General features: G+C 43.4%; 3 protein-coding genes, 1 long non-coding RNA gene and 1 other non-coding gene across 21 annotated transcripts in view; 4 read left to right on the forward strand and 1 right to left on the reverse strand.

Annotated features, from left to right (window-relative positions):
- The first annotated feature begins 8,743 nt into the window (after positions 1 to 8,743).
- LOC133498058 (uncharacterized) lies at positions 8,744 to 13,440 on the forward strand. The gene is made up of 3 exons (XR_009794178.1): positions 8,744 to 9,068; positions 11,565 to 11,639; positions 11,718 to 13,440. It is a non-coding gene; the product is annotated as an uncharacterized LOC133498058 (long non-coding RNA).
- A 5,302-nt stretch (positions 13,441 to 18,742) lies between these two features.
- Positions 18,743 to 22,038, forward strand: rpl12 (ribosomal protein L12). Of its 4 annotated transcripts, none has more exons than XM_061815818.1 (7): positions 18,852 to 18,992; positions 19,105 to 19,151; positions 19,351 to 19,424; positions 20,634 to 20,732; positions 20,854 to 20,935; positions 21,532 to 21,618; positions 21,901 to 22,038. In XM_061815818.1, the coding sequence occupies exons 1-7, from the start codon at positions 18,955 to 18,957 to the stop codon at positions 22,017 to 22,019; spliced, it is 546 nt and encodes a 181-aa protein (XP_061671802.1). In that variant the 5' UTR covers positions 18,852 to 18,954; the 3' UTR covers positions 22,020 to 22,038. The 4 variants fall into 4 exon arrangements, with proteins under 4 accessions (XP_061671804.1, XP_061671803.1, XP_061671802.1 ...); XM_061815817.1 differs by lacking the exon at positions 21,901 to 22,038 and adding an exon at positions 21,696 to 21,892; XM_061815820.1 differs by lacking the exon at positions 19,105 to 19,151 and having other exon boundaries at positions 18,743 to 18,901.
- Positions 21,699 to 21,826, forward strand: LOC133498693 (small nucleolar RNA SNORA65). Its single transcript, XR_009794441.1, has one exon. It is a non-coding gene; the product is annotated as a small nucleolar RNA SNORA65 (small nucleolar RNA).
- Positions 22,039 to 26,682: 4,644 nt separating the features above from the next.
- Positions 26,683 to 41,218, reverse strand: pole3 (polymerase (DNA directed), epsilon 3 (p17 subunit)). Its single transcript, XM_061815836.1, has 4 exons — positions 40,886 to 41,218; positions 40,027 to 40,112; positions 37,055 to 37,173; positions 26,683 to 27,046 (listed from the first exon to the last, which is right to left on the reverse strand). Exons 1-4 carry the CDS (start codon positions 40,949 to 40,951, stop codon positions 26,871 to 26,873), a joined length of 447 nt encoding a protein of 148 aa, XP_061671820.1. The 5' UTR covers positions 40,952 to 41,218; the 3' UTR covers positions 26,683 to 26,870.
- Positions 41,219 to 63,424: 22,206 nt separating this feature from the next.
- kmt5b (lysine methyltransferase 5B) overlaps positions 63,425 to 71,190 on the forward strand; it is a 10,496-nt gene continuing 2,730 nt past the window's right edge. The window contains exons 1-12 of one of the 14 annotated variants that reach the window (XM_061815825.1): positions 63,425 to 63,561; positions 63,697 to 63,754; positions 64,892 to 64,973; positions 65,632 to 65,889; positions 65,967 to 66,114; positions 66,242 to 66,407; positions 66,495 to 66,604; positions 66,708 to 66,874; positions 67,620 to 67,639; positions 67,755 to 67,891; positions 68,214 to 68,413; positions 68,596 to 71,190. The exon at positions 68,596 to 71,190 is cut by the window's right edge and continues 2,730 nt beyond it. In XM_061815825.1, coding sequence (XP_061671809.1) covers positions 65,721 to 65,889; positions 65,967 to 66,114; positions 66,242 to 66,407; positions 66,495 to 66,604; positions 66,708 to 66,874; positions 67,620 to 67,639; positions 67,755 to 67,891; positions 68,214 to 68,413; positions 68,596 to 70,073 — 2,595 coding nt within the window. In that variant the 5' untranslated portion in view covers positions 63,425 to 63,561; positions 63,697 to 63,754; positions 64,892 to 64,973; positions 65,632 to 65,720 and the 3' untranslated portion in view covers positions 70,074 to 71,190. Of the gene's footprint in view, positions 63,755 to 63,774; positions 64,036 to 64,891; positions 64,974 to 65,631; positions 65,890 to 65,966; positions 66,115 to 66,241; positions 66,408 to 66,494; positions 66,605 to 66,707; positions 66,875 to 67,619; positions 67,640 to 67,754; positions 67,892 to 68,213; positions 68,414 to 68,595 lie in introns of those variants that run through there. The other 13 variants (XM_061815832.1, XM_061815835.1, XM_061815822.1 and 10 more) reach the window with 13 other exon arrangements.

The raw sequence follows: 71,190 nt of genomic DNA on the forward strand, positions 1-71,190 counted from the left end.
TTGTCTGCGGCGAGTTCCGTGAGAAGTTTGTTTTAGCCCCAGCAGCCGCATGTGAGCTAACATCTTCGTCTCCAACAGTTCGTAGTTTCGCTCGTCTCCATCAAAGCACAGTCTCTGCCACCGGTTACCGACATCTCGGCTGGACCCATAACTTGTTGGCGCTGCCATCTCGCGTGGAATAACTTTCCTTATTTTGTCTTTTGAACAGAGGAAGAAACACACTGCTCACTTCAGTTACCATGGAACCGGAAAGAAAAAAAACCTTAATTGACACACATTTACAAAGAACAGTGCAGTGATGTATGAGATCACATGTCAACACCCTGTAATGTATGGGTTGTTTTCACGTGACGTCACCCGTTGGGCTGCCTCGAACGGCAGCCATTTTTGATCCCTGAGCTCTCGTTACTGACTGACCGACAGCACATCAAGCCCAGACTGATTATTAGGCTACCTGGCATACACACATCATGGGACTTAGGACTGCGTAACAAAGGTGGGTATTGTTCCCTTGATCTTTTACTGTATGTGACAGAAATCACAAAGGAAAAGCACTTACCTGTATGCTAACATGGAAAACGAAAGGCGGTGGAATATTATTTTTTTAATATTGAGGCAAATCCATTTATTCCATTTGTTTTTAAAAACTAAAACCTGTATTTTAGTTCACCACAAGCAAAGTGAAATGTTTATTATTTGTTTAAATTTTTATGACAATGGCAGAAAGACAAAAGAATAAACAAATCCAGTATTTCACAAAATTCTCAAATCCTTCAAGTGACTAACAAAAAAACGATCTTAACTGTAATGTTGGCCTCCTGAAAAGAGTATCGATTAAGCTTGTTAGCTTAGCTCGGCAACACATCAGCACGATGGAGGTGGAGACCGGGCAGCAGGATAGCAGCGTCGGGCAATCGTCTACAAAGCCAAGTCTCTGTGAAGCACAGAGCCGCAGAACGTCTGTCAGATGATGTACCCGCTTTCAAAGTCGGATTCGTATCCTGGATCACGACCGTCTTCTTCGCGAGGCTTTAAAGAGCGCGCCAACTAACAACTCTGGAAAAAGCTTTAGCAAATGGATAGGGTTCCGATTACCCATCATGCGACGGATGCCATACTGTGTGTCTCAGAGTTCAGAGAACATGGGTGAATGGTGAAGTGTGAAGTTTTTTTCTATCATTAATTTTTCCGTTTTGTGTAAGAGTTATGACGTCATTTAAAGCAAATGCAATTGTAGTGGACAAAAACACGTTAGATGCTTTAAGCAGAGCCAGATGCTTGGAGAAATTGAAGACATCGGCGGCAAAGATCCATATGAATTTCAAGCAACCGACTGGAGTGACAATGTGGAAGGCTACCCTGACATTACATATCCGATATCGTTAATTATCTCGTGAATTCTGTGAGTCTCTACAAGCCTACAATTACTTTTTAAGTGGGTGGGTTTAAGATGTACGGCAACGGGTGATCGGTAATCAGTGTGTTATGGCGGCTCGAGTAAGACATTCTCAGAGGTCTACCAATCCACTACTACGTCCCTGGATCGTATCCCAAAAAGATGGCTGCGTTCTCTCCAGTCATTCTACCTGTATGGCCGGTCTTGTTGAAATGTGTTCACACGTGGCTGCCCTTCTTTTTGCATTCAAGGCTTCAGTAAAATTATGGGATAGCAGGACAGTTATAAAAGAGAGGTCTTACTGGTTACCGCCCTCTACAGTTAAAAATGTAAGTCGATTTTTTTCTCTTAAAGAATTCTGTCATACCTTTGTGTAGAATACATAATTTATTCATTTCTTGTTGCTTCAAGTATTTAATTCAAAACAGCTTACTTTTAACAAGGTAGCAAAAGTATTTGTTAAAAATTTACACACAGCTGGAAGATTAACACCTTATAGATGATGTATTCCGATTTTAAAATATTCATGTTATTACATTTCTTATGTTCTGCTTGTATTTTTAACAGGTACAACATAAAATAGTTCAAGACATTGACGAAGAAGAGGAAACTGGACAAGGCAACAACATCAGTCACACGACAAATTAAACAGATCTTTAAATGTGCAAACATAAAGCAGGTAAATTGCTTTGTAAAGAATGTAGGAAGAAGATTGCAAAATAAAGTGTTATGTATATTACATTGTGTCTTCTTTGTGTGATAATTGTTTCATTGTACTTTGTTTCCTTGTTTCATTTTAAAACACACAAGGAACTAGAACAAGGAAAATAAAACACAAATCTTAGAAATGGAGGTGACCAAATTTTAATTATGAACAAACTTGGGACAGATCAAATTCAACAATCAATACGAGTACAATTTCCTTGATGCCAAAGTCATACAGTACTTGAATAATTGACGTATTTTCAAAAATCTAATAAAATGGCTCTACTGATCTACACATGAGTAAGAGCACAACACACAATGGTGACCTTGTCAATTGTTGGAACACAGTCTGCAATGCAGATAGTCAATTGGAAGAGTACTTTGTAGGATCGTGAATTTATTTCTAACAAGTCCAATTGCTCTTTCTACATGAATTATTGTATACAAGCTATCTTTCTAGTAGTTTCAATTTCAACAAGAGAGTATTGGTTCTTCCCTTGAGTAAATGCTGGGATTTTTTTCTCTCTGATATATTTATCTGAAGTTCTTCCACCCCACGCTTTCGACAGAAATGACAAGGCTCCTCGTGGTGTGATACCAACCAAGTATTTCACAGTATTGTGATTGCTTGTAGTCCCATCTTAAGAGAGGGCGCCCAGTCTGGATGAATAACTTCATACAAATCAGCTTTACAACCTACAAATAAATGGAAATATTCAGTAAAAATACACAATTTACTAATGCAACACACAACTATAAATAAACAATAAACCCAGTATGAAGATTCTAATCAGTTTAAATTTGATTTGTGAAATAAAATAACCGTTTTTGTACATTTCTATAGCCTACATCCACAATATAACAGCTCTATAACTTCCAACCATACTACAAGCTTACAAACAACATAACGGAATACTACTGCATAATTCAAAACACGTTACCTGTTACGAAATGATCCAAGCAAACTTTATGGTGTCTCTTTGTTGGATCAGGAAGAAATCCAGCTTGATCGATCCTCGACAACCATAGGTTCTATCTTTTTGTCGACAGTCACTGAGTTTTACTTCCCTGGTTGACAGCGATCTTTGGAATATCAAAATACTACCTCTTTGTTTGCAGTGCGGTTCGTACAGCTCCAAACTACGCATGTGTGGCCCAGATTTCCGGACGAAAGGGGCTTGCTTGCTTTGTTGACGTAGACGCTTCACTTGTTTCAGACACACAAAATGGTGGACAAGGGACTCCTTGGACTGTGGGGAAGAAACGTATCCATTGGCGAGAGTTGTTGAATAAAAGTCAGAAGAAGCCTCACTGATGGTTAGCAAAAATCCTCTCTTGTGTACTTGAGTCCCGAGATGCCCGTGAAACACAGAAACACAAACAGTAACCGAGAGTATTCCGAAGACTTCCACACTGGGTACACCCATTAGGTAGAGAGGTTAAATGGGGGTGCACAGTGGTTCAGCAAAAAATGTGACGTCAGTGAAAACAACCCATAATGACAAAAGTATTCGCTTCATGTAAACCTTTTGAGTTTCATATTTTCTTAATGTTAAAACCTTTGGATGATACCTGGTCTGACAATAATAAAACAAAATATAATCCTTGTGAAAAAGTAATGCATTGCATACAAGTATAACACACTAAGGGCAAAAAAAATCATTTAAAAAACTGATTGGAACTAATGAACAAAACTAAGTTAGACTTTATTTCACATTATGCAGTGACATTTTAATGTGGTAAATTGCCTAGGAATGTAACAGGATTTTGTGCCCTTATTACTACCAGTGTCAATATATCCTATGTCACCACAGGAGCTAACAGCTACTTTATCCGCTGTCCTACCCGAGCAGTGGAAACGCCATGAAAGGAGTGTGGACTGGCAGGGCCAGAACGATCCAACATACATCGACGCCATTGGTGTTCCTCGTGGGGTACAGATGAGTATAAATTGGCGGATCAAATAGCTGCAGGATTTGAGTCCTTATTCTGTTGGTGGTGCACATCCTGTCACGACCCATCGAGACGGAGGAGGACCCAAATGCAGGACTCCGGAGACGCAAAGGTAGTTCGGGAAAAGTGTTTATTCGGTCCAAAGTCGGGGATCAGGCAGACAGTCAAGTGGGGCAGCAGTAATCAGGACATCGGGCGTAGAGAGCAGGTCCGCGGGCAGGCAGTAGTCGGTACACGGGAGATCGATCAAAGAAGGCAGGAGTGTCAAAGGTGTCAGGCTTACAGGGTCGGTCGGAGAACTGGCGGAGGTCGGTACACATGGGTTTACGATCAGAGATACGGGAGTGCAAGAACAGGGCATGAGTTGCGACGATCTGGCGAAGACCAGTCGTCTCCTGGGTCCTATATATACCGGAATCAATTAGACAGCATGAGGCGCAGGTGTGCGGCTCCTAATCAGTCCGTCTGTGCGGGAAAATGCACAGCCTGGGCTGGACCAGCAGAACCATGACACAACCAACAAAAACGTAGACGGAATCAACTACATTCACTCTAATGTTAAAAAATTAGGCAACTGGACACAGACGGGGTTTGAAGCTGTACATGAACAACTATCTGCTACGTCACTCTTGGCAATCCAAAACAGGATCGCTGTTGACATGTTGTTGGCTGAATGTGGCGGTGTATGTGCTATGTTTGGAGAACAATGTTGCACATTAGTTCCGGACAACACAGCGGCAGATAGCAGTCTCACCCGGGCTATTGAAGGGCTCCGAACCCTTAATGGTAAGATGAAAGATAATTCTGGTGTGGACACCTCTGTGTGGGATTCCTGGCTGAATGCTTTTGGAAGGTACAAAGCCCTTATGTCCTCAATTTTGGTGTCATTGGCTGTTTTTGCAGCAATTTTGACCTTGTGTGGATGTTGTTGCATTCCTTGTTTGCGTTCCCTAATTGTGAAACTTATTAACACTGCCATCTCACCCACGAAGGAACAGGTGCCAGAGATGTATCCTTTATTGATGACAACTGTTAATGACAGCGACGGAGACGACAATTTCGATTCTTCATTGAACTTGCATGACTTGTTTAATGATTCTGACGATGCGTAAAACATTTCCCCTGAGCGTAGGTGTGTTTGTTTTCATAAATATGATTCTGTAACTGAAAATCATTAGAAGAAGCTTCTAGATGATATGAGAATTTGTGCAAATACATAATAAACAGGGGGGAAATATTAGGGTTGTGTTGAATATATTTATGTATTCTAATTATCGTAGGTACATTTAGCCTGTATAGTGTCATCCTTGCTTTGAATAGTCTTGTTCACAGGACGAACTACTGATACACAGATGCAACAGTATCTTCCTAGAAGTGGCCAAGGAAAACTCCATCATAACCAAAGAATGTGCTAAATCATCATCGTATGATGTGGAACATCATCATCCTAGAATGCACCTTTGTTCATTTCATCTGGTCACCCCTCCTTTTGATCTCATAAAAAAGAGTATTTGAGAGGCTGGTTCAGAACATGTTTGGAGACTACCTGGCCTGTCTCTCACATCCTCCTGATCAGAAGAAAGACAACTTCTTGTCCATTATTTGTGCAACTATACCAGCAAGTTAGGCGATAAACCTGACATAAATGTTCAAAAAAATGGTCAATGATTAAAGAATTTCCTTCTTGTGAGCCCGATCACAGCCAAATGACTGATCCACTTGATCAATTGACCCCTCCGTGGATATTGCGCAATCCGCGTCACTGACCAATCAGAGGCCAGAGATCTGCATAAACCAAAGCCCGTTTTTGCTCCCGCCATTTTCTCAGACAACATTGCATGGTCCAGTATAGGTTTTGTTAGCGTTTTATCGCGTATTTGGGTTATTTAACAAAAAATATGGTTAAGAGGTGTAGTCACGGACTTTGTAATAGTGACGACAGGTATCCTGAAAGGCTAGTTGGTGGAGTTCAATTCGTACCCTTTCCAAAACCGAAGACCCAGTACGAAAAATGCCTTCGATGGATCAAACTTTGTGGAAGACCGCATCATCAACTAAATCCATCTAATATCAACCGGAACAGATATGTTTGCATGAAGGTATGCCCTATATTTGATTTTCAATACATGTCTCGTATAAATGAATGAGACGTTCACGCTAGCATAACACCGCTACGTGTGAACGATTGACACACTTATTCTTTGTTGAGCGATATTTAGCGATGATCGGACTGCACAAACGTGTCGGTTTCTTGCTGGCTCGTGGCCGAAGCTTAACCAGACTGCGTTTTCACGAAGATATGCCCTAAATTTGATTTTTAATACACGTCTCGTATAAATGAATGAGATGTTCTCCGCTAGCATAACACCGCTACGTGTGAAAGATTTATTTAGAATCTATAATATATCGTTGATTTGAATGAAATCAGAAGCATGGCGTCTCTCTCAGTTCAGAATGTATTGTATTTAGAATCTATAATATATCGTTGATTTGAATGAAATAAGAAGCATGGCATCTGCACGTCTAACAATGTATTGTATTGTATTGTATTTGCCATTTTTTACGAATTGTTTGTCTTACGTCAGCGCACGTGGCGTGACATCACTTCAGGAGGCGTGGTTAAGTGCCCTGTACAGAGGGGTCGATTTACAATAAGAGATTAACATATTGGCAATGTTGTTTGTCAGAAAGCGTACCGACCTTCGCCCGTTCTCTGACCAACCTTGTAAGCCTGACTCCTTTGATACTTCTGCCTGCCTTGATCGTTCTCCTGTGTACCGACTCCTGCCTGCCCGCTCACCTGCTCTCTTCGCCCGACGTCGCAACTACCGCTGCTGCACCGGACTGCCTGCTCGATCCCCGACCTCGGCATATAATAAACGTTTCTCCTTGAACTACCTTGCATCGTCCGAGTCCTGCATTTGGGTTCTACCCCCGTTCCGATGGGACGTGACAGAACGAACTGGCCACAACAGGACCCAGCAGGAAAGACCCGGCGTCGCCGGGACTGACGCAAGGTAGACTGCCGGAGGACCAAGCCTGTCCGATTCGGGTAGGCTCCTTGACGTCCTCCGCTTCCATGTCTTATGCTCCGCCAGCGAGGTATGAATACGTCCCGAATTCGACCCGTCCGGCTCCTCATATTCTTCTGGACTATGACTTTTCGGAATATGAGGAGGACCATGATTTGTATGACAGGCTGCCGGAGTACGACTCCAATTATTCTGATTATGAATCGGCTCGTCCGATCTTTCATCCCAGTCAGTCTGTTTCACCTCCCCGCGTTTCCAGCACCCGAGCGTCTTCGCCCGGTAGGTCCAAATACACCAATCCGTATGAGAGATCCCGCTTGGCCATCTACCCGGGACCTCCGCGTGGTGGCCAGAGGAGACGCCCCGGTGCCTCCTGCTCCGCGGCAACTCAGACATCGTCCTCCTACTCCTCGCCGGCAACGGCGAAACCGGCAGACCCACAGCGGGTGGTGAAGCTTCCAGCCCAGAGGGAGGACGAGCCGCCAAATCACGAGGCGTTCTGCCGCGAAATGCGGGCGCAGATAGAGCGGCAGAGCGCCGAATTGGCGGCTCTCACGGCCCAGGTCCGGCAAGGGTTGGCGAACCAGCGGAGCTACGCTGCAGTGGGAACAGACTCGCCACCTTGCCAAGTGCACGTCGCAGTGGGAACGGACTCGCCACCTTCCCAAGTGCATGTCGCAGTGAGAACGGACTCGCCACCTCGCCAAGCACACGTAGCTGTGGAAACTGACCTGCCTCCTCGCCATTCCCACGTCGAGGTTTTGCCTGTTCCGAGCAGAGTTCACGCGGCAGTTGGAACTGACCCGCTCCCGAGACACGCCCACGTGTCAGTTTCGACTGACTCTCTGCCGACTCTCGTTCACGTTGCCCTGGAAACGGATTCGCCACCGCGCCACGCCCACGTTGCTGTCTCAACGAATGCACCGCAAGCTCACGTGGCAGTGGGGACCGACCCAATACCGCCTCACGTTGCTGTCCAGGAGGTGGCAACGTCTCCTCAGCCGCTTCCCGTCCGTGCTCTGGAGTACCAGTGGCGACCGGGCCGCGGTCGCTCCCCGTTCCTGCTCTGTAGGGGACTGGCCCGCGGACGCTCCACGCTCCTGCTTCGTCAGCGACCGGCCCACGTACACTCCACATTCCTGCTTCGTCGGCGACCGGCCCGCGGTCCCTCACCGTTCCTGCTCTGTCGGCGACCGGCCCGCGGTTGCTCCCCATTCCTGCTCTGTCGGAGACGGGCACGCCCATACATTCCCATCCAGGAGGTGGCTACGGTTCCCCAGCTGCCTCACGTTGCCGTCCAGGAGGGGGCAATGGCACCACGGCCTCCTCACATTCCCGTCCAGGAGGAGGTGGAGTTGGTGATGCTGCCTCCGCCTTCTCACGTTCCTGTCAAGGAGTACCAGCGGCGACCGGTCCGCGGCCGTCACACGCCCTTGTCTCGATGGCGACGGGAGCTGGGGAGTTCTGATGAGCCACCCCGGAGCTGGAGATTCTTCGGGATGGCTGTGATGGTAATGGTGGCGGTCATGGCTCTGTTCCTTCTCTCCATCATCCTATCCGCTCCTGGTGGCTCCCAGCCGCTTCTGGACCTGGCCTCGTTGGTGACCAATCCACGGCTGCCTCCTGACCAAGCCTCGGTGGTGACCAGTCCCTGGTCGTCTCGCAACCACGGCGTGGGAGGTTCTCGTCCGGAGCAGTTGCCTGCCTCGGCCTGGTTCCTGCTTCGCCGTTTGGTTCCTCACAGAGGTCGTCCGCCCGAATCAGCCCGTGGGGACCCTGGTGCCCTGTCCACCCGGACGCCTCGCGTTTGGTGGCCTGGAAGACCACCAGACTGGGGTCCAGGGGGGGGCGTGCCCTCCTCCGGACACCCTTCCGCCCACCCCTGCCTGTGTTAATTATTGTCTGTTTCTTTCGTTTAGGCACGTCTGGGAGCCGTGCCTTTGAGGGGGGGTACTGTCATGATCCTACTTAGCACACTACTGGTACCAGTCAACATATTTCCATCTCTATCCTTTATCACCTTTACTTGCTGCACATCCTTCCTAACTCTATCCCTCTGTCTGGCCAACCTGTAGAGCTCCTTTTCTCCTTCTTTTGTATCCAACCTGGAGTTCATGTCATCATATGCATCTTCTTTAGCCTTTCCATCTCTACCTTTGCCCTACGACGCATCTCAATGTATTCTTTAGGCCTCTCCTCAGTCCTCTCCGTGTCCCACTTCTTCACTAATCTCTTACCTTGGATGACTTCTTGTATTTTGGGGTTCCACCACCAAGTCTCCTTCTCCCCTTTGCTGCCAGAAGACACCCAAGTACTCTCCTGCCTGTCTCTCTGAATACCTTGGCAGTAGTATTCCAGTCTTCTGGGAGCTCTTCCTGTCCATCCAGAGTCTGTCTCACCTCTTTCCTGAAGGCCACACAACATTCTTCCTTTCTCAACTTCACCACCTGATTCTCTGCTCTACCTTTGTCTTCTTAGTCGTCCTACCCACTACCACAGTCATCCTACACACCACCATCCTATGCTGTCGTGCTACACTCTCCCCCACCACAACCTTACAGTCGGTAACCTCTTTCAGATTACACCGTCTGCACAAAATATAATCCACCTGCGTGGTGCTTTCTCTGCTCTTGTAAGTCACTCTATGTTCCACTCTCTTCTGGAAATAAATGTTCACCACTGCCAATTTCATGCTTTTTGCGAAGTCCCCCACCATCCGCCCCTCAAAGTTCCTTTGCTGAATGCCGTACTTACCCATCACTTCTTCATCACCCCTGTTTCCTTTGCCCACATGTCCATTGAAATCTGCACCAATCACAACTCTCTCTCTCTCTCTCTCTCTCTCTCTCTCTCTCTCTGGGATGCTCAGGACTACTTCGTCTAGATTCCTTCCAGAATTTCTCTTTCAACTCGAGGTCACATGCCACCTGTGGGGCATAGTCGATAATCACATTATACACAATACCCTCAATTTCAAATTTCAGCCTCATCACTCGATCCGATACTCTTTTCACCTCCAAGACATTCTTAGCCAGCTCTTCTTTTAAAATAACCCCTACTCCATTTCTCTTCCCATCTACTCCATGATAAAATAATTTAAACCCTGCACATAAACTTTGAGTCTTGCTCCCTTTCCACTTGCTCTCATGGATGCACAATATATCAACCTTTTTCCTAATCATCATGTCAACCAACACCTGAGCTTTTTCTGTCATAGTCTCAAGATTCAAAGTCCCTACATACAGCTGTAGTTTCTGTGCATTCCTCTTCTTCTTCTTCCGACTAAGCCGCTTTCCTCCTCTTTTTTGACTTTCTTCCATCGCCTTGTAGATTAACATTTCCAGGTGCGGGTGTCGGAAGCCCGGGCCATGACCTAACTGTTGTAGAATTGACATGATGAACCCTCATATATGTCTGGCACAGTTTTACGCCGGATGCCCTTCCTGACGCAACCCTCTGTATTTATCCGGGCTTGGGACCGGCCGACAGGTAGCACTATCATGTGCTGCCCAACGGGCTGCAGATAATAAAAAAGGAGCAATCAAATAAACAAAGTCAGCACAAAAGATACACAATTTACATACTACCTACTCTATGTTAAAGTTAAGGTCAAATGAAAGCAATCACAATAAACACAGTCAGCACATAAGGTACACAAATCACATACTGCCTGTGTTAAAAATATAAATGATGTGGCGATTTAAAGAATACGTGTATGGAGGGGATTCAAACCACAATGGCCCTCACTCGTAGTTCAAGCTTGTGTCGACGATTGATGTTTGGTCCTCGTTGTATAGACTACGGAGGCAAAAAACTTTAGCGCGGTTGGCTAACTTGAGCCGAGCAGCTCCAATGCGAACGATACAGCACCAATTTGGGTACTTAGATAAGACTTGTTAAATTTCCTAAGTTCTCACGGCCCTCGTCGTATGAGTTATGAAGTTACTCACGTCCGATTTTTTCGATTTCGACGTTTCTTCAACATCCACGAATTGATCACAAACGCATCTTGTTGTTAGCAAGATAAGCTAAGGAATACTCGGCCGATAAGCAAGTTTATGTTGGCCTTTCCACTTGCCCAACTTCTTATTGGTACTCACTACCCTGTATACGATACGTAGGTTTTGCAGGATGTGTAGATACTACCGTTTGATGTTTTCCTCCTCAGTAAATATTGGAAAACAGACACTTTTGTTGTTAGCTAGGCTAGGCTAACTTGGGCCAAGCTGCTTTGACGCGAATGATACAAGTAAAGTTACACAGACGGTGGTTTTAGTCCACTGAAGTTGTTGCCAGCAGTGTCCCATGTCGAGTATTCACAACATTCGGTCCAATAATCAGCAGGATTTATTGAACTATGATTGTGTTGGTCAGAGCCTTCTGTTTAAGCTGCTATCAGCTTGGAGAGCAGAAGGAAGTCCTTTCTGCTGTCCTCATACGTGTCTGTACTATTCTAACGTATTTCTCCGCCACACCAGACTTACACATGCAGTACCACAGTTCCTGTCTTGGTTGTCTGTCATAGGCTATCTCTAGCTCCACAAAGACACAATGTAGGTCCTTCTCACCTTCTCTGTTCTTTTCCATTAGCACCCTCAAGGCAAATAATGCATCTGTGGTACTCTTTCTAGGCATGAAACCATACTGTTGTTCCGGCAGTGCCCAGCTCATGGCGTTCACCTCTCCTCTTTCATCGGCGCAAGCTCCACGACGACCCACCTTCGCATGTTCGCTCCAGTGGCAGTATTCAACCCATGCCGTCGATTGCTGATGTCGCAGTGACACCCTACCCACAGCTGCCGCCACACTCTCCAACAGCAACGTGCGATGCAGCATGGGTTGCTTCAGCAGCAGCTCCCAGCGCATGCCACCCACCACGTGCTCATGTCTCGTCGGCACCCGGCATGCAATATTCACCATGTGGTCATGTTCTGACAGCGCCAAGCGCGTGCCATCCACTAGTTGCTCATCTCATCAGTGCTTGAACCGCAGGGTCCACCACATGTTCTTGTTCCAGTGGCGCTCGGCCCATGCTGTTCAACATGTGTGCAGGTCTTATCTACGCCCAACCCACAGTGTCCAAGTAGAGCGCAGCTTTCTGCTTCCCCACTACACTCCACCCAAGCCACACCAACCAAATCTGTCAGTCATTTAACACGTTCTATTTCACCCATGTTTCCAGGTTCCCGAATCCATGAGCACTCTGTCACTCTTGTGTCCACTCCAACCAAGCCTCGATGCCAGCAGGCTGAGGAGGCACCTGACGACCCACAGCTTCCTCTTGCGTATGTCTCAACAGTGCCTGATCCACAGCGGCCTTTCGCTTGAGTCTTGGCGGCGCCTGAACCCCAGTCGCCTCTTGCTCATCTCTCGGCGGCGCCTGAACCACAGCCACCTCTTGCTCATGTCGCTGTGACACCTGAACCCCAACCACCTCTTGCTCATGACGCGGTGACACCTGAACCCCAACCACCTCTCGCTGGTGTCTTGGCGGCGCCTTAACCTCAGTTGCCTCTCGCTCATCTCTCAGCGGCACCTGAACCCCAGCTGCCTCTCACTCATGTTGCTTATGTGGCGGTGGCACCTGAACCCCACCCACCGCTTGCTCATGTCTTGGCACCACCTGAACCTCAGCCACCTCTCGCTCATGTCTCAGCGGCCCCTGGACCCCAGCAATCTCATGCTCAAGTCTCAGCGGTGCCTGGCCCCCACCCACCTCTTGCTCATGTCGGGGCGGCGCTTCACCCCAGCCACCTCTTGTTCATCAAAGACGGCAATGAGTCTGCGTATCGACACGAAGCGGCAAGACTGGAGCTTTGGTGTGGTCAACACAACCTGACGATGAACACTCAAAAGACTGTCGAGATGATTATGGACTTCAGGAGGCATCATTCACCACAGCTGCCCCTGACACTGTTCAAGTGTCTTGTGTCAACCGTCAAGACCTTTAGGTTCCTGGGAATTACAGTCTCAGAGGATCTGCAGTGGGGGACAAACATCAACTTCATCCTCAAAAAGCCCAGCAAAGGATATACTTCTTGCGGCTTTTGAGGAAGCATGGCTTGTCACACAAGCTGCTGAGACAGTTTTACAGAGTGGTTATCCAATCAGTACTGTGTACCTCCATCACAGTCTGGTTTGGGGCTCCCACAAAAAAGGACAAACACAGAAAGCAAAGGACTATTAAAACCTTTGAACGGATTGTCGGCACACGATACCCACTAATCGAGGACTTGCACGCAACGCGTACTAGGTCCAGAGGATCCTTTCGGACCCTCCACCTCCTAGCCATCAGCTCTTCCAGCTCCTTCCGTCGGGAAAGTCAAAAGTAGTAGGCATTCAACCCTTTTTGCCCTCTGGCTATTAAGTCATTAAATTCCTGATCTGCGAACCTACTATTTTTCGTCCTTGTGCCATGTTAGGACAATCACTCACATCCTGCTGGTCCAATCAGTATATATATATTTTTTTTTTTTTTAATTTTTTTTATTTTTTAAATATTCCTGGAAATCTTGGTGTTGAGAAAAGCAAACACGGGGCAAGAGATGTGATGTTTTGGCCAGGCATGGGACAACAGATTGAAGAAACAGTGAAAAGTGTGACATGGCAGTCACAATGCAGTTCCAGTATAAAGGAACCTATGCTCTCCCAGAGATGTCATGGGATATTGTAGCAACTGATCTATTTACATGGAACTCTGAAAACTACATCATCTGTGATTACCTCATCAGGTACTTGGAAATAGAGTGTCTGCACAACCTCACCACAGCTGCCGTTATCCAGAAGATGAAAGCTGTGTTTGCGAGGTATAGAATCGTCCGCCAGGTTGTCAGCAACAATGGACCATGTTACAACTCCAAAGAATTCAAGGAGCTTGCAGAATCGTGGGGGTTCCAGCACGACACCTCGAGTCCACATTACCCATAGAACAACGGGTTGGTAGAAAAAAAACCATATCTCTGCTTTCTGTAGTATAGAAACACACCTGTTGACAGCTTCAAATCGCCAGTCCAGATCCTGATGATCCGTAGACTGCATTCTATCCTGGCTGCGACAACACAGCAACTCCGATCTCAGGTGGCTCCTGAAGCAAAATCCATGCAAGGAGGGAGAACTGTCAGCAGCGCCATGAGCGACACTACAACATATCTATCCACTAGGCCGATGTCAACACTACGTGCTGGCGCACGCATCCGTTTCCAGCAGGAAGATAGCACCTGGAAACCAGCGACAGTCACTCGACCAGCTGAGACACCGTAAAGGTACCACATCCAGACCAGTGATTGACAGTCCTTCAGATGAACATCTGCTGGACAACAGCGCAACTACCACACAGCAACCAGAAACCAATGAGGGCAATTCCAGTACTATGCAAGAGGACACAGATGCATAACGTGATCAGACTGGGTCTGAGTCCAAACCTGATGATGCTGAGCCTAATCAATGCACCAGGTTTGGACATATCATTAAGCTGAGGCAAATCCTCGACTTAAAATTGATTGATTGTACAGGTTGTAGGCAGATCGCTGTCCTTCAGAGAAAAAAAAAAATATTTGTAACAAAGTTGTATCATGCTCTGAAATTAATTGCACTGGAAAAAAATAGAGTATGACTTTCAAATGCCAATGAATAGTTATTCAAGACCTTTAGTTCTTTTTACAAGCCATTTGATTGTTTTCATATGCACATCTTGTTTTTTTTGTAAAAGCCAAATGTAATGTTTTGGCTACGGTTATTGGTTTAACTTTTATCAGGAAGGACCTTTGACAAATTAACACTGTAACCAGAGGTGATTGATGCAATTGTGCTGGAGTGAGGAATAAAGAAAGAAGCCACATGTGCAACTCAAGAGCAAGTATCATCCCGTTATTCTTAGATTGAGCTATAGTACTTCTCGTATATAGCAATATCATAGGTGTCTGTACCAAACTCAGGTGGGTCCCACTACAGTCTACTCACGTGCCATATCTGACTCTTTGATGGTTGCATATGGCTCGCAGAGTCTTCATCACGACATAATGTACTTTCATTTTTGTCACATAGGCAAAGCAAAGTAGGCAGACACAGTTTGTACCAGTGGGTGTCATAGTTTGGATGTCGATGTCGGCAGGCGCGGAAAGGTTGAACGCAGTTCGGGTAGAAATTAATTGTGGAAATGCTTTTGACAAAGATGTCTGAAAGAAAAAGAAATGAGTACTGCAGTTTTCAACAAAAATGGACAGAGGAAGTTAGCTTTGTGTCTACGATGTAATGACAAAATTGCAAGAATGAAATGCTCAAATATAAAGTGCCACTTCGACACACGCCAATTTTGAATCAAAATATCCTGCAGTGCACAGCAGGAAAAAAAGCATCTCAAGAGCTACAGTCCGGAGTCCAAGCTAGTCAGCAGCAACTCCACATGGTAACTGGAATTTAGATAGCTTTGCTGGTGCTTTGGCAATTGTGAGAAACGGACAGCCATTCATAGATGAGGAGTCATGCTTGATGTTGCCAATGAAATTGTTGACAACTTTTCACATAAATTCAAGATAATCAAAAGAATAAAATACATGCTGCTGTTGGGATTGTTGGTGAGCCAAAATGAGTGGGGAGAAAATAAAAAAAAATTAACTTACAAATCAGTTGATCGTGAAAACTTGGAACGCACGTCCCGTCACATACCATGTTCTGTGGCGTGTGTGTACTGGCAATGTTTGGTTCTACCTATGCATTTCAGAAGTCTTTATCACATATAAAGAAGACCAACCTATGTTCACGAATAATGAATGGAAGTCTCATTGGCTGCATGAAGTTTAATCTAATGCTGTATGAAACAGTCGACAAAGCGATCAGCAAAATCATGCAGAACCAGACATCGCATTAATGGTAAAAAGTACTTTTGTCGTCATTGGTTCGCCACCGCGTAATGTTATGTAGAAGAATTCAGACTTGTTGTACTCTAAAAGTGTTGGTCTCACATAAAATGTGCAAAAAAACACATATTTAGTTTTAAAAATATTGTATGGCTCTTTTGGAATTACATTTGAAAATATTTGGCCTTTATGGCTCACTCAGCCAATAAAAGGTTTCTGACCCCTGCATTACACCATTACTAACATTTGACCTGAAATATTTTTCGCAAATCTATTTCTCAGTGATTTGAGCCCTGTAAGACAAATACACAGTGCAAATATCCATCCATCCCTCCATTTTCTGAGCCGCTTATCCTCACAAAGGGAAAGCTGGAGCCTATCCCAAACTCTGATCCAGTCTTCAAAGTTCCTCTGTTTGCGTCAAATACAATAAACATTCATTCAAATCAATGGGATCTCATGGGAACCAGTTAATGTGAAAGTGAGTGCTAAAAACTTATCTCGTATTTATAGTTATCAGAGTGGTACGGTGGAGCAGTTGTAAAGCGTTGGCCTCCCAGTTCTGAGGACCCAGGTTCTATCCCAGTCCTGCCTGTGTGGAGTTTGCATGTTCTGCCGGTGCCTGCGTAGGTTTTCTCCAGGCACTCCGGTTTCCTCCCACATCCCAAAATCATGCAACATTAATTGGACACTAAATTGCCGCTAGGTGTGATTGTGAGTGCGATTGTTGTCTGTCTCCATGTGGCCTGCATTTGGCTGACAACCAATTCAGGGTGTACCCTGCTTACTGCCTGTTGACAAGCTCGGGTAGCCTCCAGCACTCCCGTGACCTTGGTAAGGATAAGTGGCAAAGAAAATGGATGGATGGACAGTTATCAGAAATAATGTTGCATACATTTGCAGCTGTAAACACCAATGTTTTTTTTTTTAACAAAATAATAATTACATTGTTTTGGTGCTTACGTATTTACAGTATAGCCTCAATATAATCATCAAATTAAGTTAACTTTATTACAAATTTACAAATTTTACAAAAGGTGACAAAATGGACAATCACACCATCAAAACATTATAACACATTTAAAAAACAAAACAAAACATAAAAACAATGCGCATTTAATCACAAGTAATTATTCAGGAATCAAAGCACAAGTGTATTAATGCAGCTGTGTCTCTGTGGAGGGAGTTTAAGTCGGCTAATCTTCATTCCTCTCCTTTCCATCACATGCCTCCATCTTTCTAATTGTTCCTCCATCATCTCCCTGCTTTCACTCCAGATCACAATGTAATTCGCGAACATAATCATCCAAGAGGATTCCAGTCTAATCTCATCTGTCAGTTTATACATAACCACAGCAAACAGGATCAGCTCAGATCTGAGCTCAAATCAGCTCAGAGCTGATCCCTGATGCAGTCCCACCTCCACCTGAAACTCTTCTGTCACACCTACGGAACACCTCGCTATTATTCTGCTGCTGTCATAAATGTCATGTACTATTCCAACATATTTCTTCGCAAGACCAGACTTACACATGCAGGGCCAAAGTTCCTCTTTTGGTACTCTGTAATAGGCTTTCTCTAGATCCACAAAGACACAATGTAGCTCCTTCTGACCTTCTCTGTACTTTACCACAAACATCCTCAAGGCAAATAATGCATCTGTGGTACTCTTTCTAGGCATGAAACCATACTGTTGCTCACAAATACTTACTTCTGTCTACCCTCCACTACTCTTTCCCATGACTTCATTGTGTGGTTCATCAGCTTAATTCCTCTATACTTCCCACAGCTCTGCAAATCACCTTTGTTCTTAAAAATTGGAACTACCACAATTTTCCTCCAATCTTCAAGCATCTTCTTGCCTTCTAATATTCTTTTGAATAAGTTTGTCAAAACCTCCACAGCGACATCTCAAAATTGCTTCCATACCTCCACAGGTATGTCATCAGGACAAACTGCCTTTACATTTTTCATCCTCTAGAGTGCCTTTCTAACTTTCCCCTTACGAATCATTGCTACTTCCTGGTCCTTCACTCTTCTTAAAATAACCCCTACTCCATTTCTCCTTTCATCTACTCCATGGTAAAATAAGATAAACCCTGCTCCTAAACTTCTAGCCTCATTACCTTTCAACCTGCTCTCTTGGATGCACAATATATCAACCTTTCTTCTAATCATCATGTCAACCAACTCGTGAGCTTTTCCTGTCATCGTCCCCACATTCAAAGTGCCAACACTCAGTTGTAGGCTCTGTGCATTTCACTTCTTCCTCTGCTGATGAATCTGTTTTCCTTCTCCTCTTTGTTTTCAACCCACAGTCGGTGGATTTTCAGCACCGTTCTGCAGGTTAACGGTGCCGGGCGGATTTTGTCAATCCGGGTCACGACTGATTATGGTATTCTTTGTATTGGTATTCACTATGGTATTCTTTAGATGAATGCTCATATTTGTTTGGCACAGTTTTACCCTGGATGGCCCTCCTGACGCAACCCTCTGCATTTATTCAGGATTGGGACCAGTCTACATATTGCACTGGCTTGTGGCCCCACAGGGCTAATTGAACGTTTCACATAATTATACATAGTTATTGCTATCTAATGTGATGGGCTCCAACACTACCATAGCCCTTATGATGATAAGTAGCTTAGAAAATGGATGGATGGCTCATATGCTGTGTCCAATTTGTCAATAAAGATGTGTTTAAATAATGGTTTAAAAAAAAAAAAGAAAAGCTTTTTGGCTCCACCCGAGAAGGCGCGACCTCTCGCGATATTTGCATGCACACATATAATGTGAGCTCCCGCCTCCCGTTCTTTCTTTTCTCGGTGACGGTGAAGGTGCAACAGTCAATCGGTCGTCCCGAAGCGGGTTCATCCGACATCCTCACTGATCAAGCAGAACAGAGCTCATACTCGCCACCAACATGCCTCCCAAATTTGACCCCGGCGAGATTAAAATTGGTACGTTTTCTTGTCAAAACGGTTTCTAAGCAGCCGCTTGTGTTACAGTCAAGATGGCGTCTTCCGGCTTCCCACCGGCGCTATTCCAACGGTAATGATGACTGAAAGTCCAAATTTTACAGATATGGTTGTAATCAATTGCTTCCTGCTTTAATTACGTTGCTGGTTTAAACTTTTAGAAACTTATTTTCATTTTTTTACAGGCCCCGTCGTGCTTGGCCACATGGGATAAGCTCGCTAGGCGCAAACTGTTAGCTCCTGTCCAGTAATGGCGACACAGTGAATGCACATGGACCCATGTATCAATGTTTTAGCATTCTGTTTGCTCGTTACAATAAGATGGAGCTATGCAGAATGATGAAAAATATTGAATGGAATGGGAAATGTCAACATAAGGTTGGTTGTTGCAAGACAATTTTGAAAGTGGGGTGTCAATTTATGTTTTGCAGTGTACATGAGGTGCACAGGGGGAGAGGTGGGTGCCACATCAGCATTGGCCCCCAAAATTGGACCCCTTGGTCTGGTGAGTATTTTTCTAGGGTTTTTGTACAAAGCAAACATCCTCCAGGCACTATGCCCATCTTTTCACGTAACTGGGTATAGTCCAATGGAGGTTTAGAGTGACCCATCCTCGGGAAACAAATCTGGCCAAGATAATGGTTAACCTTGTGCCGAAAAGACTGGAACATTGTACTGTCCAATTGAAACTGCCGCTATCATCTTAGTAAATGTCAAATGCAGAGTTGTCCACTTCTAGAAATTCATTTAGAGAAGGTCTGAATTTGTGTGGCGTTTGCATGTTCTCACCATGTCTGTATGGGCTTTGTCAGGTTACTAAGGTTTCTGCCCGCATCCCAAAAATGCACACTAGGTTATTGAAGGCTATAAATTGACCATGGTTGTGAATCATGGTGATTAATTCTGTGCCCTGTGATTGGCTGGTAACCAGTTGAAAGTGTATGCGTATCTTGCCTGAAGATAGCTATGGTAGGCTCTAGCGCGCCCACGACCACAGTGAGGAAAACTTGTATGGAAGATGAATGCCATCCATCAGTTTTCTTTCCCGCTTATCCTCACACGGGGAGTGCTGGAGCCTATCCCAGCTGTCACCGGGCAGCAGGCGAGGTATACCCGGAACTGGTTGCCAGCCAATCACAGGGCACATGGAGACAGACCTCGCACTCAAAATTACACCTAAGGGCAATTTGGAGTGTACAATTAATGCATGTTTTTGGGATGTGGGAGGAAACCAGAGTGCCCGGTGAAAACCCACGCAGGCACGGGGAGAACAAGCAAATTCCACACAGGGGGGGGGGGGGGGGCGGGATCAAACCCGGGTTCTCAGAACTGTGAGGCCAATGCTTTACCAGCTGCTTCACTGTGCCGTTGGAAGATCAGTGAATGCATAAAATAATTTTAACCTGACCAGTGATGTATTAATTAACAATCAGTGAGTTAGTGTGTTGACACAGGCCACAATGAACTTTTGCCTCGGTGGATTGGAAATAGGGGGCAGTGTCATTAAAAAAAAATCTAGAACGATCTGTTATGGCCGTGAAGAGTCAGCATCAGTTATTCCCATAACAAATTAATGTGGTGTAACATTTGACAGCTCTGAATATGTATATCCTGTTTAACATTTACCAAAAGGGAAATTTACTTGGGTGCACAAATGGCATGTGAATCTCAAAAGACTCGTCTGATTGGTAAACTGATTCCTTTGTTCTCTTAGTCTCCCAAGAAAGTTGGTGATGATATTGCCAAGGCCACCGGTGACTGGAAGGGGCTGAGGATCACTGTGAAGCTGACTATCCAGAACAGACAGGCAGCGGTACAGTTTGTTTGAATTGGGAATGTGCTTGGCTCTCACTCTGCTTTTGATTGATTCTGAAGAAACACCCTGCTGAATTGGCAGAGTTTGGAGTGAAACTGGGGACTACTTTTGTTTATAGATTGAGGTGGTTCCCTCTGCCTCTGCTCTCATCATCAAAGCTCTGAAGGAGCCCCCTCGTGACAGGAAGAAGGTCAAGAACAGTAAGTAGATGATCAATTGGCTTTTATGATAAAAGTATAGGAATAACTAGAAAAATAAAGGCCATCCCTTTTCCTCAGATTCATGGTGTGTCATAAGGTCATTGGGATACTAATCAAACTACATAGGATAAACTACAGCACACTTGACACACATTCAAATAAAGTAGTACTCAGTATAGCAAAGTCCATGCAGTGACTTCTTTGGAGAGGTGGGTATTAAATGCGTCTGTGTAAGAAATGGTACTTGTCAGTTTAATACAGATTGCATTGTACTTTTGAGTTTTAAATGCTATACATTTTTGCTTGACTGTTTCACTCACACAAAGGTTGCTGGGATAAACTCCAGCATTTGGTGACCATAGTGAGGGTAAGTGGTACAGAAAATGGATGGTTGGGCATTTTTAATGATCATACCTTTTTTTGGGGGGGGGGTTACAAGGTTACTTGTTTTTTTTCCACTGTACGTTTTGCTTAATATTTGACTTTGCTTTTACTTGTCACATTGTCACTAAGTCTTGAGTCAGTACAATATTTTGCGCCCTTCCCACCTCTTTAAAATATTTCTTCCTCAATGTCCTCTGTCCAACTTTTAACAGTCAAACACAGTGGAAGTGTGACATTTGATGACATTGTGGGTGTTGCTCGTATCATGCGGCCTCGTTCCATTGCAAGAGAGATGTCAGGTAAGAGTAAAATTTGCTTTGGCTTTTACAGTAAGCTACTGTATACTCGGCCCTGTTTTGGTTAATCTTTTATTTAGCCTCCAGCCACTGTACCGGTCTTGTCAGAGTGACTGAGTATAATCCAGTGGAGGCGCAGATTGACCCACCTTTAGGAAACAGAGCTGTCCAAACTAATGGACAACCCTGTGCCGAAAAGTCTGGAACACTGTGACTGGAATGTGTTTTTCATTAAATGGAAGTGTGAATTATTTTTTTTATTTATTGGGGTATAAATTGCCCTAGGAACCATCAAGGAGATTCTGGGTACGGCACAGTCTGTTGGGTGTACCATTGATGGTCGTCCTCCTCATGATGTCATTGAGGACATCAACTCCGGCAAAATAGAGTGCCCATCGGACTAATAAATTATTGGAAATGGAATTGCTTTTCCTTGTTTTTTTTTTTTTTCACCCTTTCATGTTTGTCCTGTTAATATGAAATAAGATTAATCATGGAAGAAACTTTAAAATATGCTATAATTTCTCGAGTATTATGCGTCCTTAAGTACAATGTGCCCCCTGCAAAGTTGACCTAAAAAAGATCAAGAAACCCCTTCTCACAATGTACAATGCGCACCACTAATGAGCTGCTATCCATATTCTCAAAATGTTAGGAATTGTTTTTATTTTGTTAGGTTTGTACTTGTATTGTTTTTGGGAAAACTGTGTTTGCATCACTGTCAAACTCACAATTGACTTGGTACAGTTCCAGTACCTCTTGCGTTGCATCATGAACATCCCATCTTGCTCCTGCCACATGTCATCCTCTGTGCCGTCCATAGTGTTTGTGAGGAAACTTTTTTTCAAATCCCAGGAGTTTGGGTTGCGCAGCCTCCATCTCCATCCGGCTCCCATCTGTAGCAGCTTTCCTACGGCATTAGTGGCTATCAAAACAACAGCTCAAACTACTGAATGTAGAAATGAGTGTAATGGGTACATTAAAAAAAAAAAAGCATTCCAACTGTGCGCTTTTTTTTTTTATGTGCTCATTACAGTTGTACCTATGTAGATTCTCACATTGTTTTGATATTGATCTGAAGCTCTCGTTTTGGACTGCTGTGCTGCTTCCAGGTTTGTCGCATCAGCGTTGGCACTTTTTTTTTCTTTTTTTTTTTTAAGCGGTATAGCCTGTTGTAACCTTAACACACCACTTTGGAAAATAAAGGCAACAATTCTCCACTTGAAAGTTATAGAACAACTCTACTTAGAACTCCATAGTTGTTGATCAGTTCAAATTGACTAAAATGGGGGAAAATATTCTAAGGAAAAACTTGACACACTGCAGTGCAAAGATTGGAAATATGTCGGAAAAAATAATCAGACAAAAAACTAATATCAATGGATATCCAACACAATTTCACTGGGCAGTTCAATAACCCAGAAAATCACATCCTTGCCAGAGTACATAAAATAAGACATAGAATATTGGATGAAAATAGCATGAGAAAGAAAATTAAATGAGATTTCATAGAAGAGATGACGACGAGACGGTACTAACTAGTATTGGCCTGATGCCAACAAAGTTGAAAATTAAGAACAGAGAGGTGAGTGCACGCTCTCTACCCCCAACTGCTTTTTTCACAATATGACATGACATAAAATAATGACCAACTGAGACAGACTTTGACAAAACTTTTAAGGGGATTGTGCTGACTACACCTTGGGACATGCAAAATAAGACGAGCTTGCGTGGCTGACCCCAACACTTTAATTCCCAAAGACTTTCAACCGCAGTGGGTAAAGAATGCCAAATTTGCTTTGCATTCACATTTGGAGTCAGAATTTCAACTCAATCATTTATTTAAATGATGTACCCATAGCATCCTGTGATCAGGAAACGTGAAAGACAGTGGCTCTTTTAAAGCATCTGGCTGAGGACAGGCAGAAAGCAAAAAGAAACTCCAAATTTGCCAATAAAAGGTTAAACATTTTACAAATTCAAAAGCCACAAACAAATTAACAATTTGTCATTTTTGGGACTGACAAATTAATGCTCAATTTGGGTACCAAATTAGCCAAATTAACAGCTCCATTACACAAAATATTGCAATAAGGAAGACTTAAAAATGACTGTTAAATGGAGGGCCGAAGCGAAAAAAGCATTTTACAACATAAAGCAAGGATTTGTGACAAGCGCGGTCTTCATTTTGTCAAATTGTGATAAGATTATGACTTTCAAAGGTCACTTTGTGCCTTTGTAGAAATAAGTGCATTAACTGTTTTGTTCCACCTTCTGCTAAACAATACATTTCTATCCCAATAGAAAGATGTACAACTCTTAATCCAGTAAATGTTGCCATTTCCGGGAGATGGAACAAAACATGATTGTCAAAAATTGGGAAAGAAAGAATTTATTTTTTTAAATAAAGCAGATAGGACATGAAAGACCAGCTATTACCAATAGGGAATGTTGTGTCCGTATTTGGGAAAACCGAATCAGAATATGCTGTAGCCTTTTCTGCAAAAACAGTAGAACTAACACTAACTGAGGCATGTAAAGTCATGAAAGAAAAATTTAACGATTTATACAGACAACCAATATGCATTTGCAACAGTTCATATTTTTGTGTAATACTGAAAACAAAAAATGCAGATAATTTCATCCACAGGCAATGTATGCAAAATTGTTAGTTCAATTACTAAATGAAACAACTGCCAAAAACTGTTGCTGTATCCAAATAAGTCACACAGACAAAAAATATGATTTCATTGGGAAATGCTTTGCTGATAAAATAATAAAGGAAGCTGCATTGGAAAAAAAAAACACTAAGATGTGGATACAACTACAAATCTAGAATTGAATACATTATGAAAAATTCACAGGTAACATTAATATAATACTCACAAAAAAACCCTCAAATTATGATGTTGATACAACTACAAATCCAGAATTGAATACATTATGAGAAATTCAGCAAGAGCCCAAAAATGGAATAGGATGTATGGAAAAAAAATATAAAATAAAAGAGGCAATACTACAAAACATCTATGTATGACCAAACAATAAACCAGTTGTACCAAATTAACTTGTCTAAATTGAGCCATGAGCTAACGCATGTCTCAACAGGAAGGATAATGGGAGGACAGGTAACATTAATATTTTACTCACAAAAATAATAATTAAACGTTAAAATATTCTCAAAATTGTCCACATGAACCTTATTGAATTAAACCAAAGTGAGATTTAGTAATCAAAATGTACGTTGATCACACATTTGCTGCAATGAAGAGAATGCTTCTGCTTGCAAAGAACGCTTTGCTCAGCACATATGTAGTTATCGTAGATATTTGTCGGTTTACATATCGTAACTTTCCAACAACATACAGATACATAGTCACACAAACACGTTTTTGCTCGCCCCCACTCTTTAGATTTGTCAACATTGATAGGGACCTCCTAAATCTAATAAAAAGAGAGGTTTCAAGGAAGACGGGTTTAGAACATTCAAGAATTGTAACTGACTCTTCTTCGTTCTCTTTGAGCGCAAGCAACAGAAAACAGATCTCTCCTTATTACTTGGTATTTAATAAATGTCAAATTGAATTTACCTGACACAATATGAAAAAAAAAAGTATTGCTTGGTCATAATAGATGCATTCTCAAAATGGATAGAATTTTTTCCAACAGAGCATCCTGACTTATCGATATCTGCAGGACACCACATTGGAGGGACAGCTAAAGTTGGATGTTTTGAAGACAAGGTTAGAGAGCAGAATTCGATGGTTTGGACATGTTCAGAGGCAAGAGAGTTGAGTATGTTGGTAGAGGGGTGCTGAGGATGGAGCTGCCAGGCAAAAGAGGGAGAGGAAGACCAAAGAAAAGGTTGATGGATGTTGTGAGGGAGGACATGATATGCATGAGATAGGCTTATATGGAAAAAGATGAGACGCTATGGTGACCCCTAACGGGACACACCTAAAGAAAAACATCTTTGTGACTTGGTCATTCAATTTCATCATTGGTCATTCTTTATAATAATAATAATAAAGAAAGTTGCTTGCGAGATGCTGGCTGCTTGAAAAGTACATCTTGGGATAAAAAAAAAGTCTGGGCACCCTTGCTGTAGCCTATCCCAGTTGACTGAGTGAGAAGCTGGGTAGACCCTAAACTAGTCGCCACCTAATTACAAGACAGAACCATTTGGGATCACCTTCGGGCAGTTTAGTTTAACCTACTATATTGTTTTGGAATGCACGAGGAAACCAGTACCTGAAAAAAATACACATGGCCTGATTTGAACCCAGGCCCTCAAAACTCATGCAAATGTCCCTCCCTACAATATTTTAGAGATTATCCAAATGCCCACTAAATCTGAGCAAAGTTCATTCCAGTAAGATATATAGGGCCTACAGTATATATATATATATATATATATATATATATTTTTTTTTTTTTTTTTTTTTTTTCCAAAACCAGGGAAAAAATGATCACACAAGCATTTTTATTGAGATCTGAATAAAAAAAGTTTACTGAAAATTTCAGTCACATGAAAATTGTACAAAACTAGAAACGTTTGTAAAAAAAAAAAAATTATGCAACTAACAGACCCCATAATGCACAGTATGACACGACACGTTTTAAGGATGAGTAGATATTGAACAGCTATAAACAAACAGAACTGTCATCTTCACCAAAACCGGGAATAAATGACAATATTTTTGACTTTCTGCGGAGCTCACAAGTCTACAGTAGATGTATAAATGTTTGTAACCATGAGGTTTTTAAAGTTTATCTGTAGAGATGAGAATATTGAACTCCCTTGATCAAGAGAACTTTTATCAGTCCAACAAGAGTCTCATGTTGTAACTCAATGGGCTGTTGCTATGATTGTTATCATAGCATTAAAACTGATAGATCATCACTATGATCACAAAGATAGTTTGCTTCTGCTATTTGGACGTATTTACTAGTTACACTAGGGCAGCTAATCCAAGATGTACAATTATAATGGAGCCAGGTTCACACCGACCAGTTAAGTCAGTGGATGTTACATTTGGCCATGTGCTCCAAGACATCTTTTCTATCCATAGGAAAGAAGATTTGGATGAAATCTTGTGCTTTTTTTTTTTTTTTTTTAGCATTTGCATGTTTGAAGCAAACGGACAAAAAGGTAACAATCCATTCAATAAATTCAGTTTCTACTGGGGTCTTTGAGATGACCTCACAGGGGCTGACCCATTGCATTTCATCCTTTCCGACAATGGGAATTGTCCTCAGTTTTCCACCTCCTCCTCCTCCACCTCGTTCTCTGCTCCAGGGTCTTCCTCTATGCACTCATCCTCCTCTTCCTCTTCCCTGCTCTTATCATTTTCAGATCCAGTCTTCTTTTCTTTATCTTTGCGCTTCTGTTCAGACACCACCTTCTTTCCCTTTTGGCCCTTCTTATACACTGTTAAGAAAAACAAATACCATCAATTGGGGAACTGTACCATCAAATTGAACGGACCCGTCTATACCACACTTGTTCCTCATAGTGATCGAGAAAAGCTGATTCAAGGATGAGTGCAACATAAAGTCTGCTGTGATATAAGCGTCAGATCTTATTGTTATGGCATTATTATATCATGTTAGTTTGTTAATTCATCAAAATATTTCATAATGAGCTTTTCAAAAGAAGATGTAGGGGCTGCGTATGGTTAAGAACATCATGATTCAATATTGATTTAAATAGTCTAATATTGATTAAATAAGTAGAAATACACAAGTACATTTTGACAATTTTAAAATCTTTTTTTGAGGCCATGAAAAACAGGTATCGTCAAACATTCGAAGCAATAAAACATCTAAAAAACAAAACACTGCACTGACCATACGTGTCTACAAGTAAAAAAGTAAATATGCCAGTTGAGTATACACTGAAAAGGTAAAGTGCATGAAAAATTAGTGTTTATTCTCAGAAATTGTAATGAAAACAAAATGCGCAGAATAACTTGTGCATATGCATATAAAAAAAAATGCAGCCCTATGGGGGCACAAACCAGTGCAATCTGTAGGCCGGTCCCAAGCCCGGATAAATGCAGAGGGTTGCGTCAGGAAGGGCATCCGGCGTAAAAACTGTGCCAAACAAATATGAGCGTTCATCTAAAGAATCCCATACCGGATCGGTCGTGGCCCGGGTTAACAACGCCCGCCCCCGGCACTGCTTAACCTGCAGGGCGTCGGTGGAAATTCAGCTACTGTGGGTCGAAGACAAAGAAGAGGAGGTAACCGGATCCAGCGTCAGAAGAAAAAGAGGAATGCACAGAGCCTACAACTGAGTGTAGGGACTTTGAATGTTGGGACTATGACAGGAAAAGCACAGGAGTTGGTTGACATGATGATTAGGAGAAAGGTTGATATTCTGTGCATCCAAGAGAGCAGGTGGAAAGGTAGTAAGGCCAGAAGTTTGGGAGCAGGGTTTAAATTATTCTACCACGGAGTAGATGGGAAGATAAATGGAGTAGGGGTTATTTTAAAGGAAGAGGTGGCTAAGAATGTCTTGGAGGTGAAAAGAGTATCAGATCGAGTGATGAGACTAAAATTTGAAATTGAGGGTGTTATGTATAATGTGGTTAGCGGCTATGCACCACAGGTAGGATGTGACCTAGAGTTGAAAGAGAAATTCTGGAAGGAACTAGATGAAGTAGTTCTGAGCATCCCAGACAGCGAGAGAGTTGTGATTGGTGCAGATTGTAATGGACATATTGGTAAAGAAAACAGGGGCGATGAAGAAGTGATGGGTAAGTATGGCATCCAGGAAAGGAACTTTGAAGGGCAGATGGTGGTGGACTTTGCAAAAAGGATGGAGATGGCTGTAGTGAACACTTATTTCCAGAAGAGGGAGGAACATATAGTGACCTACAAGAGCGGAGGTAGAACCACGCAGGTAGATTATATTTTGTGCAGACGATGTAATCTGAAGGAGGTTACTGACTGTAAAGTAGTGGTAGGGAAGAGTGTAGCTCGACAGCATAGGATGGTAGTATGTAGGATGATTCTGGTGGTGGGTAGGAAGATTAAGAAGACAAAGGTAGAGCAGAGAACCATGTGGTGGAACCTGAGAAAGGAAGAATGTTGTGCGGCCTTCCGGAAAGAGGTGAGACAGGCTCTCGATGGACAACCGAAGCTCCCGGAAGACTGGACGTCGACAGCCAAGGTGATCAGAGAGACAGGCAGGAGAATACTTGGTGTGTCATCTAGTAGGAAAGGGGAGAAGGAGACTTGGTGGTGGAACCCCAAAATACAGGGAATCATACAAGGAAAGAGACTAGCGAAGAAGAACTAGGATACTGAGAGGACTGAGGAGAGGCGAAAGGAGTACATCGAGATGCGACGTAGGGTGAAGGTAGAGGTGGCAAAGGCTAAACAAGAGGCATATGAAGACATGTACACCAGGTTGGACACGAAAGAAGGAGAAAAGGATCTCTACAGGTTGGCCAGACAGAGGGATAGAGATGGGAAGGATGTGCAGAAGGTCAGGGTGATTAAGGATAGAGATGGAAATGTGTTGACTGGTGCCGGTAGTGTGCTAAATAGATGGAAAGAATACTTTGAGAAGTTGATGAATGAAGAAAATGAGAGAGAAGGAAGAGTTGAAGAGGCAAGAGTGAAGGACTAGGAAGTGGAAATGATTACTAAGGGGGAAGTCAGAAAGGCACTACAAAGGATGAAAAATGGAAAGGCAGTTGGTCCTGATGACATACCGGTAGAGGTATGGAAGCAATTTGGAGAGATGGCTGTGGAGTTTTTGACCAACTTATTCAACAGAATACTAGCGGGCGAAAAGATCCCTGAAGAATGGAGGAAAAGTGTTCCATTTCCCATTTTTAAGAACAAAGAGGATGTTCAGAGCTGTGGGAACTATAGAGGAATAAAGTTGATGAGGCACACAATGAAGTTATGGGAAAGAGTAGTGGAGGTTTGACTCAGGACAGAAGTAAGTATCTGCGAGCAACAGTGTGGTTTCATGCCTAGAAAGAGTACCAGAGATGCATTATTTGCCTTGAGGATGCTCGTGGAAAAGTACAGAGAAGGTCAGAAGGAGCTACATTGTGTCTTTGTGGATCTAGAGAAAGCCTATGACAGAGTACCAAGAGAGGAACTGTGGTACTGCATGCGTAAGTCTGGTGTGGCAGAGAAGTATGTTAAAATAGTACAGGACATGTATGATGGCAGCAGAACAATGGTGAGGTGTGCCTTAGGTGTGACAGAGGAATTTAAGGTGGAGGTGGGACTGCATCAGGGATCAGCTCTGAGCCCCTTCCTGTTTGCAGTGGTAATGGATAGGCTGACAGATGAGGTTAGACTGGAATCCCCTTGGACCATGATGTTCGCAGATGATATTGTCATATGCAGTGAAAGCAGGGAGCATGCAGAGGAACAATTGGAAAGATGGAGACATGCACTGGAAAGGAGAGGAATGAAGATTAGCCGGAGTAAAACAGAATATATGTGCGTGAATGAGAAAAGTGGAGGGGGAAGAGTGAGGCTACAGGGCGAAGAGATGGCGAGGGTGGACGACTTCAAATACTTGGGGTCAACAATACAGAGCAATGGAGAGTGTGGTCAGGAAGTGAAGAAACGGGTCCAAGCAGGTTGGAACAGCTGGCGAAAGGTGTCTGGTGTGTTATGTGACAGAAGACTGTCTGCAAGGATGAAGGGCAAAGTTTACAAAACAGTGGTGAGGCCGGCCATGATGTACGGGTTAGAGACGGTGGCACTGAAGAAACAACAGGAAGCTGAACTGGAGGTGGCAGAAATGAAGATGTTGAGGTTCTCGCTCGGAGTGACCAGGTTGGATAGGATTAGAAATGAGCTCATTAGAGGGACAGCCAACGCTGGATGTTTTGGAGACAAGATTCGAGAGAGCAGACTTCGATGGTTTGGACATGTTCAGAGGCGAGAGAGTGAGTATATTGGTGGTAGGGTGCTGAGGATGGAGCTGCCAGGCAAAAGAGCGAGAGGAAGACCAAAGAGAAGGTTTATGGATGTGGTGAGGGAAGACATGAGGGCAGTTGGGGTTAGAGAGGAAGATCCAGGAGATAGGCTAAGATGGCAAAAGTTGACACGCTGTGGCGACCCCTAACGGGACAAGCCGAAAGGAAAAGAAGAAGATGTAGTTTAAAAAAATGTGACAGTTTTGTGTTGAAAAGGAAACTGTACACTTATTTTTCAGACTGTAAGTCGCTCTACAGTTTAAGTTGCACCAGCCACAAAAAAGGATAATGAAGAAGAAAAAATAAGTCATACTAGAGTTACAAGTCACTTATAACGCCACTTAAAATAAAAATAGAAGAGAAAACAAGCTGAATATGAACTGAGAATGTCCCCGGTATGTCAATGTAACATAGTTATACAGATAACTATAGCATGAAGAACATGCTAACAAGCTAACCAAACGATCAGTCTCAGTCCAAATCAATAAATCCAATGAAATCTTCATCCTCAGTGTCACTTCTAATTAACTCCGCCAACTCCACAGGTAGACGACGCGCCGCTTCCGTTTCTGCATCGCTTTCAGACTCATTGTCACAGTTGCAGTTACAACTAGCCTATTCCAACCTTTCAGAATCCCAATAGGATGTTTTTTGTTGTCATTGAAGCTCATACTTTGTCGATCCATCCAATGACTTACTGGAAAGTTGCATGGCACATTCACCCGGTTGCCACGTAGTTGTGCTCTCCATCAATCATCCACTACTCCCACAGGTTACGAGAGACGGCCTAAAGTTCCAATTCAAAGAGATATCAAATGGCTGGACTATTTTGGTTAAGCCTCCAGGGATGATGGCAGATATGGAGTTGATAATTTATTTTTGAACTGCAGCGTGATGTGCGCTCGCATGCCAGCCATCACAAGCAGAATTATTCATGCTCTCAAGAAGCACTTAGTATATCTGCATATGTCACTACTTGCATCTCGTAATCTGCAGAATATGATTCTCTCTTCAATGCCATTTTTATTCAGTCCTTCTCAGCCTATTTTTTGTTTTCATGTACTGTAGTGTTCCTTTGTAAATAGAAATGTTTACTTCGAGGAGGCGTTTCAAAATCTGAATTTTTCGCTACTAGACGTTTGTAAGTAGAAGTAAAGCGAATATTATATCTGAACACCCAGCTATATTGCAAGTTCTCCCACTTAAAAATCATGGAGGGGTTTGAAATTTTCATTGTAGGTGCAAGTCTGTTGTGAGAGAGATAATCGAAAAACAAAAATCCAGAAATCACAATGTATGATTTATTAGTGACTTCAACTTCAATGTCTATACGAAAAAAATAAATATAAGCGGAGAACGCGTCACCCATGCGCAAAGTTGCAGAAGTGTCATTCTACGATATCCAAGTGGTCACCATATTGGCTGCGTCCTTCGTCCGTGACGTCACCCGGACATTAGCAAATGAAAACTAACAGTGCACCCAAACTATGGCAGACAAACTGTCCCTGTCTGACACGGAAGCTCTTTTCGAAAAGGAGAACAACACACAACCGAGTGAAGTTACTGGGGCAATATTACACTCGTTTCGAGCCATATTCAGATGATATGCGATCACAGCTGAGGAGATGAGCCGGTGTGGCTTATGACCGAGCCGAGCCAGCGTGATTTAGGGGGGTGTTCACAGACGCCGCAGTACTGAGCAACAGTAAGCGCGCACGCTTCCTGTGTTCTTCAGAGGCGTCCCTAAAGCCCGACGCGCAGCCTTCGCAGAAGCAGTGACGGCCAATCGCGGCGCCTCAGCCGGTGTGGCATATAAGGAGGAGGTGGAGTCGAACCATGCTGGGGTATGTTCAAAGCCACCGCAGCACTTGTTGAACACCGTCGAGCCGGGGCGCATTACTGCCTACCTGTTATTTGGAACCCACGAAGCTCTCGTCCTCTGTACCCGTGCAATCCATTTTTCACAAGGAACCGGGTCTCTTGCAAACTTATGAAGGCTAAATCCATTCTCCCGAGTTTTCAAGCAATGTCCAGCAATGCAATGAGCCGGGATTTTGGCTAACACGAAGGAACAACGAGCTATCTTCCCAGAGGTAAATCTAATGAAAACAAACGAGTCCACTAGGGGGCGCCTCTGTCCTGTACGTCACTTCCTGCTTCTTCTCGAAAACAAATCCCTCGAGAGGATCTTCATGGCGGTAGTTACAAAAAGCTGTATACGTCAAAATCATGTTTTGTGGTGAAAAAACATGGGACCATATTGGCTGTGGGTTTTTCATGAATAATATACCAAAATTCATCCATTTCATGACACTTGACCTTTAAGTAATTCTGACAATGGATTTCCTCTATTTCCCCACGAAAAATAAGGGGACGCCACGATTGAAAAATCATAAAACGTCCTCTTGAAAGATCACATTTTCATCTCAACGAATAAAAGAACATGCGAGCATTTCTCTCCCAAAGAGTCAAGGTTTTGGTCACACATTTCTAATTGATTTCCACTGCTTTCTGGACAAATACATTTGGGCCAATTTGCGACAAAACGTAGCATAAAGTCCTTAATCCTAATCCAATTCTTAAAAACGAGGGCTCATTTTATTTGTGTTTCTATATTTAATCCAATGTTTATTTGATCTACAGATGGTTTGGAAATTTTAAAAACATACCTACGATATTTCTCCATGTCTGGGTTCTGTGTAGGGGAATGCACAGTGCCTTGTGAAAATATTCCACCCCCTTGAATTTTTTTTCTTTTCGTCACATTTCAGGTTTCAAACATGAAGACATAAAATTTCCATTTTTTGTCAAGAATCAACAAGTGGGACATAATCGTGAAGTGGAACGAAATTTATTGTATATTTTATACTTTTTAACAAATAAAAACCTGATAAGTGGGGTGTGCATTATTTGGCCCCTATACTTTCCGTGCAGCAAACTCACTCCAGAGGTTCAGTGAGGATCTCTGAATGATCTAACGTTGACTGATGATAAATAGAACCCAACTGTATCTAATCAAGTCTCCGTATAAAGGCACCTGCTCAGTGATAGTCTCAGGGTTCTGTTTAAAGTGCAGAGAGAATCATGAAGATCAAGGAACACAACAGCCAGGTCCGAGATATGGTTGTGGAGACGTTTAAAGTGGGATTTGGATACAAAAAGATTTCCCAAGTTTCAAACATCTCAAGGAACACTGTGCAAGCAACTTTACTGAAATGGAAGAAGTATCAGACCATTGCAAATCTAAGAAGACCCGGCTGTCCCTCTAAAATTTCACCTTGAACTAGGAGAAGACTGATCAGACATGCAGCCAAGAGGCCAATGATCACTCTGTATGAACTGCAGGGATCTACAGCTGACGTGGGAGAGTATGTCCATAGGACAACAATCATACACTACACTAGTCGTACACTGCACAAATCTGGTCCTTATGGAAGAGTAGTAAGAAGAAAGCCATTTGTCAAAGATACCCATAAAAAGTCTTGTTTAAAGTTTGTCACAAGCCACCTGGGAGACAGACCAAACATGTGGAAGAAGGTGCTCCGGTCAAATGAAACAAAAATCACACTTTTTGGCCACAATGGAAAAATGTGTTTGAAGTAAAAGAAACACAACTCATCACCCTGAACACACCATCCCCACTGTCAAAAATGATGGAGGCAGCCTCGTGGTTTGGGCCCGCTTTTCTTCAGCAGGGACAGGGAAGATGGTTAGAATTGATGGGAAGATAAACGACCATTCTGGAAGAAAACCTGTTGGGAGTCAGCAAAAGACCCTAACCCTATGATTTGTTTAACGATTTATTTTTGTGATACAGCTGCAAATGAGAATTTGAACACCTGAAAAAAACAATGTTAATATTTGGTACACACTGCAGGAGGGATTTTGGCCCACTCCACCACACAGATCTTCTCTAGATCAGACAGGTTTCTGGGCTGTTGCTGAGAAACACGCAGTTTCAGCTCCCTCCAAAGATTTTTTATTGGGTTTAGGTCTACAAGACTGGTTAGGCCACACCAGAACCTTGATGTTTCTTACGGAGCCACTTCTTGGTTTTCCTGCCTGTGTGCTTCAGGTCATTGTCATGTTGAAAGACCCAGCCACCACCAATCTTCAATGCTCTGACTGAGGGAAAGAGGTTGTTCCCCAAAACCTCACAATACACGGCCGCGGTCATCCTCTCCTTAATACAGTGCAGTCGTCCTGTCCCATGTGCAGAAAAACACCCCAAAAGCATGATGCTATCACCCCCATGCTTCACAGTAGGGATGGTGTTCTTGGGATAGAACTCATCATTTGTCTTCCTCCAAACACGGTGAGTGGAATTATGACCAAAAAGGTCCATTTTGGTCTTACCTGACCACAAAACTTTCTCTCATAACTCCTCTGTATCGTACAAATGGTCATTGGTAAACTTGAGACGGGCCCTGACATGTGCTGGTTTAAGCATGGGAACCTTCCGTGCCATGCATGATTTCAAACCATGACGTCTTAGTGTATTACCAACAGTCCCAGCTCTTTTCAGTTCATTGACCAAGTCCTGTTGTGTAGTCCTGGGCTGATTACTCACCTTTCTAAGGACCATTGAGACCCCACGAGGTGATATCTTGCATGGGGCTCCACTCTGATTGAGATTGACATCCTGTTTAGCTTCTTCCATTTTCTAATGATTGCTCCCACTGTTGGACCTTTTTTCCACCAAGCTGCTTGGCAATTTCTCCGTAGCCCTTTCCAGCCATGTGGAGTTGTACAATTTTGTCTCTGGTGTCTTTGGACAGCTCTTTGGTCTTGGCCACATTACAACATTGAGTCTTACTGGTTGTATGGGGTGGACAGTTGTCTTTATGCAGCTAACGACCTGACACAGGTGCACCTGATTCAGGATAATACATGGAGTGGAGGTCAGAATTATAGCTCGACAGGAGTTCAAATACTTATTGGCAGCTGTATCACACAAATCATAAAAAAAAACATACACTGCGATTTCTGGATATTTTTTTTAGATTTCTTACAGTGGACATGCACCTACGATGAAAATTTCAGACCCTTCCATGATTTCTTAGTGGGAGAACTTGCAATAAAGCAGGGTGTTCAAATACTTGTTTTCTTCACTGTATCTTCCAACAGGACAATGATCCAAAACATAAAGCCAAATCTACAATGGAATGGGTCACAAACATATCCAGGTGTTAGAATGGCCAAGTCAAAGTCCAGACCTGAATCCAATCCAGAATGTGTGGACAGAGCTGAAGACTGCTGTTCACAAACACTCTCCATCCAACCTCACTGATCTTGAGCTGTTTTGCAAGGAAGAATGGGCAAGAATTTTAGTCTCTCGATGTGCATAACTGATAGACATACCCCAAGCTACTTGCACCTGTAATTGCAGCAAATGGTGGCACTCCAAAGTATTAATGCATCGTGCCGAATAATATTGCACGCCCCAATTTTCAGGTTTTTATAAACCAACAAATTCCATCCCACTTCACGATTGTGTCCCACTTGTTGATTTTTGATTAAAAAAAATGTACATTTTATATCTTTGTGTTTGAAGCCTGTAATGTAGGAAAAGGTTGAAAAGTTCAAGGGGGCCAAATACTTTCACAAGGAACTGTAGTCCACAGAGGATTTGTCACCAATTGACCCCTGCGTGGATATTGCGGACTCCGCGTCACTGACAAATCAGAGGCCAGAGATCTGCATAAACCAAAGCCCGTTTTTGCTCCCACCATTTTCTCAGACAACATTGCCTGGTCCAGTATAGGTTTAGTTAGCGTTTTATCGCGTATATGGGTTATTTAACAAAAAATATGGTTAAGAGGTGTAGTCACAGAATTTGTAATAGTGACGACAGGTATCCTGAAAGGCTAGTTGGTGGAGTTCGATTCGTACCCTTTCCAAAACCGAAGACCCAGTACGAAAAATGCCTTCGATGGATCAAACTTTGTGGAAGACCGCATCATCAACTAAATCCATCTAATATCAACCGGAACACATATGTTTGCACGAAGGTATGCCTTATATTTGATTTTCAATACATGTCTCGTATAAATGAATTTGAAGTTCTTCGCTAGCATAACACCGCTACGTGTGAACGATTGACACACTTATTCTTTGTTGAGCGATATTTAGCGATGATTGGACTGCACAAACGTATTGATTTCTTGCTGGCTCGCGGCCGAAGCTTAACCAGACTGCGTTTTCACGAAGATATGCCCTAAATTTGATTTTGATATGGATTGATGAATAGATATTTTTACCCACCACTAAAAGGTTGACATTCACCTTCGTGAAATTACACATCTGTCAGTACATATTTTTAACATTGTACTTGGTAGTTGCTACAGCGCAAATTCAAAAAACAATGTTCATGTCAGAAACATTACTTAAGATTAAAAAAAAGTTGATCAAGCAAAGCTTTTCCCACAAATCAAAACTATTCATAAGACAAAATGGGAATTTTTCCATTACGAGTTACTGACTTTCCAGAGCTTCTCTGAGAGGTTCCATGAATCGCTCAAACTCCATCTCCTCCATTGCAGCTAAGACGTCACCTGCATTCAGAGTTTTTCGCCTGGCTTTCATGGCAAAGTTGTTTGCACTGTAACAAAAACATTCATAATTTTTTTTTTTTTTTTAACGTGGCTGTAAGGAACTTTAATTTTTTTTCTCTCAGGCTATTTTCACACTGCACGTCAATTCAGATGTTTTTTTTTTGTCGTATTTGATCTTTTCATGTTATTATGCACAGTACAATTCCAATTTTTTTCCAGACACGATACAGGGTTTACATCTGAGGCTAGTGCAGTATGGATGCTCACGGGAAAACGGAAACAGCAGACAAAAAAGATGATGATAGTGGTGAAAATAAGATGATAAGAAGCTTTAGAACTAATCAAGATAAGAAAATGTTGGTTCTGGTTGCATAAAATCCTTGAAATAACCAGAAATGCATCATCACAAGACCTATGCAAGGAGCTATAATTACTTGCGTCAAGATAATGACTGTTATCCGCATGTGCAGTGTAACACCCTGCTATGTGGGCATGTGTGGGATGACGCAGACATGTTCAGTCCACAGCAGAAGTTGCATTTGTTTTTGTAATGAGAATTACTACATTAAAAAAAAAAAACCCCCAGGGTTGAAGATGAGCCACACTGAACGGCTGCGATGAGCCGCGAAGGCTCATCTCCACCGCGGAAGTGGATTGGACAGGGAAGTGGTTTGGCCGTGATCGCATATCATCTGAATATGGATCGAAACAATAGTGTAATATTGCCCCGGTAACTTCACTCGGTTGTGTGGTGTTCTTCTTTTCGAAATAGAGCTTCCGTGTTAGAAGGGGCGTGTTCGTCTCCCATAGTAGGGTGCACCGCGTGTTTTCATTGGCGAATGTCCGGGTGACGTCACTGACAGAGGGTGCACCCAATATGGCGACCACTTGGATGTCGTAGAATGACCCTTCTGCAACTCTGTGCATGGATGATGCGCTCTCCGCTCACATTTATTTTTTCGTATAGACATTGAAGTGAATAATGTTTTAGGTATTTTTCATTACAAAATCTATTTTAGAATCTTCATAGGGATGACACTTGACCTTTAAAATTAAAAGGTGGGCACAACATCTGTCAGAATCCCATCAGGAGTTTCAACTCACAACTCTGACAGAACTGCTCATGTTCCAAGTGGTTGGGGCAGTGGCCCATGGTCCGCGCCGCCATTCTTGAGGCGGCTGACTGGTGCTGTGGTCATAATGTGGTCGGTGACTGTTGTGGCGGCAATCCTTGAATCCGTTGGAAGACACTTACGGTGAGGGATACCCTCAAGCTAAGGCATGAGTCCTCTAGGGCCGTTTTGTTCTGTGGTACTCATGAGGCAGCTGATGGGTACTGGCTGGACAAGCGGAATGCAGCGCTGGTGGTCAATGAAACAAAAACCTGGGCATGGGAGGAGTTCAGTGAGCCCACAGAGAAAGACTTTTGGAAGGCTTTGAGGAAATTCTGACCAGCCATCTGACATATCTCAGGAGGGGGAAGCAGTGCAACATCAACACTTGTATCGTGGGAATAGGGGACTTCTTGATCTCGACTGAGGACATTATGAGTCAGTGGGGAGAATACTTTGAAAACCTTAATTCCGCTGTCACAGCTTCCCAACAGGAAGCAGTCGGCTCTCCTATCTCTGGGCTGAGGTCAGAGAGTTGGTTAAACAGCTCCTCAGTAACAACGCCCAGGAGCTGGATGAGATTCTCCCAGAGTCCCCAAAGGCTCTCGATGTTGTGTGGCTATTCTGGTTGACATACCTCTGCAACATTGCTTGGACATTGGGGGCAGTGCTTCTTGTCTGGCAGACTGGGGTGGTGATCCTTCTTTTTAAGAAGGGGTACGGGTGCGTGTGTTCCAACTTCAGGGGGATTACACTCCTCCCCACCCTCCCAATAAGGTCTATTTAAGGGTGCTTGAGAGGAGTGTCAAATTCAGATTCAAGAGGAGCAGTGTGGTTTACGTCCTGGTCGTGGAACAGTTAACCAGCTCTACATCTTTAGTAGGGTCCACTGGGGTGCATGAGACTTTGCCCAACCAGTCAACGTGTTTTGAGGACGGCGTTCGATCGTCTCCCTCGAGGAGTTATGTGGAGGTTGCTTCAGGAGTATGTCGCTCCGAAACCCTAATACGGGCTGGTGCCTGTAAGACCAGGGTCAGAGTTTGTTCCACGTTGCCGATAGCAAGTCGGTCATTTCTAGAGAGGGTTGGTCCACCAAGGCAGCCCTCTGTCATCGATTCGCTTCAGAACGTTCATGGACAGAATTTCAGAGAGGGTCAGGTTTGGTGGCCGCTGTAATGAAACTCTGGATTTTACCGATGATGTGGTTCTATTTGCTTCATCAAGCCATGATTCCCCAACTCTCACTGAAGCTGTTTGCAGCAGTCTATGAAAAAAACAGGGATGAAAATCTGCACTTCCAAATCTGCGACCATGGTCTTCTGTCAGAAAAGGGTGGCAGCATCGGCGTGATGTGGACTTTATATCGGTCTGTTGTGGTAAAGCATGAGTTCAGCTAAAAGATTTACATTCCCACCCTAACCTACGGTCAGGAGCTGTGGGTCATGACCGAAAGAACAAGATTTTGGATAAAAGCAGCTGAAATGATGTTTCCCCCGGAGCGTGTCCAGGCTCTCCCTCGCAAATATGGTCACGATGTCTCTCAGCTGGCCTGGGAACACCTCAGGAACCCCCCAGAAAACCTGGATGAAGTGGCCGGGGAGAGGGAGGTCTGAATGTCCCTGCTTGGGCTGCTGCTACCGTGACCCAATCTCTGACAAGCAGTGGAAAACGGATGGATGGATATGCACTTATAATAGATGTTCAAGCAAAATAAAAGATGGGTGTTTTCTCGCAACACATTATCATCAATCTAATTTGCATTTGTGAAAGAGTTGTCTGTCGTCTTACCAAGATGTTGCATACAATACAAATACACTGGCAGCTTGGGATATTGCTCTCCGTGCTTCTTTTGAAACATTCACCCCATCTGGGAGCTGGTGGAAACAAATGATGCAGAGGAGTCATCTCCAAGCAACAAACATTCACGAATATACAAATTGGCATATAATATTTATTGACACACGAACCACAAAATCTTCCTAACAAACCGTGGCAGGAGGTCAAAAGTTGTCAGAATGTTCATCTGTATACTTGAGTCATAGGCAATGAGGATGGAAAAAAATTTAGTACTGTGTAATTTATCTAACAAGTCAACAATGGCTGAGTTCTGAATCACTCTGTCCCTTATATGGTGGGATATATGGTGTGCAAAACTGGCAGTTCAAAGATGTAGTCAACTGTAGTTTACCCCCTGTATAACGCCTTCAATGCCTCCCAAAAGGCATCTTTAAATTATTGGAACGACGATGGTCTGTATAAAATTAAATATTCGCTGATACAGAATTTTTTTTTTTAATTTCTGGGGTAGTCTTGTTTAATTTTCAGCAGGAGGCATTCACGATTTATGGCATTAAATTATCTTTAATATTAGTAGAGTAACACATGGATCACATTCAACTTACAATGTAATATTGTTTGTTCGGTATTTATTATGGGGAGTTAAACCAGCTGACATTAATCGGCGCGATGTAGCAATGCAACAGCAAAAACTTGTTAAATGGCGCCTGAGTCTTTTTCATTTGACTGATCAGCAAACGAAATGGTCAACTACTGTATACGCGTCTTAATCGAAACCAATCAATACGAGCTAATGGTTTTAGTTTGTGTGTGTAATTAGACTACTGTATTTAAATACTTTTACACTCACCGCCTCCTTGATAATGCGACTGATAACCGCGTTTGGAAGGTTGAGATCTTCTGGCCTCTCTGCCATTTCTTCGCAGTATTCGTTTAGGAGTCCGTGCGGCGATAACCACGCCAGCAAACTGACTTGCTATCAGAAGAAGCTCAGCTAGCTTAAAAGTTATTAGCACGGATACTTGTACCGTGGTATTTTTCACACTTAAGAGGTCAATTCAGTGACTGTTTGTTTGGAGAATCACGTTGGGAAAACCGATTCCACTTGTTTCAAACCGATTAATTTTGCGACGTTTCCCGCGAACATTCCCGTGAACTTTCAACCCTGACCCCGAGCGCATACGTGACGTCACTAGCGTGTGTCTTTTCTTGTGGTGCGGACGTAATGCCATAATGGCATTTTTCGTCTTTCTCTTCTTGTGGTACATAATCGTCAATCTATTGAGTCACACTCGTCATAACAAAAAGATGTTTTAGCACTAGTTTATGCAGTCAGCTGAGGAAGGAAAAAGAATTGTTCATTATGAAGTCCAAGAAAGTCATTAAATTTACTGAAGCGCAATAATCAGGGTAATGTAAAATCTCTATATTTCATGCAAATAAAATAAGCTCCATTTAAAATTCATTTCAAACTGATCAATAATAAAGTGTGTATATATCGGGAAAATAGAAATACATGCTTTTTCAAGGCAGTTTCCCTGGCAGCTAGATTTCTTGCTAACGGAGCAGCATGATGCAGCCAACAGAGCGTAAATAGCGCAGTTGTCGAGACCATGGATCGAGTTTCTACACTCACCATGTTCAAGGTGTTGTATCTTTGTTTTTGAGCTTTGTTCTCTTGACACAAACTTGACTCACTAATCACTAGTTTCACAAATCAATCTCCTTTAAGGTTTTAATTTAATTAAATTCTGTAGATTAGTGTACTACTTCTTTTCCTTTCAGCTTGTCCCGTTAGGGGTCGCCACAGCGTGTCATCTTTTTCTATCTTAGCCTATCTTCTGCATCTTCCTCTCTAACCCCAACTGCCCTCATGTCTTCACTCACCACACCCATAAACCTTCTCTTTGGTCTTCCTCTCGCTCTTTTGCCTGGAAGCTCCATCCTCAGCACCCTTCCACCAATATACTCACTCTCTCGCCTCTGAACATGTCCAAACCATCGAAGTCTGCTCTCTCGAATCCTCTCTCCAAAACATCCAACTTTGGCTGTCCCTCTATAATGAGCTCATTTCAAGCGAGAACCTCAACATCTTCATTTCTGCTACCTCCAGTTCTGGTTCCTGTTGTTTCTTCAGTGCCACCGTTTCTAATCCGAACATCATGTCACCACTGTTTTGTGAACTTTGCCCTTCATCCTAGCAGAGACTCTTCTGTCACATAACACACTAGACACCTTCCACCAACTGTTCCAACCTGCTTGGACTAGTTTCTTCACTTCCTTACCACACTCACTCTTGCTCTGGATTGTTGACCCTAAATATTTGAAGTTCTCCACCCTCGCTATCTCTTCTCCCCGTAGCCTTACTCTTCCCCCTCCACCTTTCTCATTCCCTTAGGGCTGCATTTAGATTAGTGTACTAAATATAATTATTCATGTAATAATTTTCATGATTACTATTACTTTTGTTATTCATTATAACCAGGATGTATACCACTTATTGTAGTTCGCACTTTTCATGATGAAAGCACTCCGACCGATAGATACTATTCCGTTAGTTGGTATTAAAGGGGAGACAGAGAAAACACACTAAAGTTGTTATTTTTTCAAGTGTCATAGTAATATAACTATTTAATTTAGTAGTGTAACTATTTTGTTGACATTCTCCAAGTAAAACAACTGCAGTAATTACATTTGATTACTTTTCATCAACAACAACCATGAATGTTTCTTCTAAAAAAAGAGGATTCAAAATATTGATCATATTGGAATTAATCACGTATTGGTTCTTTACACGTAATAAACTGATCACAAAGAATGCTGAAATGTAAAGACATAAAATTTGGGGGAAAGAAACACTTCTTGCATTATATGTGTACAGTATGTGGAAAACCACCATGGTGCCCTAATAACAAACACGTTCAATAAGACATTGTCAGATCATATGACAACCCATATAAGTGACTGTTCCATTCTGTGTTTGCAGTGCAAAGATGAAACAGTTCAAACGTCAATGTTCTTTAGTGTGTTCAAAAGTGTGTCAAATGCTTCCAAATCCCAGACAAATACATCGGACCACAAGATGACGCTTCAAAATCATATTTGGAACAATCTGTAGTTGAGACTATAGCAGCATTACACCTGACCAGAAAGAGCCAATCACAAGTATCGTCTTCAGAAGAAAGGGATATGAAATAATAATAAAACTTGGTGGCATGATGGCTCAGCTGGAAAGCGTTGGCCTCACAGTTCTGAGGTCCAGGGTTCAAATCCTAGACCTGCCTGTGTGGAGTTTGCATGTTCTCCCCATGCCTGTGTGGGTTTTCTCCAGGCACTCCGGTTTCCTCCCACATGCCAAAAACATGCCAACATTAATTGGCCACTCTAAATTGCCACTAGGTGTGATTGTGATGTGCCCTGCGATTGCCTCGCAACCAGTTTGGGGTGTGTACCCCGCCTCCTGCCCGTTGACAGCTAGGATAGGCTTCAGCACTCCCTGCAACCCTTGTGACAATAACCAGGTCAGAAAAATGGATGGATGAATAATAATAAAAATGAGCTCTTGCAATTGTTTTTCGAATGTAACTATAATTGCAAACATGGTTATTTCCAAAAGCAGTTATTATTCAGGTACTGGATACATATTTTTTCCTGTCAGGTAATGGATCATAATTACATATGTAATCTTATCATATGAGATTAGTATTATTCCCCAACACTGTGTGTAACTCCTGTTCAGTCAATCCGGGGAAATTGCTGTTTTTCACAGGCCTTTATTAGCACGTCAACAAGTTTATATGCAGACGTGCCAAGATGCTTTGATGCCTTGATGCCAAAACATGCCACATATGCTGTAAGAACTATGTACAAAAAAGTAAAAACACATTAAAATTCATATTACACAAATAAACCTTCTGACCAAACGGGGTTGTTCTTCTTGCTTCTCTCTTTCTCACCAACTCCCGTCGAATATTAGAAGCTGAAATAGTTTGTACAGTAAGTGCCCCAAAATAAGCGTCCTGACACCAACAACATTGGTGAATGAGGATCCGCTACATAAATGTGAACTAACAAAACGAAAATGTTTTCTCTCAATATCATAAATTCTTCTTTACTTAAATTCACTCTTTAATTCATATAAATAAATGAACAACAAAATGAACATAAGTATTATAACTGACACTTATGGCAGCTACACTCACACCATATCACTGGTGATTTCTCTAACTTGAAATTTTTGAGCAGTAATTTAGACTATATTCTGATATTTGTTTTGAGAAGGCAGTGAAACAGCGATACTGCATTGCTCAACTTCAAGCAAGGTACTGTCTTGTGCTAATCTTGTACTGAAGATTTTTGATTTCCTCTGAAAAGCTGACTGTTGGACAATGCTGATGCTGGTAAATTCTGACTCTTTTCTTTCTTCACGGCTTGTAGCTTCATTGGTTCTGGATAACAACCTTTAAACTCTTTGATGCATGGCACAAGCCTGGTGATGGCGTGAACCTTCTTCTTTCTTCTTCTTCTTTTCCTTTCGGCTTGTCCCGTTAGGGGTCGCCACAGCGTGTCATCTTTTGCCATCTTACTTAGCCTATCTCCTGCATCTTCCTCTCTTACCCCAACTGCCCTCATGTCTTCCCTCACCACATCCATAAACCTTCTCTTTGGTCTTCCTCTCGCTCTTTTGCCTGGGAGCTCCATCCTCAGCATCCTTCTACCAATATACTCACTCTCTCGCCTCTGAACATGTCCAAACCATCGAAGTCTGCTCTCTCGAATCTTGTCTCCAAAACATCCAGCTTTGGCTGTCCCTCGAATGAGCTCATTTCTAATCCTATCCAACCTGGTCACTCCGAGTGAGAACCTCAACATCTTCATTTCTGCCACCTCCATTTCAGCTTCCTGTTGTTTCTTCAGTGCCACCGTCTCTAATCCGTACATCATGGCCGGCCTCACCACTGTTTTGTAAACTTTGCCCTTCATCCTAGCAGACAGTCTTCTGTCACATAACACACCAGACACGTTTCGCCAGCTGTTCCAACCTGCTTGGACCCGTTTCTTCACTTCCTGACCACACTCTCCATTGCTCTGTATTGTTGACCCCAAGTATTTGAAGTCGTCCACCCTCGCTATCTCTTCTCCCTGTAGCCTCACTCTTCCCCCTCTACTTTTCTCATTCACGCACATATGTTCTGTTTTACTTTGGCTAATCTTCATTCCTCTCCTTTCCAGTGCATGTCTCCATCTTTCTAATTGTTCCTCTGCATGCTCCCTGCTTTCACTGCATATGACAATATCATCTGCTCACATCATGGTCCAAGGGGATTCCAGTCTAACCTCATCTGTCAGCCTATCCATTACCACTGCAAACCAATCTCGTGCAACTGAAAAACTTAAGGAAGCGATCAAGCAGTGAACTTTCTGTTGTTGAAGTTTTGGTCACACAAGCATTGCGTACTTCTGGGTCTGCAAAGGAAAAGTCTCCCACCTTGATATCTCCACTAGGAAGGCTCCATAGTCTTTGTGGTAATGCTTGTATTGTGGTAATGCTTGTCTCTTTCAAATCTCCTTTTTAAACGTCTGAGACGATGCTCATCACATTTCCTGTTGTTTGGCATTTTACAGTGTCCGTTTTCCTTGATTTTGATTCCCTCCTCCATTATTGAGAAGAAGCGGAGATCTTCTTGAGAGAAATGAGCATCTTCTATGCCCCTCCCATTGAAGTCAGACTCAAGAGCCTTTATCACGTCTGGCAGATTGACAACTTCCTTTACTTGTGTTGGACATATATTGAATTTCACTGGTCAGATGAGCAGCCAACTGCTTGCAGTGTATTACTTGTCTCACATCAATCTTGTGGCTGGTTCCAATTGCATCACCATAGTCAACACAGGGATTTGCACAGCCCACAATACTCCAGCCGAGGTCCGTTCTTTGTCTTTGCCGGCCACAACTTCTTTAGGTAGCAGGACTTGAGAACAATTGTAACCCAATGCCACAAGGCCAATGTCACATTCAATTAAAGGAGTAATTTCTTCAGCAAGGTGCTCCAAGTGAGGCCATGCTGTTGCTGTTTTAGGTGTAGGAATGTGACTCAGATTGCCAGGAATAAATGATAGTGTAAATTACAGGGAAAAGGAATCTTCTTTGATGAATAAAAGCCTCTGACTCGCAATCAACTGTTCTTCTGGAAGCCAGGCTGGATAGTTTCAACTGCGCAAGCTACTTCTGTGTGTCCAGAATATCAGCCTTTTCTTTCAAAACAAAAGTGGTGTCACTTCGATTGTCTAGAAGTGCATATAAGAGAACCTCATTTTCTGGATTACTTGTCGATAACCATACTGGCATAACTGAGGAAGTATGGGTACTGTTTGTATCTTGTATTACCCGATTAGATGTTGCCACAATTAATGTTGCATCAGTTGCTTTAGACACTTTTATCTCCTTTGGCCTTTCATTTTCCTTTGAATATCTCCCATTCTCTTCTCTTTCATCCGCACAATGTTCTTTCTTTCTGTCCTCTTTGACTCGATCTTCGTGCAGACATGTTGGATGCTTTTGTTTGCATGTGTCGCAGACTCCTCTTTTCGGAGTTCGTTGAAAGGTGTCCTGGTTTCAGAAATCCGAAACATTTTCTTAGTTTGCACAAATTTTACTCTGAAATTGACTTGTCCATGAATTTTCGACATTTGCATGTTGTGATTTAGCTTCTCACAAAATGCACAACCCTTAACATCTGGTTTCTCTGCAGAATTGCTTGCCAGCATCTTTACACCAACACTTTGGACGTTTGACCTTTTCACCCTCACTAGACTTCAGAGCATGCAGTGATATCACAAGGTTACAGGCTATCTTGACTTCCTTTGCGACAAATTCAACAAACTGAGCAAAGCTTGTAAATGGTTGGGCTTCTTCAATCTTAATTACCTTTTGTTCCATCTGGCTGTTAACCAATCAGGAAGTAGAGTCAATATCCTCTGATTTTCACCACAGTAATTCAAAATTTCCAGTCCTTTAATCTCACACATTGCCGCTTGACAACCCCGAAGAAAGTCTGAGAACTCTCTTTGCTCAAGACTATCCTTATGTCCTATCTTTTGGCATGATGTGAGGTTATCTCTAAAGGCTTTAGCAATTCTGAATGACCTTCCATATTTTTCTTCTAAAACGTTCCATGCTAAATGGTAAGCTCCATCAGTACCAATCAGAAAATAACTCAATAGCTTTATTGCAGGTCCACCCACATATTTGCGTAGGTAGTAGATCTTTTCATTCACTGGAATGTTCTTCCTGCTGATTACAGTTTGAAATTACATTTTCCAGCCCTTGTACTTCAGTGGGTCTCCACTGAACACTGAAGGCTCTGGCTTGCATTGATTGCTTCTGCAATTGCACTGGTTAGTGATGCTGGTTAGTGATGCAGTGCTTTGTTCTTGATGGGCAGAAGGCTGGTCCCTCGAGGTATTTGGGTTCAATACAGCAGGTTGAACATGTAAACTAGTCTGTGGTCCCACTGTAAGATCTCTTACTTTAGATGCAGGTTTCTTGTGCTCAAGTTCATGAAGCCACTGATTTTTCTTTATCTGTATCTCCTTCTTGTGTATAGGCTTGCAGTCTAGCCTTCGCTGCATTCATGTTCTTAACTACCTCTAAATGCTGTATTTGCATTCGCTTATGTTCTAGAGTTTTTAGCCTAGCAGCATTTTCAGCTTCCTGAAGAGCAAGTTTTTCTCTATTGTCATTTTCCAAAATTTCAAGCTCTTGTTACGTTCCAATTGTTGCAGTACATGCAAAGTGGCTTGAGTTGCAGCTAACTCTGCTACAGCTTCTTATATCTTTACAGAATGCAGAGTTGAATGTCCCTACTTCCCTTTGAGTTTACCTTAGATCTTTGGGAGGCTGCAGATAAAAATATTGAGTCAGTCTCAACAAAGCTTGCTTTTTTATCCGTCTTTCTGATCCGATCCCATTGCAAGATCTGATGCAAGATCTACTTGACGACGAGTCTCTCAATCACGTGTCTTATGTTGACAAAGCGCTTCATATGCTTCTTTCACTTTTGATGAAGCATTGTGTATTTTTCTCATTTTGTCTTGTAGTATCTGATTGGAGAGGGTTCCATCATATGCTCTTCTAGGGTCACTCACAAGAGATTTCCACCTTTTATAGGCAGTTGCGAAATCTTTCAAAAGCCTTCTTGATTAGTTTTCTTGGGAGTTCTTTGCCTTTTTCTTTAAGTGTTCTAGCCCTCTGACTTCTTCTTAGTTCCTCTTGAGCAGCAGCTTGTGTTTTAATGCCATTCTCATTCTTTTCTAATGAATTTGCACTTAAATTAGCATCATTAAGATATTGATATGACTGGTGTACTTCTATAACTTCAGCATTATAAAGATAGAAAGCCATGTTTATCTAGTTAACTTCCCTCAGCAAAAATGTTACTTAGAATATCCTTCAAAATTGAATTAGTAAATGGTAATAAATCAACTGCTTTAACCTTTTAAAATTTTTTAGAGTGTCAAATATGTCAGAAAACGTTCCTTGGAGCACAAATGAACTTCTTTGCACTTGAAATTAATTACTTCACCTCGGTACCTTAGCAGTATCAAAAGTGACCTTTGTCTAAATAATAAATGTGAAATCAGAAACAACTTGCTTGCACACAACCAGGAAACTTCACTCAGTTCACTTCACTAGCACTTATACAGACCCTTATAAGCAGATAAGCTAAACCTTCTTAACATTCAACTTGTTGTTAGCTTAACCACACGAGGCTTTTGGACTCTGCTTGCTGTTTGCTTGTTTTACCGGTGAGAGCAGTCTTAATTGCTCGTTGCTTAGACACGATGTAACTTGCTTGAAGGTCCGTCGAATGGCAGGCGCACATGTCGATGAATCTTACGTCGGGCAGGTTGAAGCAAGTGCACACGTCATCCTCGCGTCGGGAAGCTTGAGGCAGGCGCACACGTCTCCTTTCCACTTCGGGAAGGATGAGCTTTTACTCGACCTTCAACTTTACGTGGAGGCTGAGTTCTTATGCCGGGCAGGTTGAATCCTTACTGCCGGGCTAGAAAGAGTTCTTACTCTAACTCCAGTTCAGTAACTCCGGACAAGTTGCTCTTTTTCACAGGCGTTTATTAGCACGTCAACAACCTTGTATGCAGATGTGCCAAGATGCTTTGATGCCTTGATGGCAAAACATGCCACATATTCCAAAGATGCCTATATATAAAACAAAATACATACACATTAAAATTCATATTACACAAACAAATGACAAAACACAAACACAAGCAATAAACACATCTTATTGACCTTAATAGCAAATGGAATTGTTCTTCTTGCTTCTGTCTTTCGAACTAACATCCGTCGAATCTTTGCTGCTGAAATAGTTTGTACAGGAAGTGCCCCAAGATAAGCGTGCTGAGACCAACAACATTGGTGAACAAGGTTCTGCTACATAAACGTGAACCAACAAAACAAAAATGTTTTCTCTTAGTAGCATAAATTCTTCTTTACTTTAAGTCACTCTTTGAGTCATATAAATAAATAAACGACAAAATTAACTTCAGTATTATAACTGACACTTATGGCAGCTACACTATGAACAGTCTATTCTTGAACATTTAAAGGAAGGACACAAGGATATAGTGGCAGCGATCTGAAATAGCCTGGCATCTTTCCACCAGCTGGTGCCAGTTTCGTAGAAATATCATGGAATTAATTATTAAATTTAAAAATAATAATTTTGTCAGAATTTGACCAGCTACCATCAGGTCACCTTTGAACTTTCTGCTGCCAGCATTCCTTTTGTGGTGGTCTACATAATTCACCTACGGAACCTCAAGTTAGGTTATGAGGTTCCGCACGGGCGTTATTGTTGGTTACACTTCCGGTGTTATTGTGTTCGAGAGTTCCCGCCATAATGGGTTTACTTTGGTGATGTCTGTATTAAAAAAGAGGTTTGCGACTGTGTTCAACACTCCGACTCCTTTTCTTCGGCGCTACAGTGATGACCCCGACATCAGTCCCGGCGTTTCCGAGACTGAACCGAACATGGCAACCGCCATCCTCAAAATGCCGGAGTTTTGGGATACCTCCGCGACAGCGTGGTTCGCGCAGACGGAGGCTCGATTAGCCCTCCATGGAATCTCGGATGACACCGCGCGCTATTACCACGTTCTCTCAGCCCTTGGAAGCTCAACAGCGGCAAGAGCAGCGAGCTTCATTACATCTCCCCCGAGCCGAAATAGATATGCTGGGCTCAAGGCTCACATCCTCAAGGTTTTCAAGCTTTCACGGCCAGAGCGAGCCCGACGTCTTTTGGCTATTAATGGACTGGGGGATAGCAAACCTTCCGAACACGTGGAAAGGATGGTAAACCTGCTGGGCGCAGAGGAGCCCAACTTCCTTTTCATGGAACTGTTTCTCAGACACATGCCGCCGCAAGTTCAGACAGCACTCGCTACCACTAAACCCCGTGCCCTGGCTGAGGAAGCCGACCGTTTCTTCCTGGCCACCCAGCGCTTCTCCCCTGAGGTGCTGGCCCCGGCCTGCAGTTACTCGCGAAGTGTGCCATCCAGCAGGGGCCCCATCGCCAACAACGGCCGTGCTGGCACAGGCTTGGACTACTTCCACGCCCGTTTTGGCGCAAAAGCGAAGAGGTGCTGCGCCCCTTGCAACTACGATGCGTCGGGAAACGCCAAAGCCTGCGCTCCGTAGCGGCTGTGAGCTTGTGTGGGAAGAACCGGCTGCTCTTCGTCATGGACACCCTTTCCGGGCACAAATTCCTTTGCGACACTGGCGCTCAGAGGAGCGTCTTGACTGTCACTGCAGATGACGCCGCTGGTGGGACTCAGGGGCCACCCCTACTACGACCCGCTAATCACTCCCCTATCCGCACGTATGGCATAAAGACTGTGGACTTGTGTTTCGGGTTCGGCACTTTACATGGGGCTTTGTCACTGCTGTCTCTCCTTGGCACTGACTTTTTTTTTGTGCCCACGGGCTGCTGGTGGACGTGAAGAAGGGTCGCCTTGTGGACGCACTGACTTTCTCCTCGGTTGCCTGTGTCCGCAACGAGGCGACTTATGGCGGTCCCTCCAGTTCACTCTCAGATGGCATCAAGTATCAGCTCCTCCTTGGTGAGTTCCCTGGCTTGACACGGCCCACTTTCTCCTCTGCCGCAACGAAACATGGGGTCAAGCACAACATCGAGACCAAGGGCCCTCCGAATCACGCTAAAGCGTGACGGCTCGACCCCGAGAAACTAGCAGTTGCTAAGTCCGAGTTTGCCAACATGGAGCGCCTGGGCATTGTCCACCGCTCAGATAGCACGTGGGCCTCACCGCTACACATTGTCCCTGGACCAGACGGCGACCGTGTGGTGACTACCGCCGCCTTAACGACGCCACTACACCCGACCGCTACCCTGTCCCCTACATTCAGGAGTTCTTGGCCCACCTGGTGGGCAAAATCCAGTTCTCCAAGATCGACCTGGTGCGCGGTTATCACCAGGTCCCTGTGCACCCCTGAGACGTTCCCAAGCTGTAGTCACATCGTTTGGCCTGTTCGAGTTTCTGAGGATGCCGTTTGGACTCAAAAACACGGCCCAGTCCATCCAACGGTTAATGGATCCGGTGCTGAGAGACTTGCCCTTTGTGTTCTTCTATTTGGACGACATCCTCGTTGCCAGCTCCTCAGACGAAGAATATATGAAGCACCTTCGGGACCTCTTCGCGAGTCTCTGCGAAGTGTGTTTTCGGGGAGCCCTCCATCGATTTCCTCGGGCACCTCATCGACAAAAATGGCGCCGCCCCCCTTCCGTCAAAGGTGGAGGCCGTCTGCAAGACGTTCCCAGCAGACTCTCACAATACGTTTAGGCCTGCCACGTCACGGCATCTTCCCCCATCAACGCCAACTCACCAACAAGTGGTGATCAGTTGACCACCCCCCGCCCCCTTCTTCACCTGAGTGTCTGAGACATGTGGCCACAAGTCCAGTAAAAGCACCACAAAGCCAATCATCGAACTCCAACCTAAGGTGTCCTGGTGCCAAATGCATGTGTGATACCCTGATGCTTTAACATGGTGTCCATTATGGACAATGAACAATAAGTATATGTGCGCAACAGTATGGTTTCATGGCTAGAAAGAGTTCCACAGATGCATTATTTGCTTTGAGGATGCTCGTGATAAAGTACAGAGAACGTCAGAAGGCGCTACATTGTGTCTTTGTGGATCAAGAGAAAGCCTATGACAGAGTACCAAGAGAGGATCTGTGGTACTGCATGCGTAAGTCTGGTGTGGCGGAGAAATATGTTAGAATAGTACAGGACATGTATTATGGGAACAGAGCAGTGGTGATTTGTGCCGTAGGTGTGACAGAAGAATTTAAGGTGGAGGTGGGACTGCATCAGGGATCAGCTGCCCCTCTGGACAAAATTCTGACTCAGATGAATGCTCAAGTATGAGTGGGGGTCAAAAGAGAACAAAGACGGTTTGCTCACAGAAAGTCTCTGGAATGACGCAATATAGCAAAAGATATATTTCATTTGAATTTACTCTCAAAGGGAATCCAACAATTATGACTGTTGTGCTCGTGGTGTGGTGGAAAGCTATCCAACAGTCCAATGGGTTCAAGTGAGCTTAAACGGCATCTCCAAACGAAACACTTTTCACTTCAGAAGAATAATGCAAAGTATTTTGTTCACCTTCATGTACACGTGGAGGAACAGACAACACTGATGAGAAACACACATACATAAATGAGAAAACCCTTACAGCAAGCTTTCACGTTGCTGAACTAAACACATTTTAAAAGTCCCACACTGTGGGAGAGTCATTAATACTTGGTTCTTGCTTGAACCTAAAGCTGCTAAAGAAATAGGCAAAGTCACACTTTCATTTAACACCATTTCCAAACATATTGGTGACATGTCTGCAGACATTGACAAAAGGCCCATATCAGTCGTAGGTTTGCATTACAACTTGTCGAGTCCACTGATATTAGTGGACATGCCCAACTCCTGGCCAGTGTGCGGTTTGTGGATATATATGCAATAAGTGAATACTTTTTTTTGCAAGTCATTGCAACAAAAAACAACAGAAGAGAACTTTTTTGGGGGGGTCCCATATGAATATCGAACAAACCCTGAACCTAACCCTAGAGAACCCAATACATCCAAATTCTCTTTTAAAAATGTATGTAGTAACTAAATTTACCACAAAGCATTAAAGGAACACACAGGCATCACATCTGGAAAGATTTACCAATTTACTGCATAATTTTGGATGAGGGCTCCCTCTGAAACATCGATAGGGGAATCCCCACCAGCAGTCACTGTCAAGTGGACACATGTGAGACGTTGGGCTTTCAGGGTTAAAAGATTAACTTAACGGTGCGTTGTGTTTATACAGTGGGCCCTTAATTACAATGGGTCATTTGTGACCCTATGGGTTCTCTTGGGTTAAATGGGAAAACTGCACGGGTCTCTGCACTGATGAGGCAGCAGCCATGGTCGAACATACCAAGGCAGGGGTCGGGAACCTATGGCTTGTGAGCCATACCTGGCTCTTTTGAGGTTGCATACGGCTTGCAGAGCCCGCATAATGACATACTGTACATGTCATTTCTATCATGCAGGCAGCACAAATGATGCAAACAGTCTGTCCTAGTGGGGTTGCGATTGTTTGCTGTGCAGGAGAAGAAGGCCTCGAATGCAGATTGCAAGAGCTACTTTCCAGAGTTGAAGTTAGTCATCAGCAAATCCGCAGTTAGACCCAACAAGTTGAATGGAATTCAGATGGTTTTGCTCATGCTTTAGCAATTGTGAGAAATGGTAAACCATTCACAGATGGGGAGTATGCCAAAGCATTCATACTTGATGTTACCAATAAACATTTTGACAACTTCACATAAAGACAAGATAATCAAATTAATAAAAGACATGCCTTTGTCGGCAAGAACTGTTCACCGTTGTACCATCATGATGGCAAATCAAATTGAATTACGTTCACAATTAACGGATGGCAGTCTCTACAACTGCATGAATCTTAATCTAACGACGTATGAAACAAACTATAAAGCCATCAGGAAAAACATGCAGCACCAGAATTCGTAGAAATCGCCAGTTTAACTGTAAGTCATTGCTAATGCAGCCCTATGGGGGCACAAACTAGTGCATTCTGTAGGCCGGTCCCAAGCCCGTAAAAATGCAGAGGGTTGCGTCAGGAAGGGCATCCGGCGTAAAAAGTGTGCCAAACAAATATGAGCGTTCATCAAAGGAATCCCATACCGGATCGGTCGTGGCCCGGGTTAACAACGCCCACCCCCGGCACTGCTAACCTGCAGGGCGTCGATGGAAATTCAGCTACTGTGGGTCGAAGACAAAGAAGAGGAGGAAACCGGATCCATAGTCAGAAGAAAAAGAGGAATGCACAGAGCCTACAACTGAGTGTAGGGACTTTGAATGTTGGGACTATGACAGGAAAAGCTCAGGAGTTGGTTGACATGATGATTAGGAGAAAGGTTGATATTCTGTGCATCCAAGAGAGCAGGTGGAAAGGTAGTGAGGCTAGAAGTTTAGGAGCAGGGTTTAAATTATTCTACCACGGAGTAGATGGGAAGAGAAATGGAGTCGGGGTTATTTTAAAGGAAGAGCTGGTTAAGAATGTCTTGGAGGTGAAAAGGGTATCAGATCGAGTGATGAGACTAAAATTGGAAATTGAGGGTGTTATGTATAATGTGGTTAGCGGCTATGCCCCACAGGTAGGATGTGACCTAGAGTTGAAAGAGAAATTCTGGAAGGGAATAGATGAAGTAGTTCTGAGCATCCCAGACAGCGAGAGAGTTGTGATTGGTGCAGATTGTAATGGACATATTGGTAAGGAAACAGGGGCGATGAAGAAGTGATGGGTAAGTACGGCATCCAGGAAAGGAACTTTGAGGGACAGATGGTGTTGGACTTTGCAAAAAGGATGGAGATGGCTGTAGTGAACACTTATTTCCAGAAGAGGGAGGAACATATAGTGACCGACAAGAGCGGAGGCAGAAGCACACAGGTGGACTACATTTTTTGCAGATGATGTAATCTGAAGGAGGTTACTGACTGTAAAGTAGTGGTAGGGGAGAGTGTAGCTCGACAGCATAGGATGGTAGTGTGTAGGATGACTCTGGTGGTGGGTAGGAAGATTAAGAAGACAAAGGTAGAGCAGAGAACCATGTGGTGGAAGCTGAGAAAGGAAGAATGTTGTGCGGCCTTTCGGAAAGAGGTAAGACAGGTTCTCGATGGACAGCAGAAGCTCCCGGAAGACTGGATAACGACAGCTAAGGTAATCAGAGAGACAGGCAGGAGAGTACTTGGTGTGTGTTTTGGTAGGAAAGAGGAGAAGGAGACTTGGGGGTGGAACCCCAAAATACAAGGAGTCATACAAGAAAAGAGATTAGCGAAGAAGAAGTGGGATACTGAGAGGACCGTTGGCGGCATAGGCGTGACGAAACCGTTGCGTGGGGAAGGTTGCCGCCCCCAGCTCCTCGACCACGCGGGGATTTATCAGGTTAGCTTCCGACCCAGAATCTATGAAAGCCGTCACAGAACATGAACGGGAGTCCGTTCCCAAGGTGAGGTGAAGAAGGGACCTCCCTGACCCCGTCGCGGTGTACCGCACACTCACCGGAGTAGCGATCCTGATGTCAGAATGCCCTGGTCGAGTCGGGCAACGGGCGATCAAGTGTCCCAAACGCCCGCAGTAAAAACAGCGTCCCTCTTGTCGCTGACGTAAGCGCTCCTCCGCTGAGCTGCCAAGCCCCTCCACTTGCATGGCTTCCGGTGAAGCTGACAACACGGGTGGCCGGGAAGCGGAAACAACCGGACTGCTACTCTCCCTCTCCTCCTCCCTCAGGCCCTCCATCTGTCTCTGCACGGTGAGGCGCTGGTCCACCTTGAGGGCCAATGCGATGAGGGAGTTAAGCGAAGGCGGAAGATCCATGGCCACGAGGTGACCACGGATCTGTGGGGACAGTCCCTCGTAAAACGCGTCATGGAGGGCTTCCTCATTCCAGCGGCTCTCGGCAGCCCGAATCCGGAACTCAATGGCGTAGTCGGACACGCGGCGACGCCCCTGGGGAATTGTCATGAGTGACGACGCCGCCTGGCGTTCCGGAGCCGCATACTGGAACACCTGGGTGAGCGCGCAGACGAAGCTCGCCCATGAGCGGCAGGTCTCTGAGTTACGGCTCCACTCGGCGGTGGCCCATGCCTCCGCCCTCCCTGTCATGTGGGAAATGACAAGGCGATCTGGGAGCGGTCCGTGGGAAAAGCGGAAGCTTGCAGCTCAAAGTGGAGATCGCACTGTGCCAGGAAGGGCTTGACGTTACCGGAGTCGCCTGAGAACCGCTCTGGTCGAGAGAGGTGATGGTGGCACGGGGAGGCACAGGAGCGGCCGCGCTAGCTTGGGAGGCTAGCCACGGTTGCAGCTGGGTGCAGAGCTCCTGGATCTGGTGAGTCATACCCTGGAGAGCAGCCTCTTGCTCACCCAGGCGTTTGCCCTGCACTTGCAGCGCACGGCGAATGGCTTCAGAGTCGGCTGGGTCCATGTTCTTGGCTAGATCGTTCTGTCACGGACGGACTTGGGGGTGGACCCAAATGCACGACGCAGGTGAGAGGTAAGCAGTGCGGAATAAGCCTTTATTCGTTCCAATGTCGGTTACCAGGGAGTCAGTCCAAACAAGCAGCAAGATCAGTCACGGCAGGCTTACGGGGTAGGTCGGGAGACAGGCGTTGGTCGGTACACGGGAGGTAGACGTCAGGAGTACAGTAGTGCGGGAACGAGGCATGAGAGGCAACGATCTAGCAGAGTCTCTGTCGTCCCCCGGGTCCTATATGTACTGGGTCTAATCGGAGGTCATGAGGCGCAGGTGTGACCCTTCCGATTAGACGGCCACGGCCAGCCCTGGCTGGAATCCAGGATCATGACAGTATATATGTATGTATATATGTGTGTAAATATACATATATATATATATATGTACATGCATATATATACACACATATATATATATGTGTGTATATATGTGTATGTGTATATATAAATGTGTGTGTGTGTGTGTGTGTGTATATATATATGTGTGTATATATATAAATATGTGTGTGTGTATATATGTGTATATATATGTGTGTATATATGTGTATATGTATATATGTGTATCTACATATATATGTATGTATGTGTAAGTATATATATATATGAGCTGGCTAAGAATGTCTTGGAAGTGAAAAGACTATCAGATCGAGTGATGAGACTAAAATTTGAAATTGAGGGTGTTATGTATAATGTGGTTAGCGGCTATGCCCCACAAGTAGGATATGACCTAGAGTTGAAAGAGAAATTCTGGAAGGAACGAGATGAAGTAGTTCTGAGCATCCCAGACAGCGAGAGAGTTGTGATTGGTGCAGTTTGTAATGGACATATTGGTAAAGGAAACAGGGACGATGAAGAAGTGATGGGTAAGTACGGCATCCAGGAAAGGAACTTTGAGGGACAGATGTTGGTGGACTTTGCAAAAAGGATGGAGATGGCTGTAGTGAACACTTATTTCCATAAGAGGGAGGAAGATATAGTGACCTACAAGAGCAGAGGCAGAAGCACGCAGGTGGGTTAAATTTTGTGCAGACGATGTAATCTGAAGGAGGTTACTGACTGTAAAGTAGTGGTAGGGGAGAGTGTAGCTCGACAGCATAGGATGGTAGTGTGTAGGATGACTCTGGTGGTGGGTAGGAAGATTAAGAAGACAAAGGTAGAGCAGAGATCCATGTGGTGGAAGCTGAGAAAGGAAGAATGTTGTGCGGCCTTTTGGAAAGAGGTAAGACAGGCTCTCGATGGACAGCAGAAGCTCCTGGAAGACTGGACAACGACAGCCAAGGTAATCAGAGAGACAGGCAGGAGAGTACTTGGTGTGTCTTTTGGTACGAAAGGGGAGAAGGAGACTTGGTGGTGGAACCCCAAAATACAGGGAGTCATACAAGGAAAGAGATTCGCGAAGAAGAAGTGGGATACTGAGAGGACTGAGGAGAGGCAAAAGGAGTACATCGAGATGCGACGTAGGGCAAAGGTAGAGCTGGCAAAGGCTAAACAAGAGGCATATGAAGACATGTACACCAGGTTGGACACGAAAGAAGGAGAAAAGGATCTCTACAGGTTGGCCAGACAGGGATAGAGATGGGAAGGATGTGCAGCAGTTAGGGGTGATTAAGGATAGAGATGGAAATGTGTTGACTGGTGCCAGTAGTGTGCTAAATAGATGGAGGCAAGTGTGAAGGACCAGGAAGTGGCAATGATTACTAAGGGGGAAGTCAGAAACCCACTACAAAGGATGAAAAATGGAAAGGCAGTTGGTCCTGATGACATACCGGTAGAGGTATGGAAGCAATTTGGAGAAATGGCTGTGGAGTTTTTGACCAACTTATTCAACAGAATACTAGCGGGCGAAAAGATGCCTGAAGAATGGAGGAAAAGGGTTCTAGTTCCCATTTTTAAGAACAAAGGGGATGTTCAGAGCTGTGGGAACTATAGAGGAATAAAGTTGATGAGCCACACAATGAAGTTATGGGAAAGAGTAGTGTGGAGGCTAGACTCAGGACAGAAGTAAGTATCTGCAAGCAACAGTATGGTTTCATGCCTAGAAAGAGTACCACAGATGCATTATTTGCCTTGAGGATGCTAGTGGAAAAGTACAGAGAAGGTCAGAAGGAGCTACATTCTGTCTTTGTGGATCTAGAGAAAGCCTATGACAGAGTACCAAGAGAGGAACTGTGGTACTGCATGCGTAAGTCTGGTGTGGCAGAGAAGTATGTTAAAATAGTACAGGACATGTATGATGGCAGCAGAACAATCGTGAGGTGTGCCTGAGGTGTGACAGAGGATTTTAAGGTGGAGGTGGGACTGCATCAGGGATCAACTCTGAGCCCCTTCCTGTTTGCAGTGGTAATGGATAGGCTGACAGATGAGGTTAGACTGGAATCCCCTTGGACCATGATGTTCGCAGATGATATTTTGATATGCAGTGAAAGCAGGGAGCATGCAGAGGAACAATTAGAAAGATGGAGACATGCACTGGAAAGGAGAGGAATGAAGTAAAACAAAGTAAAACAGAATATATGTGCGTGAATGAGAAAAGTGGAGGGGGAAGAGTGAGGCTACAGGGAGAAGAGATAGCGAGGGTGGACAACTTCAAATATTTAGGGTCAACAATCCAGAGCAATGGTGAGTGTGGTAAGGAAGTGAAGAAACGGGTCCAAGCAGGTTGGAACAGCTGGCGAAAGGTGTCTGGTGTGTTATGTGACAGAAGAGTCTCTGCTAGGATGAAGGGCAAAGTTTACAAAACAGTGGTGAGGCCGACCACGATGTACGGATTAGAGACGGTGGCACTGAAGAAACAACAGGAAGCAGAACTGGAGGTGGCAGAAATGAAGATGTTGAGGTTCTCGCTCGGAGTGACCAGGTTGGATAGGATTAGAAATGAGCTCATTAGAGGGACAGCCAAAGTTGGATGTTTTGGAGACAAGATTCGAGAGAGCAGACTTCGATGGTTTGGACATGTTCAGAGGCGAGAGAGTGAGTATATTGCTAGAAAGATGCTGAGTTTGGAGCTCCTAGGCAAAAGAGCGAGAGGAAGACCAAAGAGAAGGTTTATGGATGTGGTGAGGGAAGACATGAGGGCAGTTGGGGTTAGAGAGGAAGATGCAGGAGAATAGGCTAAGATGGCAAAAGATGACACGCTGTGGCGACGCCTAACGGGACAAGCCGAAAGGAAAAGAAGAAAGAAGAACTGTAAGTCATTGCTGCACAGCTAATGTTACTATTTGGTCATGGGAGGCATTCCCCTTCAAATAATGAATTTTCACACTCAAATATCATCGTAATACTGACAGATAGGTAATATAACAATATTCCCTGGCATATATTATTCATAGTCTCTTAAAAACCATTTTATTACTGTTATATTGCTACTTTTATCTTGTTTTTTAATTTACATTAACCAAGTAGCTCCGGGCATGGCCCTTAGACGCCAAGATGCACAAAGCAGGAAAAGCAGGCGAGAAAGAGATGCTTTTTTTCTGACTAACATTAAATTTGACTAAACTTTTCCTGTTTTGGGTCAATTAGGATTACCAAAGTGATTTGTATTTGCTCAATGCCAGAATATCCATCCATCCATTTTCTTCAACGCTTATCCTCACAAGGTTCGCGAGGAGTGCTGGAGCCTATCCCAGCTGTCAACAGGCAGGAGGTGGGGTACACCCTAAGCTGGTTGCCAACTGAAGGAAAGATGTTGTTCCCCAAAATCTCACAATACATGGCTGCGGTCATCCTCTCCTTATTCCAGTGCAGTCGTCCTGTCCCATGTGTGGAAAAACACCCCCAAAGCATGATGCTACCACCCCCATGCTTCACAGTAGGGATGGTGTTCTTGGAATGGAACTCATTTGTCTTCCTCCAAACACGGTTAGTGGAATTACTGTATGACCAAAAAGTTCCATTTTGGTCTCATCTGACCACAAAACTTTCTCCCGTGACTCCTCTGTATCATCCATATGGTCATTGGCAAACTTAAGACGGACCTTGACGTGCTGGTTTAAGCAGGGGAACCTTTTGTGTCATGCATGATTCAAAACCATGATGTCTTAAGGTATTACCAACAGTCACCTTGGAAACTGTGGTCCCAGCTCTTTTCTGGTCATTAACCACTTTAACAATTAACAATTAAAAGGATCATTGAGACCCCACGAGGTGATATCTTGCATGGGGCTCCACTCTGATTGAGATTGACTGTCATCTTTAGCTTCTTCCGTTTTCTAATGATTGCTCCAACAGTGGACCTTTTGTCACCAAGCTGCTTGGCAATTTCTCTGTAGCTCCTTCCAGCCGTGTGGAGTTGTACACTTTTGTATCTGGTGTCTTTAGACAGCTCTTTGGTCTTGACCATGTTACAAGTTTGAGTCTTACTGATTGTATGGGGTGGACAGGTGTCTTTATGTAGCTTACGACCTCACACAGATGCATCTGATTCAGGATAATACATGGAGTGGAGGGGGACTTCTAAAGGCGGACTAATGGGTATTTGAGGGTCAAAAATGTAGCTGATAGACAGGTGTTCAAATATAGTGGACATTTGCCTAAGATCAAAATTTCATCATCATCATCCTCATCCTCCACGATTTCTAAGTGGAAGAACTTGCAATATAGCAGGGTGTTCACATACTTTTTTTCTTCACTAATATTATTAACTTCAATGTCTATACAAAAAAAAAAATGAGCGGAGAGCGTGTAATTAATGCGCAAAGTTGCGGAAGTCTCACGCGACATCCCAGTAGCGGCCATATTGCCTGCAACGTCATTTGCAGATGTAACACTGGGATAGTCGCCATAGAAAACACTTAGTGGCACCTGCTATGGGAGATGAACAAGAGATTTTCGGATTCTTCCGACGCCCCGTCTGACACAGAAACTCTTTTTGAAGAAGAGAACATCTCATAATTGAGTGAACTGACCAGGCAATATTACCCTATCATTTCCAGCCATATTTAGATGATATGCGGATCACATCTAACTAACAACAGACTCCCTGACAGTATGTATGACAGGACCGATGCCGGGCGAAGTAATTACTTCAGTGGTGCCCACACACCAGTTGCCGGTTGGGGGAGAGCTCCTTTCTCCTCCCGCATGCGGCCAAATCACCTCCCCGCCCAATCCATCTCCGCATCAGGGCTAACGCTGGCCCCGGCGGCGGTGACCACATGCCGGCTTCAGCAATCACACACCAGCCCCGCCAGCGATTAGCAACGTAGGGCCTGCTGGCGATAAAAACGCCGGCCCGCGCACAGACATATTTAGCGCCCCTGACTTACGTACTTTATTAAGTTAATATGACACGGATCTTTTGTTACGTTCTGAGAGAAGGACTCGTCCTTCCCCCCAACAACTTTTTTTAATAGCTCAATACACACCTACCTGTCATTTAGAACCCAAAAAGCTCTCGTCCTTTGCAATCCATTCTTCACGACAATGAATGCATGTTTTTAGAATGGGAGTAAATCGGAGTGCCTGGAGAAAACCCACGCAGGCACAGGGAGAACATGTAAACTCCGCACAGGCAGGGCCAGGATTCGAACCCTGTTTCTCAGAATTGTGAGTCCAAAGCTGCACAGCTGCGGCACGTGCCACAAATAATACTGTATAAGGACATTAAATATGACAATCACCAAAATGTACACAGGGTCAGCTTGGGCTACGACATGTGTTGACAGGTCTACCATAAACTAGCTCATTTGTACAACCAACCTTTCAAACCCAAGGCCAATTTCGAGTCTTCACTTAGAATAACTTTAATCTTTTTGGAATGTGCGAGGCAACTGCAGTATCCAGAGAAATCCCACACAAGCATGGGAAGAACATGTAAACTTCATACAGGAAGGCTGGGGCCCGGATTCAAACTCACAACCTCTGAATTGTGAGGCATATGATCTAACCGCTATACATTGTACCGCTAGACCAAATGGACCTTAGGGTCATGTGTAAATTTCACCAAAATGTCCATGTGAATACACATCACAGTGCAAATTTAATTTTCCATTAATCAAAATCCTCCGGGAGACATAGTGGGTCAGCTGGAAAGTGTTGGCCTCACAGTTCTGACGTCCAGGGTTCAATCCCGGGTCCGCCTGTGTAGTTTTTCATGTTCTCCCCGTGCCTGTGTGGGTTTTCTCCAGGCACTCCGGTTTCCTCCCACATAGCAAAAACATGCAACATTACTTGGACACTCTAAATTGATTGCCCCTAGGCGTGATTGTGAGTGCGGCTGTTTGTCTCTATGTCCCCTGCGATTGGCTGGCAATCAGTTCAGGATGTACCCTGCCTCCTGCCCGTTGACAGCTGGGATAGGCTCCAGGACTCCCGCAATCCTTGTGAGGATAAGCAACAAAGAAAATGGATGGATGGATAAAATCCTACATCATAAATGGAAACTCTCAGCTTGAAAACATTACATTTTTTGTTCTCTCTTCTCTTTCATTTTACCAGCAAGTTTAACTTAATGTGCCTTAAAATTTATTCGAACACGGGAATAAATAAATGACAACTTCTATCAGCAATTTAAGCACACTTAGAGTACATAGCGAACAGACAAAAGAGGTCGGCTACGGGTTGCCAAGTTTCCCACTGTTACAGTTTACAGTTGTTTTCTTCAGCACCGAAAGCAGGTAGTTAATTGGTTAGTTTATGCAATAACGTGTGTGTGTGCGTGCGTGTGTGTGTGTGTGTGGTGTGTGTGTGTGTGCGTGTGTGTGTGTGTGTGTACATACGACCAGGCGGCCTCAAAGACACGATAAATATGGTGGGTCATTTAAAGTGGCGAATGTAACCAACAGTTTTGAAGCTGTATGAAGTCTGTAACCAACAGTTTTGAAGCTGTATGAAGTCTGTGCTTTCCCCGCTCTTGATTTGGGTCCGGACGGAGGAGAAGGACTGAGTATGCATTGGAACTACTTTGTGTCGGATAGCCGTGCTGCGGCTTTCTCCCGTTTGTCCGTGCTATTCCGCCATCTTGAATTTTAATGTAATTTTTTTTTTTATGTTTCTTGTAACATTTACGTTGCTGTTTCAGATTTAGATTACTTTTAAGAGGGTTGCCTTATTGCACGATTAGTTGACGAGGTCACCCGGTGAGTAAAATGCAATTTATTCTGTTTCCTATTTCTTCACTAGGGGGCATTTAACGATACTATACGCGTGGAAATTCTTCATACTTACTACAATTAAAGTGGCTTTAACATCTCAACCAACCCTAACCCAGACGAATAAACTGTTTGAGCAGTGGCTTCTGATATGATGTGGCAGGATTTTGACCCGAAAATGAGGTGTTTGTTTCCCCACATATAAAACAAGCAAAGCTAATGGTAATATCTTTAGCAACTGCTCACTGCCGTCGTCCAGCGACATGTCGGTGGGTAATTTCTTCGTTTAATTTAACGTGTGTCGCTCATGATCGTGGGCTTTCATTTGGCATTCTTGCTCACTAAATAAAACGTATCTCTGTAAACCTATAATGGTCATCGGTGTGTTATACCGACCGATTGCTGACATGCTAGCTCACCCATCTTAGAGAGCACCCTGGTGGAAGTTTGCTAGGTCTCTCAAGTGTTCGCTTTCAAATAGCTCAAAACAAGTAATCTGTTTTAGTTGAGTAATCAAAGTACATTTGTACTCTGAAATGTTTTACTTGTCGATTCGTGCGTTGGATGACTTGGACGGATAATATTTGTTTAGTTCGAGATGCGTTAACTCTATTCGATTCCTGTCAATTCAATACCAATAGACAAATTCAAGTATTATCTCAGAATTCTAAGGTGTCATGTTACCTGCTAACACTGGGCGATTATGAAGCATTGAGTCAGTCTTGTGCTTATTTCACTTTGCCGTGACATTCTGCCGGTATCGGCTGTAAAGCGACCCAGCTTGGCCGAGCCCATCAGGCGTCGTCCTAGTGGTTTGTGCAAGGCGGCACTTGTTAGCAAACAATGCAGGCTAATAACCGAGAAACAAATGCGCTGGTGGCCTTCCGGGTTTCCACCTCACTCAACATTGTGCGTGCAAAATCAACAGCGTTGGTTGCTCTACCTATGCCAAAAAAAAAAACCGTTCTCACCCAACAATGCAGACGTTTTATGCTGATTAACATTTTCTATAGATATCGTCACACGCGTTACTGTTGAACAGACAGTAAAGTCGTGCATTATTTTGGGTTACCACTGAACGGCGCTCCAGTTCAATGCATTTGCTCTACTGCTTATGCTCACTAGGGTCGGGCATCCTGGAGCCTATCCCAGCTATCTTCAGGCGAGAGACAGGGTACACCCTGAAACGATCACAAGCCAGTTGCAGGTAACATAGAAACCAACAACCATTTGCACTCACATTCACACCTTCAATCAATCTAGTATTCAACTCAACTCACCGTGTATGTTTTTGGGATGTGGGAGGAAACGGGAGTACCTGGAGAAAACCCACGCGGGCACGTGGGACAACATGAGCTGAAGCTGGGATTGGGGCCCCAGTCATCAGAACTGTGAGGCAGATGTGGTCACCATTCGTCCACCGTGCCAACCTACATTTCCGTTTCAAATGAATTTCCACGGATTTGTTCGATTTCAATATGGCTCTAACATCCGAAGCTACTTTGGAAATTGCCACAACCTTATCTTAGTTAAGCACGCTATCGCAGCTTCAATTCCCCGTTAAGTTCAGAGAGTCCAAGCAGTTGTTTGACTTGCATGTCATTATCGCAACATTTTGTTTATAACATGACTAAGTGGTTCTGACATTCGCAAGTGCTACGTGTATGTATCTTTGTGCAGTGATCACAAGTCTCTTGTGATTTACTTGTGAACTGTCCTCCTTAACACATTTGAATAAATAATTAATTGCCCTTTAAAAAATGTTTGGTTCATAGATATTTTGAACTTGACAGCACCATCCTGTCCTTTTCCTTTATATATATTTTTTGTTTGTTAGTGTGGTAAATTATTTTCTGTTTATCCAGAATTCATATTCAAGAGCCCTATCTTCACCACTCAATAGTGTTTCTTCATCTCGGAGACTAAATGCAACTGCACCAGGGGGCTTGTGGGCATGAAGTGGCTGGGCGAATCCAAGAACATGGTATTAAATGGCAGACGACATGGAAACAAGTTGACCAGTGAGCACCCTGTGATCCAGAGCCAGCCTCGGTCTCATCATTCACAGCGGACCTCCCTGCGACACAACAAAACTCTTCCCAAAAACCGAAGATGTAGCCGTAGTGAGTTGCAAGCGTTTTAGTTATGTGAGTATGATTCAGAACCTGTTTCACATTCTGAGGCTTGTTTGTTTTTGCAGGGTTTCATGCAACCAGCCTGGACTCAGAGAGGCGATATGTGCCTTCCTCAGGAATGACTGCAAAGGAGCTCTGTGAGAATGACGACCTGACCACAAGTCTCATATTAGATCCTTACCTGGGCTTTCAGACTCACAAAATGAACACCAGGTAAGAAGCTATTTACTGTGGAGAAACTGAAGTTGTTTATTTTTTTATTTTTATTATTATTTTTTTTTTTGCCATGGGACTGCACTTTGCATCTCCGTCATTTCATTTTGTGTTTGTGGCCTCACAGATTTCGGCCAGTCAAGGGAAGACAGGAGGAACTGAAGGAAATCATTGAACGCTTCAAAAAACATGATAACTTGGAAAAAGCCTTTAGAGCGTTAATTTCAGGGGAATGGTCCCGAAATCTTTTTCTTCACAAGACAAAATCTCAAGAAAAGCTATTTAAACAACATGTAATGTCTTTTCTTTTGTCCCATAGTCTACTTTTAGTATCACAATCACTCAACTCACTAGATGATTAATTGTAAGGTCTTCCATAGGTTTTTGTGTACTTGCGGGTGTTTGCCACTGACAGTGGGTTTGAAATTCTTCCATGTAATCGCTATTCTTCGGAGCAAAATGGAGCTAAAATTGTGGCGACAAAAGAATGGTAAGTTAATGGTACTTTATTATTAAATTCTCTATCTGCATATTTGATGACCTACCTTGTTTTGTGACATTTGTAACACACTTTTGTACCTGATATTTTATAGGAAAAGAAATGATAAGATCGAATACTTGGTGGGATGTATTGCTGAGTTGTCGGAGAGTGAAGAAAACTTGTTACTGCGGCATGGGGAGAATGACTTCAGTGTCATGTATTCTACTCGTAAGAACTGTGCACAACTCTGGCTGGGGCCAGCTGCTTTTATTAATCATGGTAGTAATCCTTTATCACTACTTAATGTATTTTATATATATATTATAAAATAGATATTCATTCATTTTGCAAATGCAGCCTTCTAATTTGTGCACAAATCAATCAGCAAATGGGTAACTCATTATTTACTGTCAGGAAAATAGCAGATGGTGTTGACTCAATAACTTGAGCAATTGTTCACAAATTGACAAAAAAAGAAAAAAGCTGAATTATGATTCCAAATCAATTACCACCAAAAGTAACCACACCAGCAGCACTTTAAAATTGTCTTACATTAGTCAAAGTGTTTAGTTTTACCAACTGCCACTAAGATGTTAAGATGTACATAATACTTTTACAGTACCCCAGAGCCATCCTTCATTTAGTGGAGGTTTTCTGCCAGTCATCATTCCAGTCACCTGTCTTATGCTCTTGGGAGATGTGTGCCTTTAGAGGAGTTCAGTCAAGTTTGCTCGGTTCTAGACTTTGGATCTGCGAGAATTGAGTCAAAATGTTTGAATGGTACAGATGGATTTCAATCAACGAACATGTATTAAACAGTTTTTTAATCTAATAAAACTGTCACAATAAACGGCTTAGACTTAGTGGATGTTTGCTCCCTTTTTCAGCTGGTAGAGTAAATAAATAAACTATATATCCATTGCAATAAATTATAAAGTTACCCAGCAAATGTGTTTTCCATTTGTTCAGATCCACTTGCCAGTATTCTTTTGGTGATTAATTTGTGAATTTTTTGCTTTTTCAGATTGTCGTCCAAACTGCAAGGTGATTAACAGTTTTGATATTTTTAAATATAAAAAAAAAATCAAAACAATCTTAGAAAGGAAACAAAAATGCATACATTCAGATCCTTTATCTTTTTTTTTTTTTTTTTTTTAAGTTTGTGTCGACAGGGCGGGACACTGCGTGTGTCAAGGTGCTGAGGGATATTGAACCAGGCGAGGAAATCTCTTGTTACTATGGAGATGGATTTTTTGGGGAAAACAATGAATTTTGTGAATGCTACACCTGTGAACGGTAAATTAAAAAAAAAAATACACGATCACATTTGTAAATAATATTAGTTAATTATAGTATTAGTAATAGTTATTTTGCATGTTTCATTTGGGGGAAAAAAACTACACAATTCCTCAGTGATATAGCATACATTGTGTTTGGATTTAAAGCTTTATAACTATGATCAAACTCCATTTATGTGATAGAAATATGATTAATACATATGGATTATACAGTCAAATAATCAACATTTCAATGGTTACTCGAGGTTAGTTTTTGCATTGTTTTAAATTCACCTGATTTCATTAAAATTTCATTTTCTTTTCATTATCTTTTTGTGCAGACGTGGCACTGGTGCTTTCAAATCCAAAGCTGGCCTGCCTGTTGAAGTTCCTGTGATCAACAGCAAATACGGGTTGCGGGAGACCGACAAACGTCTGAACCGTCTGAAGAAGTTAGAAGGAAACCGGAGTTTGGATTCTCACTCTGTCGGCTCCCACATCGATGACATAGACTCTCAGGAATCCCCCAAAACACATCAGTGTAAGAGTTCATGCACTTTCTCTACCCCAATGAGAATGAATTTTCACGCGGGCGTACAATTTGATGAAACCTATTCATAATATTTATTAAAATTGAAATAAGGTAATCTACATATAGGTGGTGGACAATAATTTTAATTTGTTCCATGATGTGCTGATATGTGTTGTTTTGTCTTTGTATAGCTGCCAGAAAAAGATCCTCTGGCCTCAAGTATAAAAACAGGACTCAAACAAGGCAGACTTTGTCAAGAGCCCTCACTACCTCATGTTCAAAACAAGGACGTGTAAACAATAATAGGGTACCAAAGAGACTAAAATCCCAATCAAAGCCTTCTCTAAGTAAAGTCCAGTTGCGGAGTCACAGAAGTGGTTCGGAGCCCAAAGTGTTGGTCAAAGGTGAGACTTGCCAGCTAGGTCTCAGGGACTCAAAGGTGTCACTGTGTAAAGGTGTTTCCGTAAAGAAGGAGAAGAATGGGCAGGAGCTGGTCCAACAGACGCTTGGCCAGCGAGGATGCTTAACACGTCATGCTGCAAAGGAAAATGTTAGTCTAGCAGTTGTGCAACCCAGTAAGGGTTGCCTCTCTTCAACATACAGAACTCGCAGGTCCACGAGGACAGTAGTCAAAGCCCAAGAAAAAACAGGTGGTGTCAAGGTGGATTCTAGTGCTATGCACATTTTAAGCCCAGTCCCTGGTGCAGTGGTTATTAAATCAGAGCCATCAGACATGGAGGAGTATATCCACCCTGGGATAGGTCTGGGGCAGCCAGAATTAGATCCCAGCTATGCCCAAAGGGGTTCATGCGACAGACTGAAACGCCCGTCACGTATCAGGACAGAACGAACAATTAAATATGAGGAGTCATATGGTGAGCCGTTTACGCCAATGGCATCTGGTCATTCAACTAACTACTCAGATTGTGGGAAGGTTCTGTTGAGTTTCTCTGACCGGCATAGGGACTACAATAGGGTTTCCAATGGCAGAAAATCCCTCCGCAGGGACAAGGGTAAGAATAGCTGTCGCTCTCAAGACAAGGGGAAGAAAAAGCGGCAGATCACTCGTTATGATGCACAGTTGATCCTGGAGAACACGACAGGTCTCCCCAAACTGACACTTCGCAGACGACGAGACAGTAATAGCAGCAAGACCAATGATCCTAATGATGTAATTGGTTCTTCCAGTCTTTCTGCTTCATCAGTGAACTCTGCTTCTTCTAGCAAGATTAGCATCAAGTTCAGTAAGGACCATGACAAGGACAAAGGCAGCTCATATATAGCAAAACTTAATAATGGTTTTGCCCCTGTGGTTCACAGTAACTCCACAAAGCTAAAGATAAAATTGAAGCGAGAGGATGACGTGCGGAGAACATCCCAGATGAAGGCAGACCAAGTGTCCTTTAATGGTGACATGGGTCAGGGTTTTGATGCGAGAAGTGGTGAACATCGGACCCAAAAAATTATCGCAGAACCATCATCTGAAGATGAAAATTATGTGGATGGTGATGACCCTGATGACGATGACTACTTTGACAATGAGTTTGATGACGATTTCATTCCACTTCCCCCGGCAAAACGGCTGAGACTCATTGTGGGTAAAGACTCTATTGACATCGATATTTCCTCCAGGAGGAGAGATGATCAGTCTCTGAGGCTAAATGCATAGCTTGTGGAGCTCATTACTCATGTTCCTGTAAATAATGAAAACAAGCTAATCAACTGTTGTTGATGTAAAATAAGTACAGTAATTTAAAAATGAAAATCTGTTAAATCTGGGCCAATACTCATAAAAATTAAAAAATGTTCTCACAGAGTTCCTAACGTTCGATAAAAGTAGTTGCAATGAAAATACAGATTTGTGGAAAATTGGTTCCTCCCACCACATACACACTCTCACTCCCAAACACACCACAAAGAATTTGGGAATATTCTAGATAAAATGCTTCCAATGCTTTAGTTTTTTTCAGGCCACCTATTGTAATTTACGAGAGCACTCAGCATCATGGTTTTGCAAACTCTCCATCAGTGAGCTCTTCAACTTAATGATGCAATAATTTGGAGTCTTGAAGGATCCATTTTGAACACTCAGAACAAATTTCACCCACTCGGAGGACATAGTATTCTTTGAGTATGGGCCCAGAACATTACTTCGAAGGGGGCTGTTAACCTAAAACAAATCTCAATTCTATTCATCAATAAGTATGTTTGGTTTTTCTTTTTTTTTTTTTCTCCCCTCACTGCTGGAATACACCAACTTTATGTAACCGTCTTACCATATGCAAATATTTTAGAATCAATTGTCACCTTTATGAAATTGTACAATTCAATTGAGTTGAGCGACAATTTGTTTGGTGTTGTAACACTTCATTTGGACTTTCCTTTGTGAGGCATAAAATGGCTTTGTATGGAAGGTATGCCAATCATCTAACAATCTCCCTTTCCACCCTCTCAATTTTTTTTGTATTCGGTTTTAGCAATTTTGTTACCCTCACTGGTTTTCCGGCAGCAGATGTTACACTTGGTTGCTTTAAAGACAAGTTGCACTTACCCTTTGCAATTTAGGATGCAGCATTATCATCTTCTAGAAAGGTTTTTGCAGAACTAAATCGAGAATTGTTTTATGTTGAACTAATCCTTTCAGTGAATGCACTTATATTCATAATGGACATTGATATTGTAAAAACGTGTACAGTGACTATCCACTCTGTCTTATAGGCAGGTTTTTATTGCGCTTTGTTGTTTCCTCATAGTTTGTATTTTTTTTTGTATGTGGGAAATCATGC

The sequence above is a fragment of the Syngnathoides biaculeatus genome, chromosome 3, assembly GCF_019802595.1.
Source record: "Syngnathoides biaculeatus isolate LvHL_M chromosome 3, ASM1980259v1, whole genome shotgun sequence".
In the NCBI taxonomy this organism is placed as follows: domain Eukaryota; kingdom Metazoa; phylum Chordata; class Actinopteri; order Syngnathiformes; family Syngnathidae; genus Syngnathoides; species Syngnathoides biaculeatus.

Bases quoted from the DNA above. Each gene is read 5' to 3' on its own strand.
- rpl12 (XM_061815817.1), top strand. From the start codon at position 18,955: ATGGCGTCTTCCGGCTTCCCACCGGCGCTATTCCAACG. The intron at 20,733-20,853 runs GTACAGTTTGTT...TTTTGTTTATAG, and splicing joins TCCAGAACAGACAGGCAGCG to ATTGAGGTGGTTCCCTCTGC. The intron at 21,619-21,695 runs GTAAGAGTAAAA...TCTTTTATTTAG, and splicing joins CATTGCAAGAGAGATGTCAG to CCTCCAGCCACTGTACCGGT.
- pole3 (XM_061815836.1), bottom strand. From the start codon at position 40,951: ATGGCAGAGAGGCCAGAAGATCTCAACCTTCCAAACGCGGTTATCAGT. The intron at 37,174-40,026 runs GTAAGACGACAG...TTTTTGTTACAG, and splicing joins GTATTGTATGCAACATCTTG to TGCAAACAACTTTGCCATGA. The intron at 27,047-37,054 runs GTCAGTAACTCG...TTTTCTTAACAG, and splicing joins TCTCAGAGAAGCTCTGGAAA to TGTATAAGAAGGGCCAAAAG.